The following is a 72,089-nucleotide window of genomic DNA, read 5'->3' as shown; positions in this document are numbered from 1 at the left end:
CTGTTTGTTTTCGAATAACAAAGGGTTTGATTTGACCATTATTCTTAAGTGAGTTTGTGAAAACTGTAATTTGAAACTCGGGGACCGTGATTTAACTAACTATATAAGTTAGAGTAAATGAGTTTTACCATTTGGACTCGAACTTGAACTAGAAAATAGAGGTTGTGATGAGAACCCGTGACTTTAGTGATAGTGACTAACCCAATAAACTCCCGTGTTCGAGCGTGACCAGATTTCGAGGGCGAAATCTTTTAAGGGGGATAGATTTGTAACACCCTAGTTATGGGCGTAGATGAAATGGGTATATTATGTTATTTTTATTATTATGATTTAAATATGATATTTAAATTATGAGTAATTTATATGATTTAAATTATAAGGAGTAAAATAATAAATTATGAGTTGATAATTTATTATGTGAACTTGTGAATGTGCTCGTGACGATGGTCACAGAAAATATTAGTTTGTGTAATTTGGACCTCGTTAGGACTGCTTAACGAGGTACGTTGTGTTTCAGATCACGGATATAATACCTATTAAAATTAAAATGATAACAAGTGGTGCACGGGTTTGTTAGGTGTATACACGTGTATGTGTATGTGTCTTATATCCAACTGGTAACTTCTCAAGTTATTTGTGAACTCATTTCATAAATTAGTAACAAAACACACACACTTACATATACATACGCATAAGCAAACACACCATCATTATTTTATTTAATTATGGATTTTAATCAAGATCATATGTGTTTAATTGTCTTTCTAATCAAGCGACCAGAATCAAGGTATGTACGTATATATATATATATATATATATATATATATATATATATATATATATATATATATATATATATATATATATATATATATATATATATATATATATATATATATAATTTATATGTGATTTATGTTATAGTTTATAAGTTTTGATAACTAATAGGTTAGTGATTAAATCATATGGTTCGATGTATTTATGCTAAAATTGATTATGATTATAGTTTAGTTATGATGTAAGTATAATTCGGGTATGCTTGATTTATGTTAAATTTGTATAAATGGTGATTAAAATTTTAGGGTTCATGTTTGTATAAATTGGGGATTTTGGTACTTTGATCCTAAATCTTATGTATAAGTGTTAGATCTTTGTGATTTTTGATAAGAAACATGTTTATGCATATTTGGTATGTTTCCTTGTACTTAATTTGGACCAAAACATGTAAAAACGGGGTTTTTGGGCATGAAATCACCTTCATCAACGAGCTGTTGGTGAAGATGAAGGTGCTCGAAAAGTGATGCCCGAGAACAGTGCTCGAAAACCCTAGTGCTCGAGAAATTCATACTGCTCGAGAACCTGCTGCTCGAAAACATTATATTGCTCGAAAACATAGTTGTGCTCGAAAACAGTGCTCAAAAACCTTTGGTGCTCGAGAACCTTATGGTGCTCGAAAACCTGGTGATGCTCGAAAACCTTGTCTGTTGTGTAAATCAAATGTTTTCTATTAAAATGTGAAGTTTCGTATTAATACTTGGATATAATACTAACTTGGGATATTTGTGATGATTCTCAGGTGACAAACAGAAAGGTGAAGACTCAGTAAAATAAGACCACTGAGTACTTGTGCTGGTAATCGGTGAGTGGGTCTATCTACGGATAGAGTTTAAGTAGCAGACTATGCTACTTGTGTTTACTCTGTTATCTTGTAGTATAATGATTACCATGCTATTGTTATTAGAATTGCCATGCTAGTTCGTTGTATGCATGATGTTATGTGATTTATGTGCACACTGTGTTTGACACCAACCAAGGCTAGGTCAGGTTGGGAACCCACCGAGGCTAGGTCAGGTAAGGGTTCGTATGAGGTCAACCGAGGCTAGGTCAGGTTGGATCCAAGTCCTATGGTTTGTTCAGTATAACATAAAAGGACGCATGTGTTGCGTCTGTATGGTTATACAGTTGACTCGATAGGAAGGATTATCGGTAGACTCAAGCCCGATCAGCTAGGAGTCATGTGCTCGTACAAGCCACCGATCCTCATATTGTCGTTGTTGATGTTGTGGCTATTTTTATGCTAGTTGGACGTTAGCAGATTATCATAAGTTATGCATGATGGTACTTATGCTTAGTCTGTTAGATAGATTCCATTCACTTAGCGGTGCGCTAATTCCCCTACAGTGTCCTTTCCCTGCAGGTGACGTACAACATATTTTGGGATGGGTGTGGCAGGGATTGAAGTGATGTTTGACACACTTGATAACTCTGATGTTTCGCATAAACCGTTTTATATTATGGTCTGTAATTAAGTTACACCCGTGTTTGTATAATGATATATAATGTGTATTCAATATATATGTGATGAGTTTTATAAAGTCTTTCGCTGTGTATAAAAAAAATCTGGGGTGTTATATCAGGTGGGGGTTCAGTTACTCAAAGAGATGAGGCACCGTCTACTCAACACGTTCAGGCATTTGTTACTCTTCAGGCTACTGTGCTGAACTTGGTTAATAAGGTTGACGAGATGACAAAGAAGGATAAAGAGAAAAAGAAAAGGGTGAATGAGTTACAAGCTAAAGTGGACTCGTTGACTTCTGAACTTGAGAAATCTCAGAAGGTAGCTGCTGATCTAAAACAGTTAACAGAAAAACAGGCTAAGAGGATAAGGCGGTTGGATCATCGTGATCGAAAGTTTAAAAGAAAGATAGTAGCTGATCCTCAAGATGGGTCAATTCGGTTAAAGATGGAGCACATTGATGATGATCTCTTTTCTACAGAAAGCGAATTTTCTTCAGACTCTTCATCTGAGGGGACTGAGAACGTAAGTCAGATACGGGAGGTACATTTTCCTAAACCTCTGTCTGTTGATATTCATAAGTTAACATATTTTTTGGACCATCAAGGTACAGTGATTAGCTCGCTAGACTATGATGTGGAGGAGGGGGAAATTGTACATACTATGTCAGATGAAGAGGTAGCTAGAATGTTTGGTATTGAGGTAGATAAGTTGATTGCTGCTGAAAAGGCTACAAATACTGGTGGTACACGTGAGAAGAGGTATTCAAGCGATGATAGTGCTGAAGAAGTTATAGTTGAGGATGCTTCGGATGATGAGAACGTTGATAAAAGTGCTGAGGAAGATGACTTGCCTGAGTTTGCTGATCTTTTTAATCAACAAAGTGATGATGTTCTGAATAGGAAAGTTGTGATGATCGCTCCAAATCCATATGGACAATACATCATTCATTGATTTCATTGCGAGGTATTTGACCTCTATATGATACGTTTTGTAAACATTGCATTCTTTTGAAAAGGCACACCATAAATGAATATTTAAATCAAAGGTTTTCGACATCTGATGATTCTACATATAGACAATGACCGTAAATAATAGTTTACAATAGTACTTCCGTTGACAATGCAGTCAAAATAAGATACATGGTGATGATTTGGTGAATGCAATGTTTCGTTGAAAAGTATGTCATGTAAGACTCCATGCACATAGCTTGTCTAACATATAAGCAACAGCAGAAGACTTCTAGTAAACCTGAGAATAAACATGCTAACAAGTGTTAACACAAAGGTTGGTGAGTTCATAGTTTTATTGTTTCGTATAATCTGTATGTAAAGGTGAATCACAAGTTTTCAGTTGTTTCATCCAGAAACGTTTATCAAAATATTCTACGAAATTGAGCACCATGGTAACTAAACTTAACGTATATATATTTTATACCCTTTGTATAATCATCTTAATAATACACGTAAACCAACGTGTACGCTTCTCAAATAGCATACGTCCGTTAAAAGGCTAGCGCTCTAGCTCGGACGGGGATATCAAGCCCTATGGATCCATATACTACTACTCGCGCCCACCAGTTCTTATAACTGGCAGTTACTAGTTACCAAAGCTAAGGGATTTTCGGTTCAAACTCAGTGTAGAATTTAGTATGTACTTGTGTCCATTGCGTTTAAAATAAAGTGCATGTATTCTCAGCCCAAAAATATATATTGCAAAAGCATTTAAAAAGGGAGCAAATGAAACTCACCTTAGCAGCATATAAAGTCGTTCACCAAAATGTGATCGAAACTCGGATTACCAAATAACCGTAGATCTCAACCTAGAGAACATATGTTGGTCAATAAATGTCTATCAAGCTAGGTCAGGTCATAGTGTATAACAATCCTAATGCTCGAGATCGACATACAAAAGTTATCCAAAGTCGTTTCAAAAAGTTAATTTTGACAATAGTTCAACAAAACGAGACATACCTTATATAAGGATTCATTTACTCGGTTGGTAATATTCAAAAATCCAATTTATCAATCTCGTAAACAAGTTGTTTAAATCTTAATTATAGATTTAAAAGCAATTTCAATTAACGTTAATCATAATTCAGTTGATCATATCTTTTAATCCGTTCATCGAAATTATTCGATATCTAAATGAAAAGTTATTGATTTTTCGCCAGCTTTCCAAAAACATGTATATCATATACCTTTTACCAGTAATATATGTATTTAATTCGTGATTCATTATACACTGTTTAACGGTGAAATTTAGCATACATGCATGCATAAATATATATACTCGAGCACTAGACATGGATACACAATTAATGTATAAAAGATAAAATATGAGTGTTTACGTATCAATATTGAGATTCAATATTGTAGGAAAGTACGTAGACGCAACAGAGATGATAAACACTAGATTTGATTCACAAATATACCCTCGAACATTACCCATAACCTCCTTGGCAATAACCCATAATTTCCTTAGCTCTATCCCGCTCAAAAACCCATTTTGAAGGTGACACGCTCATAACCTCATCGTAGTATTTTAGGTATATATACTACTAATAATAATATTGTAATAAGATTAATAATAATAATATTAATCTTAATAATAATAATAATAATAATAATAATAATAATAATAATAATAATAATAATATAAAAAAAATACAGAGGAATGAATCGAGCTTTTATAGTATGTGGCCTGCTACAGTACCTCATGCGATCGCATGAGTTTTCAGTGTTTTTGCCATGCGATCGCATGGCCGCCTTATCCTGTTTTTGTTTGTTAGTTCGTCGACACCAAATAGTGTACTGTAGCAAATAGTGTTTAATGTAGCAAATCACTGTAGCAAAGCCGTTTTCACTGTAGCACTGCAAAATACGGTTTCACTGTAGCAAATAGTGTTTTACTGTAGCAAATGGTGTTTTACTGTAGCAAAGTCATTTTACTGTAGCAAATAGTATTTTACGGTAGGAAAGTCGCTTTTACTTGTACATATATATATACATACATATAATTGTTCATGAATCGTCGAGAGCAGTCAAATGTAATTTAATAAATGAAACAGTTCTAAAATTTTATGATTCAACTTCATAGACTTTGCTTATCGTGTTGGAAACATTAAATCATTTAAAGATAAAGTTTAAATTTGGTCAGAAATTTCCGGGTCATCACAGAACCTACCCGTTAAAGAAATTTCGTCCCGAAATTTAAGTGAGGTCGTCATGGCTAACAATAGAAATGTTTTCTTGATGAATATGAGTTGATAGATAGAATTTTATCACTGTTGAATTATATGGATAAAACAATCCGATTTCTCAAAGCGTATGAGAGAAGTTATCGTAAAAGAGTGAAATGAAAGAATAGAGATTCGTCTTAGCTTTTGACTTAGTTATGATTGATTTCCGGAATTTAAGGAATAGAAAATCTTCATAATCTAAATAAGATTTGATTCTTCGGAATTTGCGAAAATTAGGATTTTCTTTGATTAAATGCGTAATCTGTCTCGATTGCTATAAATTGACCTCTTCCGTTTCATTTATTTTCACCACTCCTATAATCTTCTTTCTTATTTCATACATCCCAATAGATTGTGAAAATGCTTAATCCAGTTCTGATTCTTGATATTTTCCTGGCTATCGTATCCTTCATTCTTCTTTTTCATCTGCCACCAGAGGAAGTTATTTTCTTCTACTATTACTTTGGGGTTATAGTGTTTTTCATTCTCCCGTGTCTTTATATTGCTATACGCATTGATATACACGGTTTGTAATTTCGGGGTTGTTATCGGACTTTATGTTCTCCATTATATTTCGGAGCTTCATGCTTTCGTTTTCTCTTCCCGACCTTAAGTCAAGCGGATAATGGTCCAGAATTCGTTAGGTATGAATTTCGGAAAAAAAAAACATAATTAACGTTCTAAGAAAGAAACGGTAATGGCACAATCTGACTTGTCAAATTACCAGAATATCCGGAAAAGACCGAATCATCAAGAAATATATTTTCTTGATATATTTAGAGATTATATAGAATGAAAGAGTCATGTAACATGGTTTATGATGAGGGTGTGATCTGTGAACCTTTATCACGTTCCATTAGAAACTCAGCATGACTTACTGTAATATAATCACGTTGATCAAGTGTCATTATATTATACTAACCCATGCTTCAATTCCCAACATTACTTCAAAACATTTATATTTTAAACTTGAAAGTTTCAGAATTTAGAAACTAAAATAGTTTCTTTTATGGTGTAACACAGATATCGTAAGGAGAAAATTGATTTTCGATAAGAATGATTATGGAATTATCTCCAGAAATATGGAGGATATTTATAATGAAAGATACGATGATATCTTAGAATTTCTAATATCAGAGGATGATGAAGAATATTGTCCGTAAGGGTTTAGATTCGGAAGCAAGGTATTCGTTAATGGCTTCAGCAGATACTGAATTATTTGGATTCTTTGAAGACAGATTTCGTCCTTGTGATTTATCTACAGCCTCTTTCATACTTTGCTCAATCCATTTTCTAGTTCCAAACTTTCTATTTTTCTGAGCTTTGCCAGCACACTATCCTTTATCATCAAACTTTTTACTGTTAAGGTCGTTTACAGTTTTTGCTGCTTCATCAGCATTTTTCAAGATTTCGAGAACTAGTTCGTAGTTTAAGGTGTTTTTCAGAAACTTCACATTCGAAATCTGTAAGTCTAGAAGATAGATGTTATCTATATATAATTGTTGTCGTAGAAAATGCTGCGAGATTTAAAATACTGATTGCTAATTCCTGATAGTTGGTATGGCAATCACCGTTGCAAGATGTGGATGAGTACATGATACAGTTTCAATGAGTATAAGGATTTTTCGGAAGGTCAAAGATCAATGAAGTTGTTGGTAAATTTACTGCTAATGTGGTGGAACATGAAAGGTTCCCGAGTAACGAAAACGTATATGCCAAAATTACAAGTCTGAAAGGTCGTCGTTGACTGGTTGAATGGTTGATAATACTGGTTACTTTGAAAAGGAATTGCAAGGTTATTTTTGGTAAAAACAATACCAAAGGATCTTTCACAGTTTTGAAGTCAAAGTATAGCTTTGAAAGATGTAGAGATCTAAGAATGATTTAACCGGTTCAGAGTTATGACTTGGATTCTGATCCGTCAATATCAGAATATGTAATTGAATTTGTATGAAAACGATTGTATATCGATGTGAGCATAGTTAATAATTTTTGAATCAAAGTTGAAGAATGTACAATATAACATATTAATTGTGAACTTATATATTTCCCGAGTATTACCTACCCGTTAAAGATTTCACAATTAATACTTTGTACAAAAGAATTTTTATTACCGTTTTTATGAAAATATATGTATGTATATTTTCTTCAGATGTAATACAGATTTAATGAGTTAATATCATATTAAGCTCATTTGTATTTCGGCTTGAATTAGAAATGAATAATCTCTAAAATATTAAAGATTACATAATCTTTGCGGAGTATTTCGCTAATGAAATCAATACTTCATTGTTTATTCTTATTGATATTCCTTGGTGAAGGGTGTTGATATTCGTGGAATTCTTGCAAATTTCGCAAGGTGCAAATGATGTTTTCTAGAAAGTTTCGAGTGCATTGAAGATGAAAGTGTAAAATCAACCATATTATTGAATAATACACTTGGTTTATTATGAAACGGAATTCTTTGGATTGAAACAGAGATTGTAGTTAACAATGGTTAAGTTGTTAAGGAAGGATGTACATCATTGCATATTAGTAATATGAACTAACCGAGTAGTACCTACCAGTTAAGATTCACACGTAATAGCTTAGTACGAAAAGATTTATTTTGATTTCAAAATTCATATATATTAAATATACATAAAATTTCTTCAGGGGAAATAAGTTAATACTTCATCGGTTATTGTTGCTGGTATTTCTTGGTAACTAAGATGCGTAAGACATTGATGTTCAAGGTACATATTGTGATGTTGAGGCTTGCGGTGCGGATGTTGTTGGTGGTGGTAATGGTACTGTTGGTATTGTTGTCGGTGGTACTGTTGATGCCGGAGATTCTGCTGGTGCTTGTAACCTTTGCACCATATTCTCCACAGCCACTACCCGAGCGCGAAGCTCGTTGACTTCTTCTACTACACCGGGATGATTGGCGGTTCGGACGAGCAGATGAATAAGATCCAGAATTTAAGAGAGTATATGATCATGATGAGATATTCTGGAGATGAGAGAGAAAATGGTATTACGAACAGGTTCGCCGGTAAGTGCTTCAGGTTCTTCGCCAAGAGGGCAATGTGGTGGATGGAAGGGATCGCCTTCTTCTTGTCTCCAATAATTAAGTAGGCTACGAACCCATCCCCAATTCATCCAGAATAGATGATGGCTAATTGGTTGATCCATTTCGGTTACACTGTCTTCGGAATTCAGGTGAATATCCATATCGGAATAGCTGTCAGAGTTTAAGGAATTTGAACTAGATACGGGATCCATCTTGTATAATTAGGGAGATGATTTTTTTTATATGAATTAGATTATAGAATGTAGTTTGGTATTCTCCAATACATAATTTACATATGTATATATAATACCAAATTCCATAAATCACGGAGAAATTTTCGAAAGATGTCAGGAAAAGTTTACAGTAACAGATACGCTAAGATATGAATTTTGTCTATACGCTATTCATGCAATCAATGCAGTAAAACGTGTCTAGACTAGGAATGATAAGCAGGTAATTTCTGACAAAAAATGATAAGCAAAACTTTTGACATGCAGACACGGTCGAAGTCCAGACTTACTAATGCATCCTAACAACTATCAGTTAGACACACTCATGCAAGACCTGGTTCGCTAGGACTAACGCTCTGATACCAACTATGAGGATCGCTCCAAATCCATATGGACAATACGTCATTCATTGATTTCATTGCGAGGTATTTGACCTCTATATGATACGTTTTGTAAACATTGCATTCTTTTGAAAAGGCACACCATAAATGAATATTTAAATCAAAGGTTTTCGACATCTGATGATTTCTACATATAGACAATGACCGTAAATAATAGTTTACAATAGTACTTCCGTTGACAATGCAGTCAAAATAAGATACATGGTGATGATTTGGTGAATGCAACGTTTCCTTGAAAAGTATGTCATGTAAGACTCCATGCACATAGCTTGTCTAACATATAAGCAACAGCGGAAGACTTCTAGTAAACCTGAGAATAAACATGCTAACAAGTGTCAACACAAAGGTTGGTGAGTTCATAGTTTTATTGTTTCGTATAATCTGTATGTAAAGGTGAATCACAAGTTTTCAGTTGTTTCATCCAGAAACGTTTATCAAAATATTCTACGAAATTGAGCACCCTGGTAACTAAACTTAACGTATATATATTTTATACCCTTTGTATAATCATCTTAATAATACACGCAAATCAACGTGTACGCTTCTCAAATAGCATACGTCCGTTAAAAGTCTAGCGCTCTAGCTCGGACGGGGATATCAAGCCCTATGGATCCATATACTACTACTCGCGCTCACCAGTTCTTATAACTGGCAGTTACTAGTTACCAAAGCTAAGGGATTTTCGGTTCAAACTCAGTGTAGAATTTAGTATGTACTTGTGTCCATTGCGTTTAAAATAAAGTGCATGTATTCTCAACCCAAAAATATATATTGCAAAAGCATTTAAAAAGGGAGCAAATGAAACTCACCTTAGCAGCATATAAAGTCGTTCACCAAAATGTGATCGAAACTCGGATTACCAAATAACCGTAGATCTCAACCTAGAGAACATATGTTGGTCAATAAATGTCTATCAAGCTAGGTCAGGTCATAGTGTATAACAATCCTAATGCTCGAGATCGACATACAAAAGTTATCCAAAGTCGTTTCAAAAAGTCAATTTTGACAATAGTTCAACAAAACGAGACATACCTTATATAAGGATTCATTTACTCGGTTGGTAATATTCAAAAATCCAATTTATCAATCTCGTAAACAAGTTGTTTAAATCTTAATTATAGATTTAAAAGCAATTTCAATTAACGTTAATCATAATTCAGTTGATCATATCTTTTAATCCGTTCATCGAAATTATTCGATATCTAAATGAAAAGTTATTGATTTTTCGCCAGCTTTCCAAAAACATGTATATCATATACCTTTTACCAGTAATATATGTATTTAATTCGTGATTCATTATACACTGTTTAACGATGAAATTTAGCATACATGCATGCATAAATATATATACTCGAGCACTAGACATGGATACACAATTAATGTATAAAAGATAAAATATGAGTGCTTACGTATCAATATTGAGATTCAATATTGTAAAAAAGTACGTAGACGCAACAGAGATGATAAACACTAGATTTGATTCACAAATATACCCTCGAACATTACCCATAACCTCCTTGGCAATAACCCATAATTTCCTTAGCTCTATCCCGCTCAAAAACCCATTTTGAAGGTGACACGCTCATAATCTCGTCGTAGTATTTTAGGTATATATACTACTAATAATAATATTATAATAAGATTAATAATAATAATATTAATCTTAATAATAATAATAATAATAATAATAATAATAATAATAATAATTTAAAAAAAATAATACAGAGGAATGAATCGAGCTTTTATAGTATGTGGCCTGCTACAGTACCTCATGCGATCGCATGAGTTTTCAGTGTTTTTGCCATGCGATCGCATGACCGCCTTATCCTGTTTTTGTTTGCTAGTTCGCCGACATCAAATAGTGTTTACTGTAGCAATAGTGTGTTACTGTAGCAAATAGTGGTTTACTGTAGCAAATAGTGTTTAATGTAGCAAATCACTGTAGCAAAGTTGTTTTCACTGTAGCACTGCAAAATACGGTTTCACTGTAGCAAATAGTTTTTTACTGTAGCAAATAGTGTTTTACTGTAGCAAAGTCATTTTACTGTAGCAAATAGTGTTTTACGGTAGGATAGTCGTTTTTACTTGTACATATATATATATATACATACATATAATTGTTCCTGAATCGTCGAGAGCAGTCAAATGTAATTTAATACATGAAACAGTTCTAAAATTTTGTGATTCAACTTCATAGACTTTGCTTATCGTGTCGAAAACATTAAATCATTTAAAGATAAAGTTTAAATTTGGTCAGAAATTTCCGGGTCATCACAAAAGTGGATGAGAAGCGGACGGTTGAGGAAGGTGAGTCGTCTGGTGTGAATAAAGAGGGTGAGAATCTTGATACCATAAATAAACAGAAAAACAAAGAATGGAGGGAGTATCAGAGATCCTGCACCAAAGCATGGTTTAAGAAAGTATCGTTGAAACCAAAATACAAGTTATATTACGATCGAACGGGAAAGGTTACAGGAGGAAAGATTCTCAGTTGGGCATATTTGAAAGATTTGAATTGCTTTGCAGTGCGTAGAGAGAATGGGGTAGATTATTTTAAGCATGCTGTTGATATTAAAACACTACCGTATTTTGAGATGATGGAACTGGCAAGATTAACGCTGCTCTATCATGAAACTGACGATTGGGGGCAGTGGATGCAGTTTAAGATCCGAAAAGAGTTCAAGTATGGCTGGTCTGTGTTAGAGCCGCAGTTCCCAAAAGTTTCTTATCGTACTGATCAATCAACTGGGAATTTAGTTCGAGTAGTTAGGTATAAACTAGCAAAGACTATGAAGTTTGCACCGGTTCGTAATATGCCACAGAATTTCGGTGATCGGTTTCGTTGGTGGTATTATGATGGAAGAACAGAAGAAGCGGTGATTGTGTTGGATAATCCTAATGGTAGTTTGGACCAGATCAGGATTATTTGTCACACCCTCAAATAGGGCCTGGGGTATTTGTGACTAATTACATCAAATCACAGTTGTATAAACGAGAACGACTCTATATGAGACGTTATATTGAGTTTTGCAGCGGAAGATAAATAGGTTACATTGTATATAATGAACAACACATTAAATCTCTCTAATTGATATGATATGTAATGAAGACTCCAAGCATAGCAAGCAATCATCATCAAATTAGCAAATGCAAGTCCTTCAAATTATCCATGAATGACTCGTTGAAATGCTGCTTTCAATTAGCAAATACACAGCGGAAGCATTATGTAAAACCTGAGAATAAACATGCTAAATAGTGTCAACCAAAAGGTTGGTGAGTTCATAGGTTTATCATAAATATGATTTCAATAATAGTATTAGACCACAAGATTTAATAAAGTTGATATAGAAATATCAATATAAAGTGTTGATTTGATATAGAAATACCAATCTAAAAGTAATGTCGAATTTGTAATATCGCGACTAAACAAAAGTTACCTCGTGACACTTGTTATTCGTGTCATTAAATCATTATTATGTAGTCAAAGACCAACGGTCAACTGACTAGAGACGTCACTCTCAGTAGCGCTACTCACAATAACTAAGTTTGCATCTTATACCTCAGCAATTAACGATATTACGGTAGGAATTTAGCATGACAAAGCACGTATATAGCATAAAAGTTTGAGTACTTGTGTCTAAATGTAAAACAGTTATAAAAGTTGCGCATGTATTCTCAGCCCAAAAATATATATAAAAAAAGGGAGCTATGAAAAACTCACGATACTGTATTTCGTATTTCGTAGTAAATATGTGTATGATGGCACTGAACAAGTGCAGAGTTGTCCTCGGATTCACGAACCTATATCAAGTATATATATTAACACATATACTTGTAATCGAATAAGTTTATATATATATTACTTCAATCGTTATATATTTTTTTTTTTTTTGTATATATATACTTATATATATATATTCTATATATAAGTATTTGTTTGATAAAATAATATTAATAATGATAATGAATAATGAGTTGTATTATTTTGTAACAACAATAATAATACTAGTAGTAAAATGATAATAATCATAGTAAGGTTTTAAAAATAATAATAATATTATAGTTTCGATGATAGCAAAAATGTTAATTTTTGTAAAAATGATAATAACGATAATAATTTTAATAATAACAATACTAATAATAATAATTATTATTATACTTAAGTTAAAGATGATAATAATAGTATTATTAATTATAAAATGATGCTAATACTAATATTAATAAATTGTGTTATTTTCATAATAATAATAATCATAATCATAATAATGATAATAATATTTAAAATGATAATAATAATACAATAATAATAATACTAATAATGAAAATTTTCACTTATGATAATAATATTACAATAATAACACTACTAATAATACTAGTAATAATAATTTTAGTAGTAACACTAATACATGGTAACTTTAATTAGTAATAATAATTTTATCAATAATTAATAATACTAATAGTAATAATATTAGTAGAAATGATAATATTTAGTAATAATATTAATAATAAAATAGTAATTATAATAATATCAATATTAATAATAATAATAATAATAATAATAATGATAATAATAATAATAATAATAATAATAATAATAATAATAATAATAATAATATTAATAATAATAATAATAATAATAATAATAATAATAATAATAATAATAATAATAATAATAATAATAATAATAATAATAATAATAATAATAATAATAATAATAATAAAAGAGATGAAAACTACCTTAAAAGCCCTTCACAAAAAAATATGCCCAAGACGGGGCTCGAACCCGTGACCTCTCGAAACCCGTAAGCACTCAAGACCATGGATCTATTTCGTTTTATTTGATTAAACCCAGAACTAAATTTATTTAACCCGTATTATTTTTCTGTTATCTTTTTCTCCTTATTCATCAAACGGCCATCATCTAAATTGTTACCATCATCATCAGCAATTCATCATCATGTTATTCGTGAATCATCTTCATCACTCATATCATCATGATCGTTTAAAAACAGAGATAAAAAAAATAGAACAGCAGCAATAGCTGGTTCGAAGAAGAAAAAAAAATATATAAAACTCAAATCGTGATTTTGAAATTAAGAACGTTTTAGATAACACTTGCAACACGAATTAGGTTTCAAATCACTCCTTGAATCTTTCTGTAACTTCAATTGAGCCTAAATCATCCAATGGAATTCGAATTTTTGCCAAGAACACAAGTTTGACTTTTACAAACCGAAACTTTGACTTCGAAATTAGAACCCGATACATAAAATTGAGATTTAAAACTTTGCAGGAAGTTTGTTTACACCATTACTAACAACTGTGCATTTTTACATTTTGATAATTCATGTGAATTTGAGTTTTGATAAATAAATAATGAAACAGAGGTGTAGCGAGCTGTTTTAAAAAAAATCAGTTAATTGATATTGATAATTGATAATGTAAATTCGTATGGTATCTCTTAACAACTAGAATAGATGTATTTATGATAATGGAATTCATTAGAGATAAGATCATAACCAGTAGAGATATTAAAAAATAAATCACGATTGATAATAAAAAAAAAGCAGATCGTGATCTGAAAAAAAATAAAAGAAGACAGATAGTTACAGATCAAAAGCAGATTCATATATCACGATTTCAAAAAAAAAAAAAATTAAAGCAGATAATACCTAATTTCATTATCTGTATTTTTATTTAAATAATATTAATAATTAAAAATAATAATACTAATAATGATAATGATAATTGTATTAATAATAATTTTAATAATAATAATAATAATGATAATAAAAATGATAATAATAGTATTATTAATAATAATAATACTAATAATAATAAATAATGAAGATGATATTACTAATAATAACAATAATGATAATAATATTAGTAATGATAATACTCTTAATAATAATAATGATAATAATAAATTATGTTAATGATATTAATAATCATATTAATCAGAATAATAATAAATGATAATAATAATAATAATTAATATCAAGTTTAATAATGATATTAATAATAATGATATTTATAATAATCTTAATACTTTTAGTAAAAGTGATACTACTAATAATATTAATGAAAATAATAATTATTAATAATAATAATATTAATAATATCGAGAGTAATAATACTTGTGAACGATGATAAATAATAATAATAATATTAATATAACAATTAATACATAATTGTTTACAAATAATGGTTCGTGATTCGTCGCAATCATATAAAAGTTAAGTTTAAATTTAGTCGGAATTTTTCGGGTTGTCACAGTATCCCCCTGTTAATAGAAATTTCGTCCTGAAATTTAGTTGTTGCCATCAGTCGGCGTTGTTTGTAGACAGGTGAGGATAATTTTGTTTTATTTGGTCTTCACGTTCCCAGGTATGCTCGGGGCCTTTCGTGAATTTCAAAGGATATAATATTGTTCTGTTTCAAGAGTTTAAATCATATGAACCATAATTTCTACAAGTTCTTCTATGAAGTGCATTTTATCATTAATGCTGCTGTTATCTAGAGGATTAACAAGAGTGTCATTTGACTAGGTTATCCTCAAAGGGATGATGGTGCTATACGAGCATTTCAGTAAACTGAACACATGAAATGTGTTATGAATAGTATTAAGCTCATTTAAAACTTTGAGCGTTTATGCCACAATATTAGGGCAGACAAAATAGAGAGGAGTTCATGAAAAATCATAGTCATGAAATTTGATAAAGATCGTTATTGTTTACAACAAGAATATTGTAATGATGAATATAAGTTGAAAAATAAAGTTTTATCGCCTTTGAATAATATGGATAAAACGATTTGATTATAGGAAGAGTATAAACGAAGCTATCGTAAAAGAGTGAATGAGAAAATTAAATGTTCGCCTTAACTTTTGACGTAGTCACGATTGATTTCCGGAATTCAAGGGATTAAAGGAAATCTTCGTAATCTATAAGATTTGATTCTCCGGTATCTACGGAATTTTGAGATTTCTTTGATTAAATGTGGTGATTTGCCTCGATTGATGTGTTTGGAAATTTTGCTATAAATTAGCTTCTTCCGTTTCATTATCTTCACCACTTCTATAGTTTCTTCCTCAATTCATACTTCCAAAAGATTTGTTAATATGCTCAATCCCGTATTGATACTTGTTATTATATTGACCATATATGCAGTCATTCTTCATTTTCTTTTACCACCAGAGGAATTTGTTTACTTCTACTATGCTCTTGGGGTTATAGTGTTTTTAATTCTCCCGTGTCTTTATGTTGCTATACGCATTGATATACACGGTTTGTAATTTCTGTGTTGTTATCTGGCTTTATATTTTCCCTTATATGTCGGAGCTCTTTGCCTTTTTATTCTCCTCTCGACTCTAAGCAAAGCGAGTAATGGTCCAAAATTCATAAGTATGAAGTTTCGAATGATCATAATATATATAAAGTAGAAAAGAAAGGTAATAGCACGATTTGATTTGTCATATTACCAGAATATCCGAAAAAGACCGAATCATCAAGAAAAATATTTTCTTGATATGTTTAGAGGTTAAATAGAATGTAAGAATCATGTAACATGGCGAATGATGATTATAAAGTCTATGAATCATCATCTTCCATTAAAAATTTAGCATGACTTACTGTATTATAATCACGTTGGCCTGACGTCATTATATTATATTAACTCATGCTTCAATTCCCAACACTTCTTCAAAACATTTATAATTTAAACTTAAATTTTACGGAATATAGAAACTAAACAGTTTCCTTTATGATATCGCAAATAGATAATTAATTGCGGACAAGAATAGTTATGAAGATATCTTCAGAAATATAGAGGATGTTTATAACGAAAGATATGATGATATCTTAGAATTTCTAAGATCGAATGATAATGAGAAAAATTCTTCTGTAAGGATTTCGAATGCGTAAGGAGATTATATGTCTTCTGTAATTTCCATCAGAAATCGAATCATCTGGATTCCTTGAGTATAGGTTTAGTCCTTGTGATTTGTCCACAACCTCCTTCATAGTTTGCTCAATCTGTTTTTCAGTTCCAAATCTGAGCTTATACCATTCTTTATTATCAAACTTTTGACCCTTAAGACCTTCTACAATGTTTCCTCTGCATTTAATGCAGCCATATTTGAATCATCGGTTATCAATCTGAGATGGTTTCAAGAAATTTCATTTTTAGATGATTAAACGCTGATTGTGATCGTTAAGATGCAAAGGATGTTTTCAAGAATTTTGAATTTGAAGTGTTTAAGCGTAAGATGCATCCATCAATGGATCTAACGGTTGACGAAGAAATGTTGTGATTTTCAAAAGTAAGGAATGGTAAGTTCGGTGGTTTGATGTGATAATTCATCATAGAATACAATTGAATATAATTCATGAATGTAGTGATCTTTAGGAAGATAACACTTGCTAAAGCTTTACTTAAATTCCGATATGTCAAAATCAGAATATGTAATTGAATTTGCATGAAAATGGTTGTTCCTTAGTGAACGTATACATATATCATGTGAATGTAAGTAGTATAGTTAACAACTGCTGAATCAGAATGGAAGAATGTACAATGTAACATATTTATATGAGATATGAATATCTCTCGGGTTTACCTATCCGTTAAAATATTTTCACAATTAACAGTTTGTTCAAAAGAGAAGATATACGTTCATATATGTATTCTTCAGATATAATATAGATTTAATGAGTTAATATAATATTAAACTCATTTGATTTGTGGTTAAACGAGAATAAATAATCTCCAAAACCTTAGAGATTTCATAATTGTCGCGAAATATTTCGCTAATAAAGTTATGAATCAATGCTCCATTGTTCATTATTATTGATATACCTTGGTATATGATGTTGATGTTTGTGGAATTCTTGTGAAATTCACAAAGCATGAATAATGTTTTCGAGTACATCAAAAATAGAAGTGTAAAATCAAACATGTATTTGAATAATACACTTGGTTTATTATGAATTGGAGTTTAAAGTATACATATATAATTCTTCAGGAAGAATGAGTCAATACATCTTAACTCATTATTACTGATATTCCTTGGTATCTAGGGGCGTATGATGTTGATATCCGAGGTACCGAGTGCGATGTTGAGGCGTGGGATGCGGATGTTGTTGTTGGTGAAGCTGATGGTATTGGTGGTGCTGGTTATGCTACTGGTGCTGCTGCTGGTGTTCGTAGGTTTCGCACCATATTCTCCAGAGCCACCACTCGAGCGCGAAGCTCGTTGACTTCTTCTATTATTCCGGGATGATTGGCGGTTCGGACAAGTGGATGAATAAGATCTAGAATTTTTGATATTATATATTCGTGACTGGATATCCTGGAAATGAGGGTGAAAATAGTGTTTCGAACGGGTTCGCCGGTAAGTGCTTCAGGTTCTTCACCAAGAGGTGAATTCGGTTGATGGAAGGGATTACCTTCTTCTTATCTCCATTGATTAAGTTTACTACGAACCCATCCCCAATTCATCCAAAATAGATGATGGCTGATTGGTTCGTTTGTTCCGGTTACGCTGCCATTGGAGCTTGAGGAATCAGTTGAGAAATCCATATTATGTGATTTGAATTTGGGTTTGATAAGAGATTATTGTTGAATGCTGGATGATATATTCATCTCTTTGAATATGTATATGTAGCAAAAATATTTCGTAATTACGAAGAAAATTTAGGAAAAGTGTTAGACAAAGATTATTGGGATAGATACGATAAGATATGATGTGTCTATACTCTAATAATGGCAGTATGACGTGTCTAGATGATAAGTATGTAATCTGATAATCTTTTGATTAAAGATCTTCAATTCGTAATGACCTATTCAGGTCCAGGGGCTTGAGCTATAGGATCCTTTTAAATCAGTAATCCAAATGCTTTCCATTCTATAGTTTCGTAGATGTCATCCGTCAGGAAAATTCAATGATCAAAACAACAAGAAAGCAAAGAAAGTAATGAATATGAATAGTGATGACATTATAATGTCTTTGAGATTCTCGATAACTCAATGACATTTTCTGGTTCGCAAACCGATGCATAAAGGCATAAGGCATATAGGTACGTGATATAACAGGGAGTTATATACGTTTGAGTATGAATAGTAACAAATATAGGAGTTTCAAAATTCATGGATAATATTTCATGTAATATATATGTAATACACAAACCATGATAGATGACTTAGGAATGTCAAGAATTTCAAAAATCATAGTGTCGCATTTAGATGCGGTGGCATAATTGGATAATACTTAGGGGAATTAGCAGAGTTCTTAGATTGGCTCAGCATTCTAAGATAAGTAAAGTTCCTAAAGTATAGTGTAGTATTTAACAATTAAAGGCAACAATTAAAGGCACTATAGTCAAGGAAAGTTGTAGTCCTACATTGCTAAGGTACCTAATTGTATAAGGCACACATAAAATGCAATCATGGTTCTCTACAAAAAAACTGCTCTGATACCAATCTGTCACACTCCCAAATAGGGCCTGAGGTATTTGTGACTAATTACATCAAATCACAGTTGTATAAACGAGAACGACTCTATATGAGACGTTATATTGAGTTTTGCATCGGAAGATAAATAGGTTACATTGTATATAATGAACAACACATTAAATCTCTTTAATTGATATGATATGTAATGAAGACTCCAAGCATAGCAAGCAATCATCATCAAATTAGCAAATGCAAGTCCTTCAAATTATCCATGAATGACTCGTTGAAATGTTGCTTTCAATTAGCAAATACACAGCGGAAGCATTATGTAAAACCTGAGAATAAACATGCTAAATAGTGTCAACCAAAAGGTTGGTGAGTTCATAGGTTTATCATAAATATGATTTCAATAATAGTGTTAGACCAGAAGATTTAATAAAGTTGATATAGAAATATCAATATAAAGTGTTGATTTGATATAGAAATACCAATCTAAAAGTAATGCCGAATTTGTAATATCGTGACTAAACAAAAGTTACCCCGTGACACTTGTTATTCGTGTCGTTAAATCATTATTATGTAGTCAAAGACCAACGGTCAACTGACTAGAGACGTCACTCTCAGTAGCGCTACTCACAATAACTAAGTTTGCATCTTATACCTCAGCAATTAACGATATTACAGTGGGGATTTAGCATGACAAAGCACGTATATAGCATAAAAGTTTGAGTACTTGTGTCTAAATGTAAAACAGTTATAAAAGTTGCGCATGTATTCTCAGCCCAAAAATATATATAAAAAAAGGGAGCTATGAAAAACTCACGATACTGTATTTCGTATTTCCTAGTAAATATGTGTATGATGGCACTGAACAAGTGCAGAGTTGTCCTCGGATTCACGAACCTATATCAAGTATATATATTAACACATATACTTGTAATCGAATAAGTTTATATATATATTACTTCAATCGTTATATTTTTTTTTGTATATATATACTTATATATATATTCTATATATAAGTATTTGTTTGATAAAATAATATTAATAATGATAATGAATAATGAGTTGTATTATTTTGTAACAACAGTAATAATACTAGTAGTAAAATGATAATAATCATAATAAGGTTTTAAAAATAATAATAATATTATAGTTTCGATGATAGCAAAAATGTTAATTTTTGTAAAAATGATAATAACGATAATAATTTTAATAATAACAATACTAATAATAATAATTATTATACTTAAGTTAAAGATGATAATAATAGTATTATTAATTATAAAATGATGCTAATACTAATATTAATAAATTGTGTTATTTTCATAATAATAATAATCATAATCATAATCATAATAATGATAATAATATTTAAAATGATAATAATAATACAATAATAATAATACTAATAATGAAAATTTTCACTTATGATAATAATATTACAATAATAACACTACTAATAATACTAGTAATAATAATTTTAGTAGTAACACTAATACATGGTAACTTTAATTAGTAATAATAATTTTATCAATAATTAATAATACTAATAGTAATAATATTAGTAGAAATGATAATATTTAGTAATAATATTAATAATAAAATAGTAATTATAATAATAACAATAATAATAATAATAATAATAATAATAATAATAATAATGATAATAATAATAATAATAATAATAATAATAATAATAATAATAATAATAATAATAATAATAATAATAATAGTAATAAAAGAGATGAAAACTACCTTAAAAGCCCTTCACAAAAAAATATGCCCAAGACGGGGCTCGAACCCGTGACCTCTCGAAACCCGTAAGCACTCAAGACCATGGATCTGTTTCGTTTTATCTGATTAAACCCAGAACTAAATTTATTTAACCCGTATTATTTTTCTGTTATCTTTTTCTCCTTATTCATCAAACGGCCATCATCTAAATTGTTACCATCATCATCAGCAATTCATCATCATGTTATTTGTGAATCATCTTCATCACTCATATCATCATGATCGTTTAAAAACAGAGATAAAAAAAAAAATTAGAACAGCAGCAGTAGCTGGTTCGAAGAAGAAAAAAAATATATATATAAAACTCAAATCGTGATTTTGAAATTAAGAACGTTTTAGATAACACTTACAACACGAATTAGGTTTCAAATCACTCCTTGAATCTTTCTGTAACTTCAATTGAACCTAAAACATCCAATGGAATTCGAATTTTTGCCAAGAACACAAGTTTGACTTTTACAAACCGAAACTTTGACTTCGAAATTAGAACCCGATACATAAAATTGAGATTTGAAACTTTGCAGAAAGTTTGTTTACACCATTACTAACAACTGTGCATTTTTACATTTTGATAATTCATGTGAATTCGAGATTTGATAAATAAATAATGAAACAGAGGTGTAGCGAGCTGTTTTAAAAAAAAATCGGTTAATTGATATTGATAATTGATAATGTAAATTCGTATGGTATCTCTTAACAACTGGAATAGATGTATTTATGATAATGGAATTCGTTAGAGACAAGATCATAACCAGTAGAGATATTAAAAAATAAATCACGATTGATAATAAAAAAAAAAAGCAGATCGTGATCTGAAAAAAAATAAAAGAAGACAGATAGTTACAGATCAAAAGCAGATTCATATATCACGATTTCAAAAAAAATATATATATATTAAAAGCAGATAATACCTAATTTCATTATCTGTATTTTTATTTAAATAATATTAATAATTAAAAATAGTAATACTAATAATAATAATGATAATTGTATTAATAATGATTTTAATAATAATAATAATAATAATGATAATAAAAATGATAATAATAGTATTATTAATAATAATAATACTAATAATAATAAATAATAAAGATGATATTACTAATACTAACAATAATGATAATAATATTAGTAATGATAATACTCTTAATAATAATAATGATAATAATAAATTATGTTAATGATATTAATAATCATATTAATCAGAATAATAATAATAATAATAATTAATATCAAGTTTAAAAATGATATTAATAATAATGATATTTATAATAATCTTAATACTTTTAGTAAAAGTGATACTACTAATAATATTAATGAAAATAATAATTATTAATAATAATAATGTTAATAATATCGAGAGTAATAATACTTGTGAACGATGATAAATAATAATAATAATATTAATATAATAATTAATACATAATTGTTTACAAATAATAGTTCGTGATTCGTCGCAATCATATAAAAGTTAAGTTTAAATTTAGTCGGAATTTTTCGGGTTGTCACATTATTGATCCGAGGTGGATTCGGAATTTGAGTAAGACTGATATCAAGGTGTTGAGGAAACATCCAATCTTTCATGAGTTGCCTAATACCGAGCAGGCGATTCAGTTTAAACGTGCTGTTAGTACTTGTTATGCTTATGATATCCATTTTTAAATTTCATGAACTGTGAACTTGAACATTTTCTTTTGGATTTAGTTCGATTTGGTAGTAATAACTTGATTTTAACGTCTTAATTTTCATATTATTGAATGTTTTGAATGTGTGTTTAGTTGTTTTGCAGGGAAAGTATATAATGTGATTTTAGATAATGAACTGGGTCCTAGGGGGAGTTTGTTGGTGCATAATTAGTCAACGAGTTCATTATGATCATGTTAATAAGCTTAATCGTTTAATTTTCTCTGCTGGTATGCAACCGCACGGTTGCAGGATGCAACCGTACGGTTATACAGGCAACCGCACGGTTGCAAGGTGCTGTATATATTTAATGGGGATTTCGGGTTCATTGTTAGGGTTACGTATCCTAGCCTATCCTACACGTACAATCCGATTCGCCCGTGTTCTAGTATTCAATATAGTCGGTCTTTAACATATCTAAGTCGATTTTATCATTAAGATCAAAGGTTTTCATTGAGTTTTGATATAAAACCCAATAACGAGATTTTTCGCACTCGTTATTGAATCTAAGATCGTTTAATCCTGTTTACACGATCCTACAAGTACCGATACTGAAAATCCCGATAGCGAAAATAAGGAAAATCGAGAATCGAATACCGAAATCGGTACCGGTTCGGTACCGGTATTTTCGGTATCATATCCGTTTTTCCCGAATTTACATTTTTCGATTTTTACAACTTTTCTTTTTCAATTCACACAACTAATTTTGTCACACAAGTAATATTGGTATACTTTTTGAATTATATTCAAGAATATATCTTTTGACAAGGATTTTATGGCATTTTGAGAAGGGCAAATGGCCCGAAAGGGTAACCTATGTTGTCAAATTTGACAATCAAGGTAACCCCCAATTTAAGTAAGCCCAAAAAGGACTCAATTTTAATTTGTGCTCGCAAAAAGGACTGCGTGTTCAAATTTTTTAAAACTGAGGTAATATCAGACGAATTTTTTTTTTAAAAACGCGAATTACTTCAAATTGAGACTTGGAACAGATTCCTAATGCTCCGAATTTTATTTTTTGTGAAGCAACTAGATCCAAAACATCACGAAAAGCAATGAATCGAGATTAACAAGTCGTTTGAACAAGTCGAGATAAAAAAGTCGATTCAACCTTTTTCGTGATGTTTTGGATCTAATTGCTTCACAAAAAATGAAATTCGGAGCATTAGGAATCTGTTCCAAGTCTCAATTTAAAAAAATTCGCGATTTTTAAAAAAAAAAATTGCCTGATATTACCTCAATTTTAAAAAATTTGAACACGCAGTCCTTTTTGCGAGCAAAAATTAAAATTGAATCCTTTTTGGGCTTACTAAAATTGGGGGTTACCTTGATTGCCAAATTTGACAACATAGGTTACCCTTTCGGACCATTTGCCCTTTTGAGAAATAGAAGATAGTGTGAAAGTTGTATGAAGTGATTTGCATGGGTACGGATACCGAATGATACCGATACCGTACCGATACCGAATGGTACCGATACCAAAATCGTCTCAAATCAAGAACCGATACCGATACCGAATACCATCCGTACGGTATTTCGATATCGGTACCGGTACCGGTACCGATACGGTTTTAATATTTCAGGATTTTTACTCATCTCTATTTGTAATTGACTTTTTTCAGTCATATCAACTAACAGATTCGATCATGCATTCATTAACTCATTGACCTCCAGAAACCTTTGTAACTTTTTTTTCTTCCCACTCAAAAGATTGTAACTCTAAGTTGGATTCACAACCGTTTGATAGTGCCAATGTTTAAGATCCACATTTAGGTCTCTACATATTTAACAACAATATAAGCTGCTCAGCAAGCATGATTATGGGAAACCAACAGACTTTAATAAATTTTCATGAATTTTAGATAAAAGAATAACCAATGGTTTTGGCCCTAGACTCGATTTTCTTACCCTATATAAGAGGGTAAGGATTCGACAATTTACAATCTACACTGCCATAACCGTGGCCATTGGATGCATGTTGAACTAATAGCAGTGGCGAGTTTACATGGTGGAGCATAGCGTGCATAGGGTCCCATGACCCCAATATGTTAGATCTTTTTAATATTAAGTAGTATCAAAATCGTATAAGACCGACTAAATTTAACTATGGGATCCTATATATTTGCGGTATCTATAGTTTTTAGGATAAATAAGTACTAGTCATGAAGAGTACTATGTAAAAAAAATTATGACCTCATTGAATTTTCATCTTAGATTTATCACTAACTAATAGTCGTTCAAAAGAATACCATCTATCCTAGAATTCTTACCATTCGGGCAATGCCACGTAAAGCTTGAATTTTGTATAAGTTGATTAATAAGATTAGCGTAAAGTAGTAACTCGTTTATTTGATATGGACACTTAATAATTAAATAGTGTTACAACTTACAACAAAAATTTTGAATAATTATTACAAAATATATATGATAAAATAATAGTGGTGGCACGAACATGATATTTAAGACTTCACTAATTGTATGTGGTTACTTATCTTTACTAATAGTTCACATGTACTATGTATATGTAGTGTCAAATCTAGAACCTAATTATCGAGGACAATAATATATTAGTTAAAATGTAATTTTACGTTCTCTGATTATAAATAGGTGGTCATAAATAACACATAATATTTAACAAGTGATTAGATCGTTTGTTGTTATAATTCATTGTAAATTGTAATTGTAATTGTTTAACATTAGAACGGAATTGGATCGAAGAGGAATCAACTTACACTCGGTGTCAGTATGCGATGATGAAATCGAGACCTTAGAACATGTACTTTTATCGTAAATTTGGGAAAGAATACAAAATTGGTGGAAACTCGATCAAATAAACATTGACAACATTACCAATACATTTACTGCAACACGGGGCTTATCTACATATACAGGTTCCTCAATATGACAATCTGTAGTATGAATCACGGGATACACCCAGGGGCGGACTATGAAGGGGCGCGGTGGGGTGCCCGCCCCAGTGGATTTGCAATTTCTAGTGCAAATTTTATCGATTTTTCTCCCGGTGTTTTTTTTACTCCAAACCATCAATATTTTGCCGCAAAACCTCCATATTTTGCCTCAAGATCTTCGTATTTTGCCTAAAAACCTCCAAATTTTGCTCAAAAACCTCTATATTTTGCTCAAAAACCTCTATATTTTCCCAAAAAATCCCTACGTTAAAAAAAAAAATCGCCTCCGGTGAACAGATTTCCTGGCTCGGACACTGGATACACCGTTTGAAAAAATCATAACAACTACGGGAAGAATCAAGCAGCTATTCCATACTTAACATTCTAAATCCAATTCCAATATCATGCCGATGGAGAAAATGCAATATCGAATGGCCCAAATGACTATCAAATCTAAAAAAAATCGGTGCAAACCCACCTTCCAAAAAAGGAATCGGCTAAAATCACATGGAAAATGCGACCACGATGTTCGAATGCTACATCAGTTATGACACCAGTTTTCATCTTAACACATAATCTTCATTTTTCCTCCTGCTGTTTTCCATGTGTATTAGTTTCCCTCTCATGTAATAGTCCCTCTATTGTAAATAAGTTTTATATCCTTTAATAAAAATAAAATAAAATAAAATAAAAGTTCTTGTTTGCTTCCGAAAAAGAAAAAACTACTAAGATCCTCAATTGAAAAATAAAAGTTAGCGATCAATGTCTATGTAAATAAATTCAATTTAAAATGATTTATAGAGTACTATTATTTGACATTTTCAAACATAAATAGGTTATGGTTTAATCATAAATAAATTAGTAGGAGTGATAAATAATCTAAAAACAATTTAGATAATCAATAAACTTAGGATTTTGTTAACGACGGCCTTTAAGGCTGTCGTTAATGTGCTTTAAATTTTTGTACATCTTGATAACCGCTTTTTTAAAAGTGACCGATAACCGTTATTTACAAGATTCAATGCATTTTAACAACCAGTACCCTAAGGAATGTCGTTAGCAAAATTCATAAACTTACGGAAACAGATAGATGTTCTAGAAACAGATTAGATAAAAGTAAAATTATGAGCAACGGATGCATCGATACTGCGCAATTTCATTCAAGTACTTAACTAAAGCAACAATCGTTAAATAAATCATTAAAATTAATCATGTGCCAAACATGTGAGAGTATGTTTGTTAATTCACATATTTCCTTCTTAATTACTATCTTCCACCTTTCTCATTCAATTACCTGCAACATCTTAGTTCTCTTGACACAACTTTTTTTGTAAAAAAATACATAAAAACCAATTTTAATTCATCACATCTATTTGTGAACCCATTTATAATAACACACAACTTCTTATTTTTCTTTTCCATTCGTCATATATATTTATGAAAACCAGCATCATCATCGTACCGAAAATCAAACAGAGCTCCGGAGACGAAGATCATGTAATCATCATCATCATCATCATAATCGTTTGTCACCATCGTAATCATAATCATGTTCATCGTAATCATTTATCATAATCTATTCATCGTCACGGTCAAATCTATTTATGAAAAGAGCTCCGTGGCCGAAGAAATTGGTGGTACCGGAGAAGGAGACGATGGTGGTGACGTAGACACGATACCCTCATGTGCAGGCCGATCATGAGAATTTGAGCGCCCTGGAGGAGGTGGGAAAAAAGTTTCCAGGACCCTAACGAATAATATAAGCTATTCAAAAATGACAATGAACGTTATATCAATAAACATAAAGAATATAAAATCAGAATTACATACTGTGGTAGTTAACTAGTGATTCAAGAGTCAGTTTATTAAAAAACTTATCTAGTGCATCAGCTTGAGACTTTTTCATTGCTTCCTTATTTTTCTATTAGATTTTTCATAATTGGATAATTGTTTAGAAATCATCCATAATCATATTTACTAAATCAATAACTATACATCAAGTAATCCTTTATCCTATTCACCAAATCAATAACTATACAACAATACTTTAGTCTATCTTATATCTTATCATAAAAATAAAACAACATACAAATCAATAACCATAAATTAAGACTAAATTACTAAAATCGTCCATGTGTTTGTCATTTTTAGTCGATTTAATCCCTACTTTTACAAAGCTGCAGTTTTCATCCTTAAATGCATAAAGACATCCTAAAATAGTCCCTCATACTAACTTTTGTTAACTTTCTGTCAAGTATACAACATGTGCACACCACGTGCATTGAAATTCGAATAACATTAAAACCTTCTGCCGGGGTTCTTTGTATCCTTGAAATTCGAATAACCGACTGATTTCCACAAACATAATAGACACCCATGGAATTAAATGTGAGTTGGAATTGCTTGAATTCGATGCTTCACTGTGTGAAAACGATTAGGGTTTATGTCAATTTAGAGCTGGTAATTGTTTAAAATAATGAGTGAATGGTCACGTGTATAGCACATGTTTTATACTTAACGGACAGTTAACAAAAGTTAGTATGAAGGACTATTTTGAGACGTTTTTATGCATTTAAGAATAAAAATTGCAGCTTTGTAAAAATAGGGACAATTTTGATAATTTAGTCAAAAATTAATTAACAATATGTGGACAAATTATCAATACAGAGTAAATATCACACATTATGCAATTACAGAGTATTAATTGACAATTTGTATCGTAATTCAACAATTCCTATATTACGAATCAAGGTCCAATTACGGAGTAAAAATTAAAATATTGCGTCCATGATTCACAAATTCTTATATATTATTTTTTGTTATTCTACAATTCCTATATTAATACAATTACAGATTACAATTGACAATTTGTATTCATAATCTATGTATTATATTGATATATTGATGATTACTGAAGATGATGGATAGAAGAAAAATAATTTATCTAATGAATATTGGTTACTACACCACTGCACGTATGAAGTCTACCCTTGGGTTTTTTTTTTGTCGGCGTTTAAAAATTGGAACGATCGATTGCCATCGCAGAAATTAACATGCGTAAATATGTGTGTGGTTGAGAAAATGAGCTTGCAAAGAATAAAAAGGTTCCAAACTTAGACTATATCATCTCGTTAAAGTTGAGTGTTCACACTACATCTCGTTAAAACATCTCTGTGATCTACTCCTGCGGGATCAAACGCCGGAGATCTCCATATTCACTTACTTGTTTACTACATCATCTCCTCTTCACCAAAAATCATTACCTGCAACATCATAGTCTTCTTTTTCCATAGATTACCTGCAACATCATAGTCTTCTTTTTCCAAGACATTAAAGACTATTTTTATCATAGATCAGATGGCGAGAGAGAGAGAGAGAGAGGGAAAGAGTTAGAGAGAGAGTGAGGGCAGCAGCTTATGGCAGAACTTGGGACACGGCAGCGGCGTATGGAGGCGACAAGGGTTACGGCGATAGGCATTCTTTTTCTAGGGTTAAAGGAAAACAATCGACATCGGTTTTTTTCTTCAACTATCCGGCAGATTGGGAAGTTACAGACCTGTGGAGATTTTTCAAAAAACATGGAACTGTTTCAGATATCTACATGGCGAGGAAGACGTTAGCGAAGGGACAAAAGTTCGGTTTTGTTAGATATGAAGGGATTTGGGACCCTGAATCTTTTGCTATGGAGTTACGCAAGATTCGAATAGGAGATTACTATCTCAGATTCTACATTGCCCGAAACCAAGAAAATAACAGATTTGGCAGAAGTGATATCTCAAAAGAACAACAATTTCACAACAGAAGTTATGCCGACACAAGAAGCTACAAGGTATGTCCAAACCATGAATCTCTCAAAGATGGCAGAAATTATAATGATGTTGTAACAAATTCAGCAAGAAAACCATTCACCTTTCTAAACCCAAACTCTCATTATCACTCGAAACCACAACAACATACAGATGACTTTTTCCATAACCATGAAACCCATTCCAACCACTACCCAAAACCTAACCAACATAAACAAAAACAACCTTCTTCTCCACGCCTCCACACAAAACCTACTACTACACACAAGAACACTACACATTCCAAAACAACTTCCCACTATAAACCTGAATCCTCCTCCAAACCTAAAACAAATCACCCCCCTGAACCCTAAAACGTTAACCTGAACCCCCTAAATAAGCCAAGAGCCATCAATGTTGAAGAGGAAAATGGGTATGATGACCTTTTCAAAAAAACTCTATTTGGAGAGGTTGCAAACATTGACATCTTAGAACAAATTCATGTACTTTGTGAAGAGGAAGGTATCTCAAATTGCTCCATCAAATATATGGGTGGACTTGATGTCATGTTTGTTTTTGACTCTGAGAGGACAGTGGAGAATATCATTAAAGAAGATAACCACAACATCAAAAGATGGGTTCCAAATATCCGAAGATGGAATAAGAATCACCTCAATTCTGGTAGATTAACTTGGATTAGTGTCTATGGTGTCCCTGTCTCTTGTTGGACAGAAAGCACATTCAAACGAATTGCAAGTTGGTGGGGTCCAGTATTCGACACTTGGAATTGCAGCATAAATGAACATAATCAAAACTTGGTGGTGGGAAAAGTGTTAGTCAAAGTCCGTGGTCCAAATCCTATTCAAGAAACTCTAGAGGTCAAAATTAATAACTCTTCTATCGCCTACATCAGGGGATCAGAAGAAGGAGGATCTGATCTATTTGTACTTGATACTGAATCGGACGAATTTGCAACCGATTGGGAAACTGAAGATTATTCGGAAAAGGAAGATATGTCTGATGATGAATCAGTCCCTGAAACTGAAATTCCGGTGAGAAAGGCCCCAACCATCATGGAAGATCAATCATCTAAATGCATGGGAACAAATGAAGATTTCTCTAATAATGAGCTCAACTCTCAAAAAAAAGCAACTGGTGGTACAAGTTCAGAGGTGAATTCAGGCGGCTCAAAAATTCAAATGCAAAACAATAACCTAGAAGATGGGGTCCACAAACCAGGTAATCTTAATTGCAACCGTTCACTTTCCCCTAAATGTAACATCTCCTCTTCTAATACCACAAAACCAAAGACAAATAAGACTTGCAGCCCAATACCTGAAGAAGGTAAGCCCAACCCAACTACCAACTATACTTCTTCAAATCCCAAACCACCTAGCCCAATACCACAACCCAATTCGACTGGCACCAGCTCCCCAATAGAAATCAATTCCAAATCATCTTCTCCTCTATCTCAACCCAATATGGAAAACATAAAAAACACCTGTCCAACAAATGTTTTCAATGCTTTTTATCCCCATGTTGAACCAAACCAATCTATAACATCTACCCCAACCCAAACGTACCCTCAAAACAACCCAATCCCTAGCCCTGTCAGAATAACCAAACTCTTTGATCGGTCAAGAACTCCCCCACCTGCTAATCCCCCTACGTCCAAACCTAAATCTATTCCCCAATTCAACTGTCGTTCACAACCTAATCCCATCCCCAAACCGACTAAACATAACCTCTCAAAGTCGAAAAAAGGCATGAGTCAAAATCTGGAGAGTCATAAAATTCATAACACTCCACTCTGGACCTCATCAAAAATCATGCGTTTCAAATAGCTGGCAAGAATGAATTCGAAAACCCACAGAAGTAATCCGTTAAACCATTCACACAAAGATGGAAGATCGGCCAAAAGTAAATCACAAGAGTCGTCGGCTAGCATTGGATTAGAGGCCATTGGTAATAAGCTAGGGTTAAGATGGGAAAACCTGCCTTAACCTACTGTTTACCATAGATCACTTGTGTCGTTTTTTTATTTGAATCATGAAAGTTCTCTCAATAAACATTCGTGGATTTGGAAAAGAAATTGGTTCAGAAAATAAAGTGAGTTGGTTTCGGAAAATTCGCTTATCCAATTGTCCAGACATCGTTGCAATTCAAGAGAGTAGATGTAATCATGTTGATGATAAATGGGTGGAAAACTTATGGGGTTCACCGTCCTTCAGATACATTCAAAAACCAAAAGTCGGAATGTCAGGTGGTCTAATGATGATATGGGATCCTTCTGTTTTTACAGTTAGTGAAGCAATTGAAAAGCCTCACTTTCTAGCAATAAAAGGAAGATGGAGAGGCAAAGCGAAAGATACGATTGTTGTGAACGTCTATGGACCTCACAAAGATGGAGATAAAAAGAAGTTCTGGGAGTGTCTTGATGATCTGATGAATGTACCTAATACGGAATGGGTTATTGGCGGAGATTTTAACGAAGTTAGAACACAAGCCGAACGTTTGAACTGTGAATTCAAAGAAAGATGGGCTATGCTCTTTAATAACTTCATTAATTCCAGAGGTCTTATTAAAATCCCATTAATTGGCAAACGTTTCACTAGAATTAGTGACGACGGAATGAAGTTCAGTAAGCTTGATCGGTTTCTTGTATCAGAAAGTTTCTTGCAATCGTGGGGCGACCTTTCTTCTATCACTCTCAACAGGAAGAAGTTAGATCACTATCCGATCATGTTAAGAGACAAATCTGAAAACTTTGGACCCAAACCATTCAAAATATTTGATATTTTGCTCGAAAACAAGGATATTGTACCTATAATTGTTGCGGCTTGGATGAAAGATGCAGGTGGTGGAAATCGTCCGGACTGCCTTTTTAGAAATAGATTAAAAAATGTCAAAGAAGCCTTGAGAGAGTGGAGTAAAAATAATTATGGAATGATTGATGTGGAGATCGAATCTTGGAAAAACAAGGCAGATGAACTCGATTTAAAGGCGGCCTCATGCATGATAACTGATTCTGAAAAAGCTGATTGGAATAATGCTAGATCAAAGTTGTTTCAAAAGGAAAATGAAAAAGCTGAGATGCTAAGACAAAAAGCAAGGTTGAAGTGGATTGTAGACGGAGACGAGAACACATCCTTTTTTCACTCCACAATTCGTAGGCGAAACAACTCTTCAAACATCAGAGGACTGCACTTGAATGGAGTTTGGGATGAAAACCCAATAAATATCAAACAGGCAATTTTCGATTATTACAGTAAGATTTTCGAACTCAAGCAACATTCAAAACCGGATTTTGAAAGCCTAAATGCTTTATCTTTACAGCAAATTGATCATGATGATGTGATGATGTTGGAAGCTACTTTCTCAGAAGAAGATGTTTGGAAAGCAATCAAAGATTGTGAACCAAACAAAGCCCCGGGACCGGATGGCTTTAACATCAATTTTTACAAAAAGTTCTATTGGCTTATAAAGGACGATCTTTTAAAAGCAATAGAATGGTTCTGGACACATGGAGAGATATCGAAGGGGTGTAATGCATCTTTCTTCAAATTGATTCCAAAAACAAATGACCCCATGAAGCTTTGTGATTTCAGGCCAATTAGCCTCATTGGAAGTTACTACAAAATCATCTAAAAAATCCTAGCTAATCGTCTGCAAAAAGTTATTGGGAAAATTGTAGGGTTTGAACAAAGTGCGTTCATCAAAGGAAGATATATACTAGATAGCATCCTTGTGGCAAATGAGTTGGTTGACTTTTCAAAGAAACATAAAAGGAAATGCATGATTTTCAAAGCAGACTTTGAAAAGGCATTTGACAGTGTTCATTGGGATTTTTTGCTGAACATTATGAGAAGGATGGGTTTCGGTGAGAAATGGATCACATGGATATTCTCTTGTTTGAATTCGGCTTCTATTTCAATATTGGTTAATGGCTCTCCCACGACTGAGTTTTCATTGCAACGTGGGGTTCGTCAAGGGGATCCACTTTCTCCATATTTGTTCATAATTGCGGTTGAAGGTTTAAATGCTTTTGTAAAGCGTATTCTTGAGACAAAAATTTTCCGTGGAGTTGAAGTTGGAAATGACAAGATCATTGTTTCTCACCTTCAATACGCGGACGACACGATATTTTTTGGTGAATGGGACAAAAGAAACGCCGGTAATTTATTCAAACTTCTAAAATGCTTTGAGATCTTTTCGGGTCTAAGAGTAAACATGGCAAAAAGTTGTATTCATGGAATTGGAATCCAAAAGTCCTCCATCGAAGAAGTTGCAAACCACATTGGATGTCGGATAGGTGTTCTCCCTTTTACCTACCTCGGTCTCCCAATCGGTCATAACATGAACAAAGCCAAGGAGTGGAAGTTTATGATTGATAAATTCGAATCAAGGTTAGCAGATTGGAAAGCGAAAACGATGTCTTTTGGTGGTCGACTTACTCTAATCAAATCGGTGCTTAGTAGCCTTCCCTTGTATGCTTTCTCCCTATTCCGTGCTCCAACGAATGTCATAAACTTGCTTGAAGGTATGGGGCGAAAATTCTTTTGGGGCGGGTCAAATGAAAATTCTAAGATTTCATGGGTAAAATGGGATAATGTTCTTTTACCATATAAGGGCGGGGGGCTAAACATCGGATCCCTCAAAGCTAAAAATTTGGCTTTGATGGGAAAATGGTGGTGGCGATTTCACTTGGAAAAAAACGCTCTTTGGGTAAAAATCATAAAAAGCATATATGGGAGGGATGGGGGTTTGGGTCTTGTTAACTCAAATGAAAATTTAATCAAGAACTCTTCATGGAACAACATTCGTTTGATCGGTCAAGAAATAAATAATTTGGGCGTGTCTTTTACTAATTCTTTTGTGAAAGTGGTAAACAAAGGCGATTGTTCTCTTTTTTGGAAAGACAAATGGTTAGGTGGCCAAGCTTTTTGCAATAAATTCGAAAGATTGTTCATGCTAGAGGAGAATGAAGATGTGTTAATCATGGATAGAATTGTGCAAGATGGAAATTCATGGAATTTTAGTTGGCAATGGCTTCGTGAACCAACAGGGAGGACCAAGGATGAATTTGAAGATCTTAAAAAGCTTGTCAACAATTTCAACTTCAGTGGGAACTCTAGTGATACATGGAAATGTACTTTACATGCAAATGGGGTGTTTTCTACAAATATTCTTACCAAGTTACTAGATCAAAAGCTTGTGCCTTCTCCTTTGTCAGCAAATGAAACCATGATCAACAAGCTGCTATCGAAAAAAATAAATATCTTCATCTGGCGAGCTCATATGCAAAGATTACCGGTCCGAGTTGAATTAGATAAGAGAGGTATTGATCTCGACTCTATACGATGTCCTATTTGTGATGACGACATCGAAACTGTTGAACACTTGATGTTGAAGTGCTCCTTTGCAAAAGACTTATGGGATAGAGTTTTTAGATGGTGGAATTCGACTAACCACTTATACTCCAGCTTAGAAGAGTGCTTCAAAGGAAAAAGAGATCCGGCCTCAAATAAATCCTCAAAAGTTTGGCAAGCCATCGAGTGGGTATGTGGTTATATCATTTGGCAAAATAGAAACCATGCCATTTTTCAAAAGAAGAATGGAAATGGTCCTATGACGCTAAATGAAATCCAAGTCAAATCTTTTTAATGGCTCTCAAAACGTTCGAAGATTCCAAATTTTGCATGGCATCAATGGCTTCTAAACCCATCGTTTTATGATGATCAAGGTTGATTGTATAATTTCGCTCACTGGCATGTACAAAAGATTTAGGGTCTAATCCCCATCTAAATTTTCTATTTTTGTTGTAAGTATGCTCTCGCATACTGCTCTCCACTTCATGTACTTTTATTGTGTTTAATATAATTTGTTTGGCTTTTCAAAAAAAAAAAAAAAAAAAAAAAAAAAAAAAAAAAAAAAACTTAGACTAATACTCCTTGTATAAAATATTTAGACCCTTGAAAAATTGGGCCTTGATTAATTGATCACTTTGATCCCTTACTCAGCCGGGCCTGCACATGTGCATAGCACGTGAGAGATTTGACGGAGATTATTTTTTTGAAAGGCAATACAATTATTTTAATATTAATAAAACTAGCAAGATGACGGAGATTATTAACCACCGTTACACATACAACCATGATAAACTACAGAGATTTCTCAAGTAACAAAAAAATTATATTGCACAAAAAAATTATATTGGGTTAGTAGTTTTTGACAAACCATAGGGACCCTCTGCATAAATCAGTAAAATTCCTATTCCCAAGCAAAGAACATTGTTACGAGAGAGACACAACTAATAACTTGTTCGTGTTAACCGTGTGTAGTAACTCATGTGGTAGTGACCTGCCTCTTTAAGTGAGAGTTCGGGAGTTCGACTCTCGTGATAGTGGCCTGCCCTAGGATTGGGTCGGGTTTTCTTCTGGGCAGCAGTTGGGGACGGATTCTACAACTGCAAGAGATAAACGCGTGGGTGGTTTAGTCCCCTGAGTGATCCCAAACTGCTATTAAAAAATATAAATAAATAATATAACTTGTTTGTGTTGATTTTTAGTTCTATTGTTCTGCTTAAGAAATAATGGCATTATTTTACTTATTTAAGCTTAGTCTTGATTATGGGAAAACGAGAAAATTATTCTACCAGGTCAGTAATGGGCTTTGATTATCATGGCCCAGTTACGAACTTACATGCCGGGCTTCAATCTCAATGGGTTAAATAAATAAATGATATACAACATTACAAATTACTTGTCCAATTTTATACGTCCACTTTAAAAGTATTTTTATTTATTATTTGGTATTAATCATTATCATCATTATCATTATCATTATTATTATTGTAGTTAAAATAATAAACAATCGCTACTTGAAAATTGCCCAGATATTAGAACGTGTGATTATGGTGCTTCTCTTACAAAAAAATTATTTTTCTATATAAAACCTTATTCTATGTATAGGTTATGGTATTAGACTAGGATGAAAGTATGCCTGGCAAACGGGTCAGGTTGGGTCGGTTTTGGTAACGGGTCAAAATGGTTTTGGGTTAAAATGGGTCATAGGTCAAACGGGTCAATTTTTTAAATGAGTCAGAATGGTTCAGGTTGGGTCGGTTTGGGTAACGGGTCGAAACGGGTTACAGGTCAATTGGGTCAAATGGGTCAAACGGGTTACATCACGTTTTTTAAATTTATTACATTATTTTAGTTATTATTATTTATTAAATATACATAAGAAACATTAATATACATAATAAATGATATAAACATGAATGCTTTATGAATTATTGACGGATGAAACTTTTTATGCTTGACCCATTTGACCCATTCACAAAACCCATTAGACCTATTTCTATTTATTGATCTTTGAGTATTGATACCCATTAGACCATTCATTTTTTGTATAGGACTCAATAGGTTGGAGAGAAACTCATTTGAATCTTTTTTTAAGTTTTGATTTACATTGTTAGGCCTAATTTTTCTCAAAACCCAATTGACCCGAAAGCTTGACCCATTTGACTCGAATTTGAGTGTTTGGGTCTCAATTGTCAGGTATAGATGAAAGAAACAAGTACCACAATTAATTTGATGAATAAGTTGATTAATTAATTATTTATGACAAAAAAATTGTATAATCGTTACTTATGGCATCATTATTTTAAATATTTATATAATATTATAGATATCGATTGATCGAATAGATAATATAACTAGAGTAATATCTTGCGTAGGAGTCTACAATATTTCCATAACTAATTTTTTTTTTTTTTTTTTTTTTTGGTAAAAATACGAGTACTCATATATAGATACTGAGACGTTTTCAAAGAGAAAACGTCATCAAACGGAAAATACAAGAGAAAGACACGGAACAAGGATCGTACCTAGAAAACTAAGCAATACGAAAAGAAAAACAAATCTATGCCTAGCCGTGTCCGATACAACCAAATACCACAATGTCATAATTGATAAAATCATTTATTAATTAATTAATTTGATGAATAAGTTGATTAGTAACTTTTAAATAAATATTTACTTGGAACAAATTAACCGTAGTGGTAAAAAAAAAAAACTACTGACGGTTGCGGTGTGCTTCACTTGACCTTTAAAGAACTTTCCTAGACCCGGAGAAAATAGTAATGGCATCTCGATACGATATTATAAAAAATTCTAGGGTCGTATTTCATTTCATGCCTTTCAAACATCTTATTTTGTTTCAATTTGAAATTAAATCCATTTTTTACTGATTAACGCCTCTTGCAGTATGATGATTTCGATGGGGAATTTGCTGGAACCAACCAAACTAGGCACGCAGGTAAATATCATTTTTTTTTGTGTTTGATTATTTTGTAATATTTATTTCGTTTATTTTCGTCTTTTGCAATGTGGGATTGTAGGAACTAAGAGGGAATTTGGAGATCTTGATGATGACGAGGATGATATTTTTGGATCCAAAAAGGTTATTTTCCATTTATATTGTTTATTTTAGCTCATATATAGTGTAGAGTTTGTTGGTATACAATTTTCTCTGCAAAAGGCATTTATAGAATTATACCCATTTCTCCCCCATGGCCACATAGTGTAGATATATACACAAAAAACATGTAGTTTCTGTGTAACCTTAAGAACAACACTTTATACTTGATTAGTTGCTTTAGTTGAACTTGAAAGTTAAAAGGAACACTAGTTATTGCTAAGAACACATGAATGAAGTACAGAACACATATAATTTGGTTCTCATGTGAAATAAGTGTGTTGATTACTTGATATCATACCTATTACGGCTTTGTTTATCATTTCAGGCAAAATCAAAGGTTGAAGAAACTGCACCAGGAGTGGCAACTGGGATGATATTAGCCCTTCTCGAGAGGTATTACCAGTTGACTTTGTTTGACTTCTCGTTTTCATAAGTATTGACTATAGTTTTTTTTTTTGTAATACTTAATGAGTACATTATCCCTTCTTTATGTTTTCACCTTTTTAGTCTCCAGAGCTGTAAGGATGATCTTCCAAAGAGCCAAGTATGTTTGAAATTACAATTATGCCCTCTGTAGTTAAATTTAAGCATCATTCAACAAGATTTTATTAGGTTGTATCTAAATGGACTGATATTGTTTTAGTAAGAGCTTTAAGCTGCAAAGTCAAATATTCAAAAGTGGCATTCTGTATTTTAAAGCGTGTCGATTACATCAGGCACATCAACCACATGTTAAAATGTCATGTTTTCCATAATGCATATATATATATATATATATATATACTGCAGCAAAGTTTTTTTTACTGTAGCAAATAGTGATTTTCGAAAACACTGTGGCTTTTCGGATACTGTAGCAATTCGAAAATACTGTAGCAAATTAGTGTTTTACTGATTCATCTTAAACGTTTTAGTTAACTTATCTAAATATTAATCGAATCAATAATCGAATGCTACTATCGTTTACTAAATAACTTGAAATCATATATATATATATATATATATATATATATATATATATATATATATATATATATATATATATATATATATAGGGGCAGGATCAATGGGGAAGTAACTAATCGGGGGGAAGCGGTGGGAAGCAAAAAAATTTTTTTTTTTCGGCATCAAGATCACACGAAAATATGAACATTTAGAAGAAACACTTCGTGATGAATGTTATTATTTAGGCGGGAAAACGATCGACAAAAATAACATTCAAGATAATATTGTTCGTGAAGAATATGAACGTTTTTTTTTCATGTTTTGTGAAGTAAAATTTAGCCCGATTTAGAGTTTAGGGTTTAGGGTTTAGGGTTAAAAACTCAATCTAAACCCTAAATCTAAACCCTAAACCCTAAATTTCTAAACTCTAATATCTAAACCCTATAAACCCTAATATCTAAACCCTAATATCTAAACCCCAATAGCTAAAACCTCAAAATACGCTCGAAAAACACGATAATTGTTATACATTACTTCTTCGAGCGTTTTTCCGCCAAAATAAAAACATTTATCACAAAGTGTCTCTACTAAATGTTCATATTTTCATCTCATCTATAATGTTCGTGAACAAAGTTTTTTCAAAAAAAAAAAAAAAAAAAAAAATTTTGCTTCCCCCCGCTTCCCCCCGAATGGTTACTTCCCTCTTGATCCTACCACTATATATATATATATATATATATATATATATATATATATATATATATATATATATATATATATATATATATATATATATATATATATATATATATATATATATATATATATATATATGCACATTAAGTTATATATATATATATTGTTCGTGAATCTTCGAGAACAGTCAAAGAATAATTGATTACATGAATATAGTTCCAAAACTTTGAGACTCAACATTACAGACTTTGTTTATCGTGTCGAAAACATTAAATCATTTAAAGATAAAGTTTAAATTTGGTCAGAAATTTCCGGGTCGTCACATAAACCCTCAACCCTCAACCCTAAACTCTAAACCGTTCGTGTTAAAATATTCAATCTAAACCCTAATTTCTAAACTCTAAACCCTAATTTCTAAACCCAAAACCCCAATTTCTAAACCCTAATAGCTAAACTCAAATTTTTAACCTCCTAATTTCTAAACCCTAATTTCTAAACCCTAATTTCTAACCCCTTAAAAAAACTCAAAATCAAAACATTCAATGCATTGAATGTTTTCATTTTTTTCTTCGAGCGTTTTACCGCCAAAATAATAACATTCATCACAAAGTGTCTTTTTTAAATGTTCATATTTTCATGTGATCTTGATACCTGAAATTTTTTTTTCGAAAAAAACGAAAAAAAATTACTTCTCTCAATTCCCCCCTAAAAAGTGCTTCCCTCTTGATTAAATCTCTCTCTCTATATATCTATATATATATATATATATATATATATATATATATATATATATATATATATATATATATATATATATATATATATAATAAAAAGATTTCAAACCACATGTTAAAAATGTCATGTTTTCCATATATATATATATATATATATATATATATATATATATATATATTTGCATTATGGAAAACATGACATTTTAACATGTGGTTTGAAATCTTTTTATTATGTTGATATTTTAATTCTTTTTACATGCAGAACCTGAAGTTGTTGTCAGTTATCTTCACAATTTGAGTTCGTCTGAGGAGTTACTGAGAGATCAGGTGACATGATAATTGTTTCGTTCTAATAAGTTAATACCAACCATGTTATTCAAGTTCTCATCGACATTGTTAAACTCTATATTTGTGTTGTTATCTTCAGCTAGAAAAAGCGAAGAAAAAAGAAGCCGCATTCATAGTAACCATTGCAAAACGGGAGCAGGAGGTAGCAAATTTGAAGGTACTGCTGTCTTTTTTTGTCTGTCATGTACTCCGTAAATAATAATGGGCTTATACTCACAAGTTATGTGAACAAATTCAAATCTTATTTCCACTATATACACCGCATTGAATTAATTAGATTCTATGACATCTCTAAAATTATTATTGAATTGTTTAGTCTGCAGTTCGGGATCCTATTTAGGGAACGGATCCACGGTTAAGCAACTTTTGAGGTACAAACGGGATAAGCAAAATAAAAAAAAAAATTTAATTATTTTTTTATTTATAAATATGCATCAAAATGTTCTCATAATCTATATTTTTATAAGCCAAAAACATTCAAAATCGTTAAAAAATCGATGATGAATGATAATAATCGTGATGAATGATTAATTTATCATTCATCACGATTATTATCATTTATCATCGATTTTTAACGATTTCGTTATTTTTTTATTTGTAATTTTTGCGTTTTCAACAATCTGCATATTAAGAGACTCTAAAAAGATAACTTTAAAAAAAAAAAAAAATTTGAAATTTTGCTCATCCATTCTTAGCCGTTTTTAAGCTTAGCCACACGCGCGCGCGCTCGCACGCATGCACGCATATGGGTTGGATCAAGGGTGAAGTAATCAATTGGGGGGAAGTGGGTGAAGTAATTATTTTTTTTTTTTTTTTAAATTCTGATTCTTTCGATATTTTTTTTAAGGGCATCAAGATCACACGAAAATATGAACATTTAAAAAAGACACTTCGTGATGAATGTTATTATTTATGAGGGAAAACGACCAACAAAAATAACATTCAAGATAATATTGATCGTGAAGAATATTAATGTTCGGACATTTTTTTCTTCTTCATATTTTGTGAAGTACTTTTTGTCAAAATTTAGCCCGATTTAGAGTTTAAGGTTTATGGTTTTGGGTTTAAGGATCTAAACCGTTCGTGTTAAAAACTCAATCTAAATTCTAAATCTAAACCCTAAATCTAAACCCTAAACCCTAAATTTCTAAACATATCTAAACCCTTATATCTAAAGCCTGATTTCTAAACCCTCAAAATACGCTCAAAAAACACGATAATTGTTATATATTATTTCTTCGAGCGTTTTCCCGCCAAAATAAAAACATTTATCACAAAGTGTCTTTTTTAAATGTTCATATTTTCATCCAATCTATAATGTTCGTGAGCAAAATTTTTAAAAAAAATAAATTTGCTTCCCCCCGCTTCCCCCAATTGGTTATTTCTCCATTGATCCTACCAATATATATATATATATATATATATATATATATATATATATATATTGTTGACTAGGGTTTCGAATGAGTCGAGCTCGAGCTAAAAGCTCGATTCGAGCCAAGCCTAAAAGAGCTCGAGCCCGAGCTTGAACTTCTTTTTATCCTCATTTAGTAAATGAGCTCGAGCTTTATAGGTCGAACTCGAACAAGCTCGCGAGCCTAAACGAGCTTTTCATTAATATACACAAGATATTATTTTTTTACTAATTACTAATATAATACATTACATATAATAATAATTAATATTATATCAATACTAGTTACAAGAATAATAGTAAATCTTAACCACCATAATATTAATTATTATTATATGTAATGTATTATAATATTAATTCTAACCACCATAAACTTACATATAAATTAGGAATAATGGTTGTGAAATTAATTTAAGTATACACGGTATATAACATGTTTATTGTTTAATAAAAATGTAATAATACATCAAATATAATATAAATATATAAATATTATAATTATAAATATGTTTTATCATGTTACTAATTTGAATTCGGTTTTTAATTCGTTTTTCGGTTAACTGAATTTAAAATTTTCAAAACCGAAAACCAAACCAAAAACCGAATTACGAATTCAATTTCAGTTTCAATCGATCCGAAAACCGTTTAAAAAATTCGGTTTGGTTTTTTTTGTTTTGGATTCGATTCGATATTCGGTTTATTCGGGTTGAAACCAAATGGTGCACACCCCTATAATTAATGAGTCGAGCTCGAGCTTTTGAAATATCAAACGAGTCGAACTCGAGCTTAGAAGGTCAAACCCCTAGTGTTGACTTACGTGAATTAATACTATATATAATATAGTGTTGACTTATGTGAATTAATGTTAATACACTATACTATACGTCTATACTATATATAATATACAAGTGGATAAATCTTACACTATTAACATTCAATTCAAATGGTTGTGTTCTACCTACTACCTATGTCTTCATTTACAAGCAATTTCTAAGCTTGACTATTTATAACATGATTAAATATCTCAATTATTAATATTTTTAATATTATTATGAGATTAAAACAGGTGACTTATTATCAGTTGTCTAGAAGTAAACGGAATGGCTTCGTATCCCATACAGACTATGTGGGCAAGTTCTTAAATTTAACCGTGGTTGGCTACCACGATTTATCAAGTGGGTCTAGAGTTTAGGGTTAGAGTTTCGTAATTTAAATGAATAACTGTATTATATTTCTCGCAAAAACAAGAAATTACAGTTTACAGGGGTAACCAAAACAGATTGCAATTCATTCAGAAAGTATCTTTGACAACTCAGGAAGTAAATTACTTAGAAAATTATGCTGTGGTCACATAACATATTATATTTTCCGATTGGTAAATACATATATATATATATATATATATATATATATATATATATATATATATATATATATATATATGTATATATATATATATATATATATATATATATATATATATATATATATATGAAAGGTCAACTAATAATGGATCTATATATACATATGTTAGTTATTTGGTTACTCGTATTCCTACAATCGGCATCAATTGCTACTCATTGTCTTTTGCTTCTTAGTTTTCACTTTTTTAACAATAAATATGGCATCAACAATCACAGAGTTTGCGCACTTACAAATCCCACTTTCCGAAATATTAAAGGCAACAAACAACTTTGCTGGTAAAAATATCATCGGGAAAGGTGAGTTTGGGAAGGTTTACAAGGGGAAACTTATGCGTAACGGGGAGTCAATAAAAATTTCCGCACGGAGGTTAGACCGCAAGCGTGTGCTAGGAGACGTTGAATTCTTGACTGAGATCTCGGTGCTTTCAAGTTTTCATGATAATTCTAATATAGTCTCGATGATTGGGTTTTGTGACGAGCAAAATGAGAAGATCATCATAAACAAGCATTATAAAAGAGGAAGTCTCTCGAGGTATATAAGCGATCCGGCCAGCCTCAAATGGGAACAAAGATTGGATATAGCTAATGAACTTGTGTATGCAATTAAAGACCTCCATGAGATAGAAGGAAGGAGTTATATTGTTATACACCGTAACATTAACTGCTCTACAATCTTATTAGATGATGACTGGAAGCCTAAGTTATCTGGTTTTGAATTTTCCATCAAACAGCCGGTGGAACGAAGGAACCAAGTTTTTCTTGGTCGTGCGTTGGGAACAAAAGGGTATAAGGACCCGGCAACTGAAAAGACTGGCGGTGTGACGGAGAAGTTGGATATCTACTGTTTGGGTGTCATTTTATTTGAACTTTTGTGCGGGAGGAAAGCATACGAAGAAAATAGGTTGCTAGCTCCACTGGCCAAATTTCATTTTGAAAAGGGAACATTGCAAGATATAATTATTCCTGATTTGTGGAATCAAGCGGAACCGCCATCGCTAGCGATCTTTTCAAAGGTTGCGTATTCTTGCTTAGAAGACGAGCCAGCAAAACGCCCTAATTGGTACCATATTAGGACCGAACTTGTGATTGCAAATTGGAAACCGTCTGATAATGTGGTAAGGGGGTCTTGTCATATTGTTGTTATTAGTCTACCCGTAGTTCATTTATCTTTTTTATAGTTGCAATGACTATTGATAAAATTAGTTTTATAAGAGAAAATGATTTTTTGTATTTATAGTATTTGACAGAGGGTGCTCCTTGTGTGCAATTCACTCGGCACCAAGTATCGCGCTCAGGGGGCTTGATTACCCGAGTCTTACCCTCTATGGAGGAGTCAATGTAATCGTTAATAGGAGGTTTCCTCGCTAATCCAAAAAAATTGAAATGAAATACTATCATTACTCTAATATACTAAGACACACACACCAATGTCTATTTAGCAAATGATCTTTATTTATTTGCTAGTATTTGTTACCTACAAAGAGCAATAGCAAAGTCTTATTTAATTAATTTAAAGCGTTTAATGCAGAATGCGAAAGATAAGGAGGATGAGAAGGATACTTTGGAGATTTCTAAAATCGAAAGTTCATCAACTGATGTGATTCATCCTAAATCATTCTACTCCTGGAAGGTAATCAACGTGCATACACACATAGTTTAAGTATTTAAGCTGACTAATCAGGTGAATTAGATGAAAGTTGAATTTTCACTATAGCATAATACTAACGAATTAAATTTCAAAGGATTCTACTAAAAATAATTCGGCTTTAATTAATGTATGATAAAGTACTTGCTATTTAAAACCATAAGTGTATTATATGGCCCATTAAATGAGCGGATAATCATGGAGTCTAACCCCTGAGCTTGCTTATGGGAATTCTTATGAGAATTCTGGTCACCACCGTCAACACATCGTCAACACATTGCAGTTAAGCCCCATTACTGAGTTACCCTATGGCCTATGGGGTTAATGACTATAGTAAATATAAATTATGTTTGTCTAAAAAAATAATATTTATTTGAGGACGTAAATGCTACCAATTAGCCTTGCAATTATGTTTAAAATTTTGATTTTCTCTCCTCTTGAATTTCTTTCAAGACTACCACACAAATAACATAATGCTGAAATAAGATGGAATAGTCTAGAAAACCTAGTAGTTAGTTTATCATTTAATTATATTTTCCAACTCCATATATTGGTGCACGGTGTACATTAAATTTTTTTATTTTTTTTTTGGACAACGATTGAGATCACCCGAGGGGGACTAAACCACCCGTTGCGATCATCTCCCGTTTTGATTATGCCGATGCAGCGATAATAACCCCGCCCCCATCGCTGCCTGGGAGGAAACCTTGAAACCGATCTAAGGGCACGGCCAAGTAAAACCCCCCTCCCCTTTACCCCCCAACGATATGGGAAAAGTGCCATGGGTGGATACTTCATGGCAGGGATGAAATTAGGTAGACCACTAACCGCTGAACCACATCACAACTTCCGGTGTACATTAATTTCTTTTGTTTATAAGGGAAATAAATAAACAAGATACAAACATTATTAAATTGCATCCTCAATATTTTGGCATGTATAACTGATAATCTTCTTTAATTTCCGCTGTATATCACATGGTAAAGAAGTGGGAACACTTGCAGATTAACATCGTAAACATCAACATACCTGATCTAGCTCGTGAAAAGTTGCACATGAGAGCAGCTCCAGGTCGTGCTACTGCCCTTTTCAGAGCAGAAATCGAATGTTTAAACAACAATTATCTTTCTTCCATTGAAGGTGAGGATAAATATGAACCAACCATAAGATCATACAAGGTAACGGTAGAAAAAATTGTATATAGAGATGTTGAACTCAAAGAAATAGAAACTCTTAGTATCTGTAGGCATCCCAACATAGAATCTTTTCTTGGATTGTCTTACATAAATGGTTATGTATATCTTTTCTATAAGCATGTTTCTTTAAGGTTCCTTGATGAGTGTTTGAATGATGGTACTCTTACCTGGGAAAAACGTTTGAAAATCTGCATCGGTGTTGCACAAGGGTTGAATTACCTGCATAATGAGATGGAGGATCAAAAGACCGTAATCCACCGTGACATAAATAGTGAAAATATTGAGTTGGACGATGTTTTAGGGGCAAAGATTGTTGGATTTTACAACTCAGTATTCCTGCCTCCAAATCAAGATGACGATGCTCTCCATCTCAATGACATTGTTGGTAAAAGATATTATGTAGATCCAGAGGATGCTGAGACCGGTAGGCTAAAAAGAGAATCAGATACTTTTAGTTTTGGAATAGTACTGATAGAAGTTCTATGTGGAAAGCGCGCTGAATATCTGATTGAAAATGAGGGTTGTGATTACTATGAGTTGGCACATTTGGCACGAGGATGGTTCGACAAAGGAATAATAAAAGAAAAGTTAGCTCCTACATTAAACAAAGAAAAATATGGAAACAGTTGTTTCCTAAGTAAGGGGCCTAACAAAGATTCTTTGGATGCATTTTTGAGGATTACGTACGAGTGTCTGGCGCCAACCCAAAACCAACGCCCACGAATGGAAGTGGTCGTGAATGAACTTCAAACAGCGTTATCTTTTCAAGTAAGTTAGTTTTTGGTCAATTCTGTTTCAATAGGCTGCATACATGATCATTTTATTAAGTCTATAGTATTGCAAATTGAATTTGGGTTGACTTAAAGGCATCAATAAATATAACATTTTAGTATTGAACGATGGGGGATTACGCAGTTAAATGAAGTATACGATCATACACCTCCGAATTAAAACTCTGGTTCATAATCACTATACTATAATACATATATGCATATGTCTAATTAATACGTCATTAGATGAAAGAGCATGTTGAAAAGGGGGAAAAACATTGATTACCTGCCCTGCAACATGATTAAAATGCAACTGGGGATAAACTTAAGAACTCCAGTTTCTAATTACTTCGCTGAAATAGTTTATGTCCAGAATTCAATGGATGTCGTAATTGCTATATATATTTGATAGATTGTTAGCCATTATTGTACTTAGTATTATACATTATAATCTGTGAATATATATTTATTATATATCAATGTATGATCTCATGATACACAGGAAACCCACAAGGACCCACTCAGAATGTCATTTGAAGATATTAAATTAGCCACAAAAAATTTCAGTTCTGACAATAAGGTTGGAGTAGGAGGTTTTGGGAGCGTATACAAAGGAGACATGGTGCATGGACATGGTAACGGATATAATACCATTGTTGTAAAGAAGTTAGATACAAGTCATGGTCAAGGGGAGAAACAATATTACAATGAGCTACAAATTCTTCACGAATATAGGCATGAGAATGTCATTGGTCTGGTAGGTTATAGCAACGAAACTGACGAAAAACTCATTGTTTATGAATATGCACCTAAGGGAAGTCTAGATAGGTATTTGAGCAATGCTAGTCTTACATGGCGAAACCGACTAATGATATGCATTGATGTTGTAACCGGGATAGATTTCCTTCATGGAGGTACTCACGGAAAAGAGGTGGTGGTACACAGGGACATCAAAACAGCCAACATTCTATTGTTTGACGATTGGAGGGCAAAAGTCGGCGATTTTGGGCTTTCCTTGATAAGTACAATTAATGAGGATACTAAATTTACCATCGATCATGCGTGTGGGACAATGGACTATGTGGACCCGTTGTACTTAGAATCTGGTCTTTTAACCAGAGAGTCTGATATTTATTCAATTGGGGTGGTTTTATTTGAGATATTGTATGGGAGAGTAATATATGCAATCGACAAAGACACGAGTCGGTCTCTACTCAGTTTCATTAAACAAAACGTTAAAGAAGGAAAAACATACGAGATGGTGCTTAAAGTTATCAAGGAAGAAATTGTGCTTCAATCACTTGGTACATTCTTAAACATTGTCTGCAAGTGCTTAGATAACGCTAGAGAAAAACGTCCAACATCAAAAGAAGTCTTAGTCCAATTGAAGAAGACATTCCATATTCAAGTATGTGATCTTGCTTTTTGTTGGGATTGTGTGAAGATTAAACTAGAAAACGAAAAAACGAAATTTTTGGAGATCTCATTGGGATCTCTACTATGGAAGCAGAAAAATTAATGTGGGGATTGGAATCGAGTGTAATCATAGCACGACCACTTTGGGATACTAGTTGGATCTCATGGCAGCCAATATATCTTAGTTTCATAATATAATTACTCTTGTATCGTTTACTTAACATACCTTAGCTCATGTAAACACAAAAGCTACGGAAATAGTGAATTAATTCTCTAGAATAACCATTTTTTAATATGAGATCGGATATAACCACCTTGAATTCGTTTGTCACATTTTTGTATTTATTTATCTTGATTGCTTTGTATGATTTTTCGTTATTTATCTTGATATCTGCGTGTCTAGCTTCAATTGGATCTTCGCTAGGTATCAAAAGAAAAATTGTAATTGGAACAAGTGGATGCAGTCTCCACTCTTTTCCTTGTGATTTTTTTTCTTCCCTTTTTTGTATTCTTTGTTTTCTCTAGCTGCTCGCTAGTTTTTATTATAATCTCAGCCATTCGAAAAAAAGCTATGCAGTTATTATATGCTTATTGTTTGTGCGTGTAACACGATTACACGTTACTTTGTTTAGGAACGTTATTTACTAATAACCTGTATTAAAGTGATTAACAAATTATTGTTGTTGGTTGTTGTTTCTGTTGGAAAACCGTGTGTACTTTTACCAATTTCAGATTAACGCATCGGATAGTTAAAATAATAATCTCTTAATATTTTATAAAAACATTTACAAGATTATATATATTCATATATTTAATGAAACATGCACACGATTAATTTATCCCAATGATCCAATTACACCATAATAATTGTCATGAATATAAAACAAAAGAGGAGTTAACGATATACCTTTCTTGGAGAAATTGATGAGACGGAGAGAAACTTACGATCAAAAGTATGACCGTCTCTTAGGATAGTCCACACTACACTTCAAACAACGTCAATTGATGCTAGTCCAAACCCAAGTAATAATTAATCAACGTTTGATTAATATTATGAATCCAAAATGATACTCCGTATGAAACAATGTTATTTTTTCTTACTCCCTCTCTTTTCAATTCTCTCGTCCATATATATAATATGAAGTAAAGTAAAGAGTATCAATCAATTTGGATCACGGATATATTTTCCTTTTTGAAAGTTGTAATTATGATTTACACGTTTTAACTTCTTTTTTAATTTTCTTTTTCAAAGTCGTATTTCTCAAATACTTTAGGGTATATTATGTAACTTATAATTAATAATTTCTATCATGTCGCTTTCATGTGAATAGTAAATTAATTAATTTCGTTTCATTTACTATTCATGTGAAAAGTAAATGAATTAATTTCGATTTACTATTTTGTTACTTGAGTAATATATATATACATCATATATATATTTTATTTGACTTCTCGGTGTATATGTGTGTGACCCCGAAGGCTCAAATGAGGTTGGCCATATAGTTATATGTTGTACCTTGCACATTAATCCTACAGACTCCCACTTGTGCATGGCACAACACCAAGTAACTATACAAACAATGGTAAGCGTCTAGCAACACGTCATTGTCCCCAAATTCATGTGAGAGTAGTTTCTCGAAACTTTTTATGGTAAGTTTTAAATGTCATTCGTCCTTTTGTTTCAGATACTTTAGTTAAACTTGAGATATGGATCATCGGTCATTCTCATTTGTTTAACAATTTTTTTTCTCGATCTTAGAACTGAATTAGATCACCAAACTAATTAAGTATCATCTTAATTACATCTGGATGCGGCCACACAAATATCTTATACATTCATCGAGGAGCTCAAAAAGTATCTAACTCCAAACATTTTAGAGGAACAAATCGTATATTGCATACACATGTCTATCACGAGCTTTACATTATACCCAATAATGGCCTTTATAACAGCCTTATTCAGGACATCATTTAACCATATCAAAGTACAATGTTCCACACATCAAAACTGGCGTGCATCTCAAGTCTAAGGACATAAAAACATAATCACTAAAAGATTCACTACTGACTATGATCCATGTAGTGACATCTCATGGTTGGGTCATTCCAATATTCATCATCAATGAATACATATGAATTTTGGTCTCAGTAAGTTAACTATTCATCATCAATGAATATAACCAAAAATTCATATTAATCTTAATTCATGTTATTCCCATAACATAAACGATTATGGAGATTTTGAATAATCAACAATTATTCATGGATTAAACATGCTAATATAGAACACAGTGATATAAATGAAACTGATCATACCAACTATATATCAATTCATTAAGATAAAACTGCTTAATGTTCCAAAAATATCCAAATACTAAATTACAAATTAAAAAGATCGGTAGCATAACGAAGTCCAATACTGCTAGCATGATCATCATGCTTGTTGTGTGTCATGGGCTTCGTGAACGGGTCAGCCACATTATCATCTGTATGAACCTTAAGAATACTAATATCATTCCTCTCAGCGACTTCTTGAATGTAGTCAAACTTTCGAAGAATGTGTCTGCTACCTTTACGTACATGTGATTCTTTCGCAAGTATAATAGCACTTGAATTATCACAGTACATTTCCATAGGGGATTCAATGCTGGGAACTACTCCGAGTTCAGCAATAAACTTCCTAATCCAGACAGCTTCTTGAGCAGCTTCTGAGGCATCAATGTATTCTGCTTCCGTTGTAGACTGTGCAACTGTGCTCTGCTTTGAGCTTCTCCAATCAACTGCCCCGCCATTCATGACAAAGACATACCCTGACTGGGATCGAGAATCATCTCGGTCAGTTTGGAAACTAGCATCTGTATAACATCTAATACTCAACTCTTCTTCCAAACCACCGTAAACCAAGAACATATCTTTAGTTCTCCGTAAATATTTAAGAATGCTCTTAACAGCAATCCAATGTTCTTCACCTGAATTCTGTTGATAACGACTCGTCAAACTCAAAGCTAACGAGACATCAGGTCTAGTACATAACATGGCATACATAATGGATCCTATAGCCGAAGCATACAGAACACATTTCATTCGTCTTATCTCATCAGGTGTGATAGGACTTTGAGACTTGCTCAAGGTTATGCCCTTTTGCATGGGCAATGCTTGATAGTGCTCCAAACGAACATATATTTAGTCGTAATATCATCCCAATATGTAAAGTTTTTAGTTGTAATTATTCTATTTTTAAGTTGTAATTGTTTAAATAAATAAATGTGAAGACAAAGCACGAAGATTAAAGAATTGAAGAAAAAGTGCCACTAAAGCCTGAAAAGTGCCACTAAAGCCATAGTGCACTCAAAAGTGCCACTAAAAGTGAGTTAAAGACTTGCGCGGATTTTGGAAGTTAATGAAAATAATTTTTTGTGCAAATTACAAATTGCAAAATGCAAAGTACAAGATATTAAATAGTACGAAAGGACGTTCGAAAATCCGGAACCGGGACCTGAGCCAACTATCAACGCCCGACTCAACGGACCAAAAATTACAAGTCAACTATGCACAAGAATATAATATAATATTTAAATAATTATATAAATTATTTATATATTATATAAATTATATTAAATAACGTCGACAAGCTAGAAAACAAGGCATGTGGACTGGATCCAGGTGGCCATGCGATCGCATGGCCTGGAAGCCATTTTTCCATGCGATCGCATGGGCTGAAAATTCTGGCCACATCTATAAATGCAACGAATTCTGGCCGAGTTCTTTACACAATAATAATAATAATACTCCCTCTGTAATATATATATATATATATATATATATATATATATATATATATATATATATATATATATATATATATATATATATATATATATATATATATATATATATATATTAGTTTAGTTTTATATTAGATTAGTTTGAGTAATGTAAAAGGTTATTTTACGGGTTTTAAAGTCGAAGTTCTGTCTGTGTAAAGCTACGCGATAAATACTCAATGTAAGTTATGTTCTCCTTTTTAAATTAATGTCTCGTAGCTAAGTTATTATTATGCTTATTTAAGCCGAAGTAATCGTGATGTTGGGCTAAAATATTAAAGACGGGGTAATTGGGCTTTGTACCATAATTGGGGTTTGGACAAAAGAACGACACTTGTGGAAATTAGACTATGGGCTATTAATGGACTTTATATTTGTTTAATTGAATGATAGTTCGTTAATTTAATATAAAGATTTACAATTGGACGTACCTATAAATAACCATATACACTCGATCGGACACAATGGAAGGGATATTTATAAGTACTAATAATCGTTCATGTAACCGGACACGGGAATTTATTAATAGTCAATGGACTTATTAAAACAGGGGTGAATTATATACCAGGAAAATTGGTGTAATTATAGTTTAAGTCCCCAATTAGTTAGAATATTTGACTTCGGATATAAGGATAATTTGACGAGGACACTCACACTTTATATTTATGACTGATGGACTGTTATGGACAAAAACCAGATGGACATATTAAATAATCCAGGACAAAAGACAATTAACCCAGGATAATTAATTAAAATCAAAAAGTCAAACATCATGATTATGGAAGTTTAAATAAGTATAATAATTTTATCTTATTTCTTATCGCATTTTATTTTACGCACTTAAATTATCATCATTTGTATTTTTCATTAGGTTTTAATTGTGACTTAAAATACAAAATCGACAAACCGGTCATTAAACGGTAAAACCCCCTTTTATAATAATAATAATTGTAATATATATATATTTATATTTTGTACAAATATAGTTGTTTAAAATATAGTGTAAAATAAGCCGTCTCCCTGTGGAACGAACTGGACTTACTAAAAACTATACTACTCTACGATTAGGTACACTGCCTATAGTGTTGTAGCAGAGTTTAGGTATATCCCATTTGTAAATAAATTAATTAAAACTTGTATCATATTTCATCGTATTTCGTAGTAAAAATATAACTATTTTGTATATACCCCTACGCACATCAAGTATTTTTGGCGCCGCTGCCGGGGAAGCGGCGGAACTCTATATTTTTAATATATATTTGTATAAATATATTTATTTATTATTTTTAGAAAAACAATATAAAATCTAAAAAAAAAAAAAAACCTGGACTGACAGGCCATGCAGTCGCATGACCCATCAGCCTAAACCCCATGCGATCGCATGGGGTGGTCTGACACGTCTGACCTGGTACGCCATAAATGCAGTTAGGGTTTTTAATTTATAATTATTATTAATTAGGGTTTTAATTAGTTTATAATTTTAGTTTTAATTTATAATTTGTAATTTTAAGTTTATTTATTATTATTAAATATATAGATTAATATTTTTATATAATAATAATATTTTTATAAAAATTGTAATTTTATCATTTTTAGTTTCTTTTTATAAATTGTATCGCTTAATTCGTAATTTTTATATTTATCGTTCGTAATTAGTTTTAAGACTAGTATTTTGTCGTAGTTACTTTATTTTTAGCTTTTAAGACTTTGCCGTAAAATCCCTTAAGTGCCTTTTCTTTAGACTAAGATTTAGGTGCTTTAGAATTTTGCGACGCCATTTTAAAATTTCAGTACTTTTTAAGTTATTGCCGTTTTGGATATAGAATTCCTTTTAAGCTTTAATACCTTTAGACATAACTTTTAATATTTAGTTTTTAGAATACTAAGTTTCGAAGCTTTATTTTCTTATTTTTATTTTTCGACTGTTTGTTTTTCGACATTTATTTTTCGACCTTTTATTTTTCGACGTTTTTCGACGCGCTCTTTTTCTTTCTTATTTCTCGACGCTCTAGTTTTTAGGACTTAGAATTTTTTCTATTTCTTCTCTAAAATTTCAAAACGAAAAATTATTTTAAGCAGTTAAATTGATAAACATCCAAATTTTCTGGTTCGTAGTAATAGTTGGATTTGTTAGTGGCAAGTTGTGGGCTTTCGATTTAAAGGGTCCTGGCTACCTGCTGCATCTATTGGCTATTCGAAACGTGGGCAAAAGCAGAAAAGTCTATTAATTTGATAACTTATAACTAATAGGATAATTAGTAAATGCACCACATTGTAGCTAAAATTTGATAAAAAAGTGTATTACGGAAAATTTTGAGAATATGTTGGAAACTCTTTCTGACATGCGAAATCAATTAAATCAGTACTCTCAAACGAGTGTTGATGAAAATTCATTCGGTCAATCTTGGATCACAAATGACGAAACGATAACTGGTTGTGAAGTCTGTGGAGATTATCACTCAACATGGGAATGTTTTTATTACGTTCCTATGGAAATTTATGCACCCATAGAACCTGAATGGAATGATTATGAAGAACACAATTCAAATTGGGATTATTCCCAAGAATATATCCAAACTCAACAACCAGAAGACGAAGAACATTATGTGTCTGAAAATCTTTTAGACAATATGAAAATCAAACTCGAAGAACTCGATGCTCAAAATGAACAAATGAGAGAGTTTGTAAATCGGCAAGCTGAAACTCTATCAGATTACACACCTGTTGATCTGAGGAGTATTGTGCAAGAAAATCTCATATCATCGAATTTTGATGAATTTGAGAGCTCCGAAATCACCAATTATCCCGATGATACTTTTTATTCAGCTTTACCAATTTCACAACATATCGACACATTAGCCTCTACCGACGAAATCATCGATCCATCAATGGATGAAGAAGAAGTAAGGGTGACAAATTGGTACTCTTGGGAAAATGATAACGTTGAAAATTTTACCCCCGAGACCAAAATGGTGGGACCGATAAGTACCATTAATGAAGAAGAATTTGCTTCGATCCCGAAATTCACCATTCCACAACCTTCTAACCCAATATTCTCAATAGACGAGTCATCTACCAAAGATGAACGACAAGCTGTAATAGATATTGACACCTCGAATTTCACCCAATTGGGTAATAGAGGTGAAAACTTTGATCCCGAGAATGAACGAAAGGAAATGTTAGGAATTGTCCACCCTATAGAAATATGTATGTCGGTGTATATCGATCCATTTGACCAAGAACCAGAAAAGAGACATATCCATTTACTAAAAGTTACACTTAAAAAAGAATTAAGTAGTGACGATCGGGTAGGTCTAAAATTTAAACCCATTGATATATTTTATACCACCCGAGATGTAAATAACTGGCTCACTATTTTAATTCGTGGAACTTATTCTACCGACTTCACATGTCGTCAGCTAAGTATGGGAAAGTCTAACCCCACTTAACGTTAAATTCGGGGTTCGAGTTAGTGCATAACTCGTTAATAAACATGCATAATAAGTTAGGGTAAAAGACGCATTTTCAAAGATTAGTAAACAGTTCAGAAAAGCAACCGTTTTTGAAGAAAAACATGTGTGATAAAACAAGAAGGAATGAACGATGAGGCGCGCCATCTATCATTCGACGAGCTTTGTAATTACAAACTAGGTATTTTTAATCACTTTTCTACACTTATCACCCTCGTGAATTTATAATTATAGTCTGATTTCATGCAAATGAGGGCATTGCATGATCTCAAGTGTGGGGAAGGGTTATAAATTCTCTCGGGTTTGCACTTGGTTTATTTGCCAAATTTTGTGAAAATTTTAAAAATTTTCAAATAAATGAATTCAAAATCATGTTTATACATATTTATGAACGATGAAAACTAGGTGTTAATACCGAAATTATCGTTACCTCGGAAAGGACATAAATTGAGAAACACCCTAAAACACTTGAATTCATTTAAAATGGAATAAAAGAGAATAAAAAGGCAAAGAAAGAAACTAAGTGTGGGGAGAATGTACCAAGTTATTCAATTAAAAAACTATCTATCACATGTTTCTGTAAAGTTATTGCAGGTGCTTTTGTTTTGGACGATACTAATCAGTTTTACCCGATTTACTGTAATATATTTGAAAGAAAGATGGATCTACACGATGAATCAATTCCATCATTAAAAGGAAGTAAAGTCTTTCGAAAAAAGACACGCGCTTCTTGATTTAGGTCAAGAAGTTGTCGTCCAGACCAGCTGTAGGTTGACGAAAAATCTAGAAAAGTCATCTCTAAAATCAGCAGGAAATCCACGGACCTCAGCATCAAACAGGGTCGCCAAGTGGTTAGACTTATCCTAACCATGAGAGGATCTGTCTCGTAAAATGGGGAGGACGCCGTGCAAATTAGCTTGATAAGACTAATGAATCAGACCCCCAGAAAGGATAATCTCCTTAAAGATAAAAAATCAGCTTTTAAGACTGATATTACTCAATCCTTGAGATTGACTTTAAAGATTGAGAATTACAAACTCATGAAATTCAATGATATCTAAACTCGAGCTTGAACGAGAAAATATTTTGATCAAATTAAAACCGATTTATTTTCTGAAAACCTATTTTCAATGCGTTCATTACCATTGAACGTAAAATCCTAGGAATTCATCTGGAATTCATTAGGTCACCTGAACCAAATCGGGTGTCAACCGTAAGAACGGTGGTTGCATAGCATGGTCGAAGACAGGACCTTGTGCCAGACCGAAATCATAGGGTGATATTTACTATTGCTCCTACAAAGGATAGTAACTGCATCCAACACGTTTTAGACCATGAACATCTGCATGTCATTAGACATCGCCTTAACAGTTGCTTGTTCAACGCTTTCCTTTACAACCGGACGGTAGTTTACTGAAAGGTAATATACGGAGCAAGTATACTGGACGTGTTGTTTTCCTAATACAAGGTTAGCAAGTGGGTGACACAAAACCATAAGTTTTGAGCTAAAATTTTCAAATCTGAAACCCACCAAACCCACAAAAACATTTTGCAAACACCGGTGAAGGGTTATTCCGAAAAACTTATCTAGGGTAAAAGCTAGAATGAATTTTCAAAAGATCAAATGTTTTCATAAAGATCCAATTTCCTTAAGGATCGAAATTTTTATAGTCATGTGGGACTGTAAACCACATCGTTACTATCATTGTTTATACCGCCGTATCAAAATCACTAATGTATAAAGTGTGAAGAATAAAGAAGTGATTCGTGTGATTTAATTTCAAGTTCTGTATTGCTTGAGGACAAGCAACGCTCAAGTGTGGGGATATTTGATAGTGCTCCAAACGAACATATATTTAGTCGCAATATCATCTCAATATGTAAAGTTTTTAGTTGTAATTATTCTATTTTTAAGTTGTAATCGTTTAAATAAATAAATGTGAAGACAAAGCACGAAGATTAAAGAATTGAAGAAAAAGTGCCACTAAAGCCTGAAAAGTGCCACTAAAGCCATAGTGCACTCAACAGTGCCACTAAAAGTGAGTTAAAGACTTGCGCGGATTTTGGGAGTTAAGGAAAATAATTTTTTGTGCAAATTACAAATTGCAAAACGCAAAGTACAAGATATTAAATAGTACGAAAGGACGTTCGAAAATCCGGAACCGGGACCTGAGCCAACTATCAACGCCCGACTCAACGAACCAAAAATTACAAGTTAACTATGCACAAGAATATAATATAATATTTAAATAATTATATAAATTATTTATATATTATATAAATTATATTAAATAACGTCGACAAGCTAGAAAACAAGGCATGTGGGCTGGATCCAGGTGGCCATGCGATCGCATGGCCTGGAAGCCATTTTTCCATGCGATCACATGGGCTGAAAATTCTGGCCACATCTATAAATGCAACGAATTCTGGCCGAGTTCTTTACACAATAATAATAATAATACTCCCTCTGTAATATATATATATATATATATATATATATATATATATATATATATATATATATATATATATATATATATAATATATTAGTTTAGTTTTATATTAGATTAGTTTGAGTAATGTAAAAGGTTATTTTACGGGTTTTAAAGTCGAAGTTCTGTCTGTGTAAAGCTACGCGATAAATACTCAATGTAAGTTATGTTCTCCTTTTTAAATTAATGTCTCGTAGCTAAGTTATTATTATAATTATTTAAGCCGAAGTAATCGTGATGTTGGGCTAAAATATTAAAGACGGGGTAATTGGGCTTTGTACCATAATTGAGGTTTGGACAAAAGAATGACACTTATGGAAATTAGACTATGGGCTATTAATGGACTTTATATTTGTTTAATTGAATGATAGTTCGTTAATTTAATATAAAGATTTACAATTGGAGATACCTATAAATAACCATATACACTCGATCGGACACGATGAGCGGGATATTTATAAGTACTAATAATCGTTCATTTAACCGGACACGTGAATGGATTAATAGTCAATGGACTTATTAAAATAGGGGTGAATTATATACAAGGAAAATTGGTGTAATTATAGTTTAAGTCCCCAATTAGTTGGAATATTTGACTTCGAATATAAGGATAATTTGACGAGGACACTCGTACTTTATATTTATGACTGATGGACTGTTATAGACAAAAATCAGATGGACATATTAAATAATCCAGGACAAAAGACAATTAACCCAGGATAATTAATTAAAATCAAAAAGTCAAACATCATGATTATGAAAGTTTAAATAAGTATAATAATTTTATCTTATTTCTTATCGCATTTTATTTTACGCACTTAAATGATCGTCATTTATATTTTTCATTTGGTTTTAATTGTGACTTAAAATATAAAATCGACAAACCGGTCATTAAACGGTAAAACCCCCTTTTATAATAATAATAATTGTAATATATATATATATATATATATATATATATATATATATATATATATATATATATATATATATATATATATTGTACAAATATAGTTGTTTAAAATATAGTGTAAAATAAGCCGTCTCCCTGTGGAACGAACTGGACTTACTAAAAACTATACTACTCTACGATTAGGTACACTGCCTATAGTGTTGTAGCAGAGTTTAGGTATATCCCATTTGTAAATAAATTAATTAAAACTTGTATCATATTTCGTCGTATTTCGTAGTAAAAATATAACTATTTTGTATATACCCCTACGCACATCAATGCTCCGCGCTTAGAATTTTGCATGTTATATCTTCGTAAGATTTTGTCAATGTATGTACTTTGACTCAAACCAATAAGCCTTTTGGATCTATTTCTATAGATCCTGATTCCTAGAATATACTTAGCTTCTCCAAGATCTTTCATGGCAAAACATTTTCCAAGCCAAGATTTGACATCTTGCAAAGTTGAAATGTCATTTTCAATAAGTAGTATGTCATCAACATACAAGATCAAGAAGACAACTTTGCTCCCACTAGCTCTAATATAAACACAGAGCTCATCTTGGTTTTGAGAAAAACCAAACTCTTTGATTTTCTGATCAAACTTAAGATTCCAGCTCATGGATGCTTGCTTTAATCCATAAATGGATTTTAGAAGCTTGCATACTTTAGTAGGATGCTTAGGATTCACAAACCCTTCCGGTTGAACCATATATACGTCCTCGCTTAGGTCGCCATTTAGAAAAGCGGTTTTGACATCCATTTGCCATATTTCATAATCATGAAAAGCAGCTATGGTAATAAGTATCCTAATTGATTTAATGCTCGCGACTGGTGAAAAAGTTTCCTCAATCAATTCCTTGAGTTTGAGTATAACTTTTTGCCACCAACCGAGCCTTAAAAGTATTTACATTACCATCCATGTCAGCCTTCTTCTTAAAGACCCATTTACACCCCACTGTCTTGCAATTGGGTGAAAGATCAATCAAGTCCCATACTTGATTATCTTTCATGGACTGCATCTCTGCCTTCATAGCATCTCCCCATTTGTCAGATTGTGGATCTGACATGGCTTCACCATAGCTAGAGGGTTCATCATAATCCCCTAGATGAGGTTCATTTGAATTAATCAGAAGATTTAACCTCTCAGGTTGATGAAGAGTTCTACCAGGTCTACGAAGTATAGGTGCAACACGTTCTGGCTCACCAACAGTGTGTTCAGCTTCAACGTGCGATTGGCTAGTGCCTTCAGAAGGTATGTTACTTTGTGATTCTTGAATTTCTTCAAGATCTACTTTACTCCCACTGACTTCTTATAAGAGAAGATCTCTTTCAAAGAATTCAGCAAACCGAGCAGTAAACACTTTGTTTTGTGACGACCCGGGAATTTCCGACCAAATTTAAACTTTAATCTTTATATATTTCTGACACGATAAGCAAAGTCTGTAATAATGAAATCTCAAAAACTTTGAACTATATTCATGTATACATTCGACCTTTGACTATTCCCGACGATTCACGAACAAATTGTTTGTAAATAAATATATATATTATAAATATAAACATAAGTATATATGTAAAGGTAAGGATAGATAATAATTGTAAATAATAAAACATAATTTAAATCAAATATGTAAAAATAAAATACAAAATAATTATGTTATACTTTAAAATGAATCTATATATAATTTCTATGTATGAATATTGTAATATATATATATATATATATATATATATATATATATATATATATATATATATATATATATATATATATATATATATATATATATATAAAATGTATAAATAGTAAATATTCAATAAAAGTTATTATATAATATATTATATGATAATTAAATATTACATAAGTAATAATACATATACAAGTATAAATATAATTGTTGTTATTACTTTTAATAATAATATCAATACTAGTATTATTAATATTATTTTAAATATATAATCTATAGATGTGAAATTAATATATATATATATATATATATATATATATATATATATATATATATATATAAGTGGTTATAGTAATATTATTACTAATATTATTATTATCATTAATATTATTATTATTATTATTATTATTACTATTATTATTATTATTATTATTATTATTATTATTATTATTATTATTAATATTGTTATAAGTTTTATAGTTATAAGTATTAATTAGTAAGATAAATTATAATCTATAAAGAGATATATAAATACAGATTTAATTACAGTTATATAAATACAGACATATAAATATAAATACTGATATAAAACATTTGTGTCCATCTCCATCAAAAAAAATTTCTCCTGCCTGCTGTTTACTCGTGATATTATGTTATTAAACTTGTGATACAAACAAACAATCAATCAATTCTGTTGCAAATTATTATACAGCTTTTTATTTATATATATATTTTTGTTTTTTTGTCTGTTGAAGAAAATAAGGACGAACCCTTTCAACTCTATAAACCAACCGATTCATTTCAATTTGTTAACAAAATTAATTTCAACTTCTCCACCCTCAATATCAAATCAAAACTGTCCATGATTGTTTATTTTTATTAAAGCAAAATATTTTTTTTAACAGCTCGAATATACCTCTGTTCAAACACTTTTTAATCATATTTCAAATATGAATCAATTTTAAAAATCCATAAATGTAGGAGCGTTAGGAGCTATCTATGTAAACTTCCAGCAAAGTTTGAACTTCTAATTTTTCGAATTGAGTTTGAATTCACGAGTCAAAGTTTTGGTTTTCAAAAGTCAAACATTTTTCTTGGAACGAATTCGAGTAATATGGTACAATTGAGGTTCAATTGATGATACTCGTATATTCTATAGATGGTTTTAAAGATATTTCATGTAGATAACAAGGCCTCAAAACGTACCAATTGCGAAATCATAATTTTGTTTTTTTGTTTTTTTGTTCTTCCAGTCGAACAGCAGGTACCGATTATATTTTTTTTATTCGTTTCATAATTAATACAAACACTAAATATTTGATTTTCTAATTAGTTTGAGGAACCTAAAAATCTTTTTTTTGTAATGGATTCAATGATAAAAAAAAAAAAGAGTTGTGGTCGATCAGAATATAATGAAGAAGAAGGGAAATAGATAGCAAATATATATAGTTCAAATAAATATTAGATTGGTATAAATCCAGGAAAACGAAAGTGGAGGAGTGGCTGAGTGCTGTGATGGGTGAGCGAGAGGTCTCGGGTTCGAGCCCGGGCTGGGCTATTTTTTTTTGCAAAATCATTTCTTTGAGGTAGCCTTTATGTATTCATTATTATTATTACTTATTAATATTAACTATTATTATTATTATTATTATTATTAACATGATTATTATTGTTATGATTATTATTATTATTATTATTATTGTTATTCATATTAGTATTATAATTGTTATTATTATTAAATATTACCAAATAAATAGTAATTATTAATTATTATTATTATTATTATTAGGTATTAGTAATATTATGACTATTAATATTATCATTTTGCTATTATGTAACATCATTAAGTATTAATAGTGTTATTATTGTATTATTAATTATTAATATTGATATAAGTATTATTATGATTAGGATTATTATTATTATTGTTGATATGAAAATAATACAAACTATTATAATTATCATTAATATTAGTATTAGTAACATTTAGAATTTTTATTATTAACAGAAGTATTATTATTAAGATTACCACTAGTAATAAGATTGTTATTATTATCATTATTATTATTAAGTATTAGGTATTATTATCAAAATTATTATTTTCATTACCATTTCTATTAAATTATTCACTTTATTAAAAGCTACTATTAATATCATTATTATGAGATTTATTGCATAAACTATCATTAATATTATCGTTATTATTAATATTAGTACTATCATCATTATTATTGTTATCACTTAAAATATTATCTTAAAATACTATTTTAACAAATAAATGATGTTTATATATTTAATACATATAACATAACAAAATTTAATATTTTTATATACAAAATGAATATATGAAACAAATATATATTATTAATATAAAAAGGATATAATTAATAAATTTATATATACATTTGTTCGATTACAATTATGAGTATTAATATATATACAATGATATAGGTTCGTGAATCCGAGGCCAACCCTGCATTGTTCAGTTCCGTCGTATGAATATTTTTACTACAAAATATTGTATTGTGAGTTTTATTTGCTCCCTTTTTAAATGCTTTTGCAATATATATATATTTTTGGGACTGAGAATACATGCGCTGCTTTTATAAATGTTTTACGAAATAGACACAAGTAATCAAAACTACATTCTATGGTTGAATTGTTATACCGGATATCGCCCTTGTTGGACTTGGTAGCCTAAGAATTGGTGTTTATTATAATTGCCACCAATTGACGCGAATCCTAAAGATAGATCTATGGGCTTTGACACGCCCCAGTCAGAGAATTTGAACTGCTTTAGTACTTCGATGTTTATATGTTTGGGGATATTCTAGATGCATTTTGTTAATGTCGGTTACCAGGTGTTCAATCCATATGAATGAATTTTAAACACTTACGAGAGTATGATTATTGATTAAAGGAAATCTTGTGGTCTATTAAGATTATGGAAATGATTGATTACGGTAAACTAATGAACTCACCAACCTTTTGGTTGACACTTTAAAGCATGTTTATTCTCAGGTATGAAAAAAATCTTCCGCTGTGCATTTGCTCATTTTAGAGATATTACTTGGAGTCATTCATGACATATTTCAAAAGACGTTGCATTCGATTCGTTGAGTTCATCAAGATTATTATTAAGTCATTCATAGTTTGGATATATTATGAAATGGTATGCATATCTGTCAACTTTTGATGTAATGGAAGTTTGTCTTTTAAAAACGAATGCAATGTTTGTAAAATGTATCATATAGAGGTCAAATACCTTGCGATGTAATCATATGTTATTGTATTCGTCCTTATGGATTTGGACGGGTCGTCTCATGTGGTATCAGAACGGTGGTCTTAGTGAACCAGGTCTTGCATTAGTGTGTCTAACTGATAGTTGTTTAGGCGCATTAGTGAGTCTGGACTTCGACCGTGTCTGCATGTCAAAAGTTTTGCTTATCATTTCTAGTCGGAAATCATCTGCTTATCATCCTTAGGAAATTACCTGCTTATCATTCTTAGTCTAGACATGTCTTACTGCTTCTATTGCATAGACAATGTATAGATAAATTCATATCTTAGCGTATCTGTTATTGTTACCTTTGCCTGACAGCTTCCATAGATTCTTCCGTAACTTATGGGATTTTAGTATTATATATGCATATATAAATTATGTATTGCAGGGTACTAATCTACATCCTATAATCTATTTCTTATCGAAAATCCTTCATCTGATCGTACTAGATGAATCCCTCAACCAGTTCGAGTCCCTCAGATTCCGATAGCTATTCCGGTAGTTATTCCGACAGATATTCTGACATGGATGTTCACCTAAGCTTCGGAAGCAGTGTCACCAGAATGAATCAGCCAATCAACCATCCCCAATTCATCTGATGGGTTCGTAGTCGACTTAATCAATAGAGACGCAAAGAAGGCGATCCCTTCCACCAACCGAATTCACCTCTTGACAATGAACCTAAAGCGTTTACCGGCGAACCTGTTTGAGACACCATTTTCTCTCTCATTTCCAGATTATCTCGTCACGATCATATACTATCTCAGATTCTAAACCTCATTCATCCGCTTGTTCCGACCAAAAATCATCCCGGAATAATGGAAGAAGTCAACGAACTTCGCGCTCGAATAATCAATCTGGAAAACGTGGTGCAAAACCTACCAGCTTCAGCAACAGCACCGGCACCAACAGTACTACCAACATTAACACCAGTACCACCAACAACCTAAGTTTCAACATCACATGCCTCAACATCTCATTCTGTATCTCGAGAATAATCATCGTTCTACATGACGTTCTACATCATTTATCTTCGTTCGACATGATGGTTATGTAACCTCTAATGTTTTAGAGATTATGTACTCTAGTTCTAACCGTAAACCGAATGAGTTTAATATCATATTAACTCATTAAATCCATGATTACATCTGAAGAAAATATATATGTATATATGTTTTCATAAAGATTGTAGTTAAAAATTCTTTCGTACAAACTGTTAATGATGAAAATATTTTAACGGGTAGGTAATACTCGAGGAATATTTAGATTTTACATTAATAAGTTACACTGTACATTCTTTCAAATCTGATTCAACAGTCATTTACTATCCTATTTACAACCACCGATATACGTATCTGTTCACCGCAAAATAATCATTTTTATTCAATTTCATATTTGAATTTTGATCTATCAGAATCCAACAAGTGGCATAATGAAGAAAACATTGGACAAAATAAAAATTTGTTAGAAACAAACGAATTAACTATGAGAAATTCTATTAAGAATCCACGCTAACAAAAATCCTAGCTAACTGTTCCTAGCTAACTGATTACATTTTATTTATCACAGTTTATTTATCGCAATTTAATTATCGCAATTTTATTTATCGTCATTTAATTTTTGTTATTTAATTTATGCACTTTATTTATCGTCATTTAATTTCTGTTATTTATTTTACGCACTTTAAATATCAGGACACGTATACAAGGTTTTGACATATCATATCGACGCATCTATATATATTATTTGGAATAACCATAGACACTCTATATGCAGTAATGCTGGAGTTAGCTATACAGGGTTGAGGTTGATTCTATAATAATATATATACTTTGAGTTGTGATCGAATCTGAGACATGTACATGGGTCACGACACGTATTAATTAATTCGAATATTATATATTGCTAACTGTGGACTATCAACTGAGGACTACCAATATTGGACAATTAAAATGAATTAAAATATTGATTATAACATATGAAGCTAAACAATTCTTCAAGTTTGCCACTTAATTTCATCTTAAACCTCATTTGTATCTTGACGATTACAATCTACGTTCAAACCTTTCATGATTCTTGAAAACACCTCAATCTAGAAGATGAACCAACCACACGTTATCTACCAGGAGAAAACATTTATTATTATTATTAGGTATTAGTAATATTATGACTATTAATATTATCATTTTGCTATTATGTAACATCATTAAGTATTAATAGTGTTATTATTGTATTATTAATTATTAATATTGATATAAGTATTATTATGATTAGGATTATTATTATTATTGTTGATATGAAAATAATACAAACTATTATAATTATCATTAATATTAGTATTAGTAACATTTAGAATGTTTATTATTAACAAAAGTATTATTATTAAGATTACCACTAGTAATAAGATTGTTATTATTATCATTATTATTATTAAGTATTAGGTATTATTATCAAAATTATTATTTTCATTACCATTTCTATTAAATTATTCACTTTATTAAAAGCTACTATTAATATCATTATTATGAGATTTATTGCATAAACTATCATTAATATTATCGTTATTATTAATATTAGTACTATCATCATTATTATTGTTATCACTTAAAATATTATCTTAAAATACTATTTTAACAAATAAATGATATTTATATATTTAATAAATATAACATAACAAAATTTAATATTTTTATGTACAAAATGAATATATGAAACAAATATATATATTATTAATATAAAAAGGATATAATTAATAAATTTATATATACATTTGTTCGATTACAATTATGTGTATTAATATATATACAAATGATATAGGTTCATGAATCCGAGGCCAACCCTGCATTGTTCAGTTCCGTTGTATGAATATTTTTACTACAAAATATTGTATCGTGAGTTTCATTTGCTCCCTTTTTAAATGCTTTTGCAATATATATATTTTTGGGACTGAGAATATATGCGCTGCTTTTATAAATGTTTTACGAAATAGACACAAGTAATCAAAACTACATTCTATGGTTGAATTGTTATACCGGATATCGCCCTTGTTGAACTTGGTAGCCTAAGAATGGGTGTTTATTATAATTGCCACCAATTGACGCGAATCCTAAAGATAGATCTATGGGCTTTGACACGCCTCAGTCAGAGAATTTGAACTGCTTTAGTACTTTGATGTTTATATGTTTGGAGATATTCTAGATGCATTTTGTTAATGTCGGTTACCAGGTGTTCAATCCATATGAATGAATTTTAAACACTTACGAGTGTATGATTATTAATTAAAGGAAATCTTGTGGTCTATTAAGATTATGGAAATGATTGATTACGATAAACTACTGAACTCACCAACCTTTTAGTTTACACTTTAAAGCATGTTTATTCTCAGGTATGAAAGAAAACTTTCGTTGTGCATTTGCTCATTTTTGAGATATTACTTGGAGTCATTCATGACATATTTCAAAAGACGTTGCATTCGATTCGTTGAGTTCATCAAGATTATTATTAAGTCATTCATAGTTTGGATATATTATGAAATGGTATGCATATCTGTCAACTTTCGATGTAATGGAAGTTTGTCTTTTAAAAACGAATGCAATGTTTGTAAAATGTATCATATAGAGGTCAAATACCTCGTGATGTAATCATATGTTATTGTATTCATCCTTATGGATTTGGACGGGTCGTCTCATGTTTTCAGCTTGGTAGTAAAAGTAGTAACCCATTGTTTTCTTTGGGTATCCCACAAACTGACATTTGATACCTCTGGGTTCTAACTTGTTTGAAGTGTCACGTTTCACATACGCTTCATAACCCCAAACTTTCAAATATGACAACTTAGGACTCTTTCCATGCCATAATTCATATGGTGTCTTTTCTACCTTCTTGGCTGGAACCATATTGAGTATGCGTGCAGCAGACTCTAATGCATAACCCCAAAAAGACATCGACAGAGTAGTTAGACTCATCATAGATCGAACCATATCAAGTAAAGTTCGATTCCTCCGCTCCGACACACCATTGTGTTGTGGTGTGTAAGGTGGAGTGAACTGTGAGACAATCCCATGATTCTTCAGGTGGTTCAAAAACTCTTGAGTCGTATATTCTCCTCCCCGATCAGAGCGAAGGGCTTTAATGGTCTTTCCAAGTTGATTCTCTACTTCATTTTGGAAGATTTTGAATGTTTCAAAAACTTCATGTTTATGTTTCAGCAAGTAAACATAACCATATCTACTATAATCATAAGTAAATGTAACGAAGTATGATTCACCATTTCTAGACATAGTTCTAAAAGGGCCACATACATCAGTATGTATTAATCCTAAAAGATCTTTAGCTCTTTCACCTAAATCGGAGAAAGGAACCTTCTTCATCTTTCCACATAAACATGACTCGCATACATCAAATGACTCAGAGCCAGTTGATTCCAAAATCCCATCAGATTGGAGTTTCGAAATGCGTTGTTGATTTATATGACCAAGATGACAATGTCATAGATAGGTCTTGTTCAAATCTTGCTTGAATCATTTGGCAGTACAGGTATAAACAGAATTATTATTTGAAATCACACCATGCATATCAATTTCAAAAATACCATCACGTGGAATAGCATTAAAATAAAATACATTATTCTTAGAAACTGAAATACCAAAGTGCGTAAATGTAAGTTCAAAACCAACATCTTTTAAAAGAGAAACTGAAATTACATTGCTCGTAATACTAGGAGCATAATGACATTGTTCCAACAAAACAATAAGACCACTAGGTAGAGTAAGCTCAAAGGTGCCAATAGCTTCAACAGCAGCTCGAGTCCCATTGCCCACTCTTAAGTCTAATGTGTCTTTCTTCAGTCTCTTACTTTTTCTCATTCCCTGCATATTGTTACAGATGTGAGTACTACAACCAGTATCAAAAATCTAGGAATCACTAGAAAAAGTATATAACTTTATATGAAATATACCTGATTTGTTAGTCTGGCTAGCTTTGCTTTTTTCTCAACTCAGATAGGTAGGAAGGACAATTCCTCCTCCAGTGGCCAACTTTTCCACAGTGGAAACATTCGGCGTCTTTCGCTGGGTTTTCTTTCTTGGGAGGTGGTGGAATTTTCTTCTTAGCAATTGACTTGCCTTTTCCTTTTCCCCAAGTTTTCGGCTTATTCTTTTTCACCTTACCATCCCTAATCATCAGGACACCTGGATTGGAAACCTTATATGGAATATCCCGTTCAGCAGTTTTGAGCATCGAGTGCACCTCTGCCAGAGATTTCTCCCAACCTTGCATATTGTAATTCATTACAAATTGGTGATACGATTTTGGTAGTGAAACCAAAACCGTGTTCACGGCCAAGTTAGGCGGCAAGGTAGTTCCAAGTTTTTCCAATCGGTCAATGTAGCTTTTCATTTTCAAGACATGAGAGCTCACTGATTGACCCTCCTCCATTTTACATATTTGAAGAAGCTTATAAGTTTCATATAACTCTTGACTAGCCTGTTTCTGAAACATATTTTTCAGCTCAGTCATCATATCATATGTTGTACGATCTTCCATTTCCTTTTGGAGGTCAGAAGTCATACTAGCAAGCATGATTAAAGCTATCTTCTCTTGCTCATCAAACAACTTCTGATAAGCATTCTTTTGAGCAGCAGTAGCTGTCTCAGGAGGAGCTTTGGGTAAGGGTTCTTCAATTTTGTTCAACTTTCCTTCATATTTGAGAACAATTCTCAGGTTGCGGTACCAATTGAGAAAGTTTGGACCATTGAGTTTCTCCTTCTCCAACAAAGAACGGAGGGTGTTTTGGTTTACGTTTTGATTGTTTGACATCTACAAAAGAAAAAGATTCAATTTTAGTATTTTCGATATAATACTTTAATAAATTAATTACCCAAGTTTTAATATATTTAAAAACAATCAATTTACGAAATCCTAAGATCCACATAGAGGTTCCATAACTACATCTGTTGATCAGCTAGCAGTTATAGAGTCTACTGGTAGGTAGCGAGTACCAATTGCATCACAGGTGCAACTCTTAGATCTTTATAGGACCTTGAGATATGTGTAGTCTAACAAACCACTATTATCTATTGGCATGTTTGTCCCATCCTTGCCTCGAACTCAGGTCTCACCGTGAATACGATTAAGTCGTCCAATTTGGAAACAGTGGAAATTCAGCCTAGTCTCACTCGTAACTGAAAATCCACCTCATGGCTATAATTCGATTAGGTCTCACCGTAATCAAAAAAAATAACGAGGAGTGTTTGCAAGCTCATTGGATGGCATGACTTAAATTTGACGGGTATTTTTTTTTTAATTTTTTTTTTTGTGTTAACGAGTAATGCATGCACACAAGATTCGCTACACTATTTGTTAAAAATCATTTTAACTAGTTTTATATATGTCGACCGTGTTTATGCGTCTAGTTTGTTATTTTATATTATGTATAAAAGTAACAAATACACAAACGTGTATCATATTAAAACATTTTTAAAAGATGTCGCCCATATATATATATTATTTGAGTTTCAAAAAAAATATTTAACTTTAAACTCATTAGAGTTTAACTTTTTAAAATCATCAATTTTAACCTTTGAAACTCGTTACTAGTTTTATTTGATGTTTTCATCAAAAACATTTAGCATATATTATAATCAACAATTAAATATAAATGCGTAAAAATAAAAACACAACCATACTATGCATCACACACACATAGCCTAGCCCAAAAATCCTATGCTTGATCCCATGAGCCGACATGGGATCAAGAGGTCAAACTAAGGGTAATATCGTAGCTCCCACTTGATTCAAGAATCAAGTGAAAACTTGACAAATGCCATCGTTGTCAACTTGACCTGTTCGCCATCTTCTAAGCCAAAAGCATGTTGTGTTTTATCTTCAATCTTCATCTTGTTACATTTATTTAAATTTGAAAATACAACTAAACTAGTACTTTTACAAATTGAAATAAACTTAAATACAATACTATGAAAATGAAAAATAAATATAATACAACTTTGGCTTCAAAATGGCCTTTCTAATAATACAAATAATCAATATGACATAATATTGTCGTAATCAACAATCACAACAATCATACATAGGTCGGGGCATTATGAGCTACGTGTGCAATCACAATTTTAATAACTACATTATTAAAACTTAAATATGGCTTGTCCATGGTTACAATGCATGTGTATAACCATGGAATAAAACAATCAACAATTATAATAAATATTCAAGCCATAACAAATAAATTCAAAATTTATAACAGTGATTTTTTTCCAGATTTTATTCGTGCGTCATGAGGTAATCAACAAAGTTGACTTTCAAAACCATAAAGGTTTTGACTGTTACCAATTCACCACAAAGTTAAATCTAAAGAAAATCACGCGACAATTAAGATGGTGTAAAAGCGGCTCGGATACCACTGTTGGAAAACCATGTGTACTTTTACCAATTTCAGATTAACGCAA

At 31.8% G+C, this 72,089-nt stretch overlaps 2 protein-coding genes across 2 annotated transcripts; both read left to right on the top strand.

The window, feature by feature from the left end:
- Nucleotides 1–36,438: 36,438 nt before the first annotated feature.
- On the top strand, nt 36,439–41,820 carry LOC139868005 (FKBP12-interacting protein of 37 kDa-like). Its single transcript, XM_071856346.1, has 9 exons — nt 36,439–36,504; nt 38,117–38,168; nt 38,251–38,312; nt 38,656–38,723; nt 38,838–38,874; nt 38,943–39,030; nt 40,965–41,029; nt 41,130–41,207; nt 41,746–41,820. Exons 1-9 carry the CDS (start codon nt 36,439–36,441, stop codon nt 41,818–41,820), a joined length of 591 nt encoding a protein of 196 aa, XP_071712447.1.
- A 2,265-nt stretch (nt 41,821–44,085) lies between these two features.
- Nucleotides 44,086–49,018, top strand: LOC139868004 (uncharacterized). Its single transcript, XM_071856345.1, has 4 exons — nt 44,086–45,003; nt 45,417–45,518; nt 46,538–47,497; nt 48,002–49,018. The coding sequence occupies exons 1-4, from the start codon at nt 44,086–44,088 to the stop codon at nt 49,016–49,018; spliced, it is 2,997 nt and encodes a 998-aa protein (XP_071712446.1).
- Nucleotides 49,019–72,089: the final 23,071 nt, after the last annotated feature.

The sequence above is a fragment of the Rutidosis leptorrhynchoides genome, chromosome 9 (genome assembly GCF_046630445.1).
Source record: "Rutidosis leptorrhynchoides isolate AG116_Rl617_1_P2 chromosome 9, CSIRO_AGI_Rlap_v1, whole genome shotgun sequence".
NCBI classification, from domain to species: domain Eukaryota; kingdom Viridiplantae; phylum Streptophyta; class Magnoliopsida; order Asterales; family Asteraceae; genus Rutidosis; species Rutidosis leptorrhynchoides.
Note: the sequence above shows the minus strand (reverse complement) of the source record. Positions and strands in the feature narration are given on the sequence as shown.

What these genes read in the sequence shown, in the direction of transcription:
- LOC139868005 (XM_071856346.1), top strand. Translation starts at nt 36,439, where the DNA reads ATGGCATTATTTTACTTATTTAAGCTTAGTCTTGATTATGGGAAAACG. An exon ending in AGGAGTTACTGAGAGATCAG is followed by an intron (nt 41,030 to 41,129) that starts GTGACATGATAA and finishes TGTTATCTTCAG; the next exon opens with CTAGAAAAAGCGAAGAAAAA. An exon ending in AGGAGGTAGCAAATTTGAAG is followed by an intron (nt 41,208 to 41,745) that starts GTACTGCTGTCT and finishes ATCCATTCTTAG; the next exon opens with CCGTTTTTAAGCTTAGCCAC.
- LOC139868004 (XM_071856345.1), top strand. Translation starts at nt 44,086, where the DNA reads ATGGCATCAACAATCACAGAGTTTGCGCACTTACAAATCCCACTTTCC. An exon ending in GGAAACCGTCTGATAATGTG is followed by an intron (nt 45,004 to 45,416) that starts GTAAGGGGGTCT and finishes CGTTTAATGCAG; the next exon opens with AATGCGAAAGATAAGGAGGA. An exon ending in AAACAGCGTTATCTTTTCAA is followed by an intron (nt 47,498 to 48,001) that starts GTAAGTTAGTTT and finishes CATGATACACAG; the next exon opens with GAAACCCACAAGGACCCACT.